The sequence below is a fragment of the Labrus bergylta genome, chromosome 18, assembly GCF_963930695.1.
Source record: "Labrus bergylta chromosome 18, fLabBer1.1, whole genome shotgun sequence".
Taxonomy (NCBI): Eukaryota; Metazoa; Chordata; class Actinopteri; order Labriformes; family Labridae; genus Labrus; species Labrus bergylta.
In genome coordinates this window covers 8,496,713-8,568,801 of record NC_089212.1, presented here as the reverse complement: position 1 = coordinate 8,568,801, position 72,089 = coordinate 8,496,713, and the positions used below count along the sequence as shown (strand labels likewise).

The following is a 72,089-nucleotide window of genomic DNA, read 5'->3' as shown; positions in this document are numbered from 1 at the left end:
TAAACGAGAAGTTTGACACCAAAACACCTTCACGCACATGAAATCACAAACTGCACACTGAAGGCCTTAACGAGGTAGACATGGTTCACAAACTTTACTTTGAAGCCAAAACTTCCTGTTTGTCCCCCCCCTCCCCCTCCCTCTCTCATTATCAGCGTCTCATCCTCTCTCTCCTTTCTCTGCAGAACAACACACTCTTCACCTCTTCATCCTCTCTGCCGTCCGTCTTCTTTCTTCTCTCAGATTCCTCCTCCACAGGAACAAAAGCTGCTCTCCACATCACTTAGTCCTGACCTGCTGCACCTGTGAGCGGCCGAGCGACACTCACACAGGCCTGCAGAGAGAGAGAGAGAGAGGGGGAGGGGGAGGAGGAGGGGGCAGCCCTGAGAGGGGTCAAGAGTCAGGGTCAGTGGGGTCAGAGATCAAGAGGAAGTCCTTTCTGCCACTTATCATTCTCATCTAATGGAGCAGCCATCTGTCAATCAGGAAGAGAGGGGAGGGGCCAACAGGTATCACTGGCTCCTGATGCCGCCGCCGCTGTCCCCCGAGGGCCCGAGCATCCAGAAATATGGCTCAGGGGTCCGCATCGGGTCGTGGGATTGTTTATGGTGTCCCCTCTGTCCCCCGACCCTGAGAGATGGAGACGATCAGTGTTTGTCTTCTTCGTCTTTAATCGAGTTTCAGAGAAAAGACGTCCGGCTGCTCGCAATTGTTGAAATAAAACCTGAGAACGTTCTGAGCTGACAAAAAAAAAAGAAATACACACGAGGCCTTCTAATGACACGTTTCGTCGAGAGAAAAAAGTCCCAAAGCAAAAGAAATCCAGACCGAAGAGAGTCTGCAGCCGGTCAACGCTAAACAATCATCAAATGTTTAAGATTAAACAAACGGAATGAATGCACACTTTAAAGGGGACATATTATGAAAACTGCCCTTCTACTGTGTTTTTGAACATATATTTGGGTAACCTGAGTGTCTACTGACCCACAAAATGTGAAATAAACCCATCTAGTCCTTTGTTTGTGGTCTGCATCTTACAACACAGAGAAAAATGCTCTGTTTTAAATTTGCTCTCCTTGTGATGTCACAGTGGGATTGTGGTAAAAAAACAAATCCTGTGCCCTCCCCTGGTATCTCCACCCATGGACTCCACCCCCAGCCTAGAATAACATTTTTGTGCAGGTCCGCCATTTTTATTCTCGCTACAGAGGAGTGATGTCTATGGGGAAAACTCAGGGGGGGGGCTCATTGCATTTAAAAAGACACACACACCAAAACAGAGCATTCTGAGAGAGCTGGTTTATACAGGGTCACAAACCTCCTCTGGTGCTTGATTCATGTTATATTTTGACCAAAGCACAGCTCAGATGTTTCATTTAGACCACAGGGGACTTGCAGACGTGATATTCTCACATTTCCCCCTCCTCTCTTAAGGGACTCCACCCAATCTCCTCCTCCCGCTTGACGCTGCTTGTTTCGCCTTCATCCGATATTCTGCATGTTTACAAAAAGTGAAACTGCTTCATCCTCGAGTGTGACAACAAACCGTGAGACGAGTCCCCGCCTCCTCCTCCTCCTCCAACAAACAGAACAGGAGCTTGTGTGTGAAAAAACGCACTGAAGGAGCATTCTGGGCCGTCTGTTGATCCGCCGTCACACGATTAATCCAGCGATCCTTCAAGTAACCTGAAACACAATCTGCTGTCACCTGGACTCAGCCGGCTAATACCAAACATTCCCACTGACAGAGAGCTGCACAGAGCTCCCTGAGGACCACCTCCTCCTTCATCATCTCCTCCTCCTTCTCCTCCTCGTTGTTTGGATGCTGGAAGCCTTCAGGATGAGCTCGCTCTGACAGAACTCTCCAGCAGACAAACCGACAGCGCTGCGGCTAACGCCCGTTAGCCTCTAATGATGAGATGGTGGTCTAATGACGGGCCGGCGGCTCTGGGAGAAGCCTCACGCCGTGTTTCTCAGAGCTCCGGGGCCCTGCAGGGATTATTAGAGAACTAGAGGCCCAGAACCACAGCCGCTCCCCGGGGACGGTGGTGAGGCCCCCCCCCCCCCCCCCCCCCCCCCCCGAGAGGAGGAGGAACAGGTGGAGCGTGGGAAAAAAACCTGACGAACAGGTAATAGATATTAAGATTCCTCCATGAATTCATGCATCACACACACGCCGTCATACTGCCTTAAACACTCACTGAAGCACCACTTGAGGATTCATCCGCCGCTGAAAATAGTCCCCAAACGACAGCAAGCAGCTGGAATTTACTGAATGTCATTAAACATGACAGCAACAGGTCATGAGGCGTTTGTAAAACTTTTATTTATCGCCTTAAAGCAAGGAGCCGCCATGAGTAAAATAATTTATCGATAAAGACGGTTTAAAGTTTCGTGACGTACAGAAACCGAGTACTTCTTTAGATTTTGGTCCTGAAGTTCTCATCGTTTGCTTTGAGCCTAAATGCACCACGAGATCAGAAACTCTCCTCTGTTCCCCTCTGAACGTCCCATTTGATCTCCGTGTTTGCACAGGTAAGCTGCTACCTGGAGTCAAGTTTCACCTTCACAATACGGCTGTTTATAAACAAACAACACTTCAGTGAAACACACACACACACACAGACACACACAGACACACACACACACACACACACACACGCAAGCACGCACACACACACACACACACACACACACAAACACACACACACACACACACACGCACACACACACACACACACACACACACACACACACACACACACACACACACACACACACACACACACACACACACACACACACAGTGCAGTCTCAGGTTTCTGTGATCACTCAAACTTTTAACTTCATTTGGAGTTTTTTAGTCATAAACTGTTTATAAACAAACAACACTTCAGTGAAACACACACACACACACAGACACACACACACACACACACACACACACACACACACACACGCAAGCACGCACACACACACACACACACACACACACAAACACACACACACACACACACACACACACGCACACACACAGACACACACACACACACACACACACACACACACACACACACACACACACACACACACACACACACACACACAGTGCAGTCTCAGGTTTCTGTGATCACTCAAACTTTTAACTTCATTTGGAGTTTTTTAGTCAAACAGGAGCTGATATGATTCAATTTGGGACTTTTTTTTTCCAGAGTCACCTTTTGGTCTTAGAAACATAAAAACCGGTTCAACTTTTCTGAGGGTCTAATCCTAAAGAAAAATACTTTTATTTTGAAAGGGCGAAGTAAAAAGCTGCTCAAAAGTGGAGATGCTGCTTGTATGAAAACACAGTTACTAATTTTACCCACCCAACATAAAACTGACCCTAAAGTTTCTAATAAAAGCCCACCCCGATTTAAGGCCCGGACCCTTCGTCTGGTGCTGCTGCAGGTTTTAATAATAAAAAGCTTTGATTCATTTATTGTTGAAATGGTTAACAGATTAAAAATCGGGAGAAAGAGTCGAGCTGCAGGCGGGCATAGAGACGCTGAGTTATGAAGCAAAGATCAAACAAGTGATTTCTGATTCAATCTCTCCAAGCACAGTTAATCACAGTCTCTCTTCTTCTGTGGTGTTTGGACACTCTGCTGTATTTACAACACGGTGAGATCATGTCAGCTGGAGTGCGGCGAGGTCGAGAGAAAGACATGATTAAAAACATCCTAAAGACGACCAGATGATCCAAACACTTGTCGTGCAGAAACACACCTTTCTTTTATTTCCTCGACGTCAATCATCGTACTTTTTGTATTAAAGCGATTAGTTAAGGGAAGAAAAACACTGTGATTCTGTGGCGGGATCTCCAGGAAGCGAGCGGCAGCCTGATTGCGGCCCCTTGCTGCCGCTGGCCCTCGTGAGCTGAATGCTGTAATCATTTGTCTGATTTGATACGAGGACGAATGAAGCGAGACATCCTGATTAATGCTGATTTAGACGGATGGATGGATGCCCCCCCCCCCCCCCCCCCCCCCCTCCGCCATCATCACCAGTATCACTCGCTCAGACCCCCCGCTGAGGAGGATTTCATCACACGGACGCCGCCTCCAATCAGCTTATGTTTGGTTTTCAGATGGAGAGGAGGAGGATTGTGGGAAATGTGAGTGAGACACGTCCCGGTCTCAAGCTTTTTATGTCCTTCAAATTAAAAGCCCATTTGATTGGTTACATACCTTGCCACTCTGGAGGACAAACAGGAAGTGGTCGTCAGCTTTAATCTGTAAGACACGGTGAAAGAACTGCTGTTTGTTTTGCGTCAATAAAAACATTGAGGTTTAGTTTTTCAAAGTAAAATCTCAGTCATTTCAGCGCGGAGCTACAAACGTTTTTTCTAAATCAGCTCTATTTTTTGTCGTTGATCAAATCAGCGCTGCTTTTGTTGCCGCCTCGTCACATTCCTCTCTCGGCCTGAGAAATGAACGCCTTCACAGGAAACATCTCTGATGAAATTTGCTTCACCCGGCGGTGCTTGAATCAGAGAGCAAATCAGGGAGAGCGGCCGCGGGTCGGTGATGGAGATGCAAGACATCTGATGGAGAAAAAAAGTCAAAGCGAGGCGCCCCTCGCCGCCTCAGGAGGAGAGCGAATTCTAAAAATATCTTTCTGCTTCTGAAAGTTTGGCAGAAGGCCTCAAACAGTCGCAGGATGAACACACAGAAGATTTGAAATACCTTTTGTTCAAACTCTTCGTCATGTGTTTCTGGCAGCTCAGATGATTGTCCACGTCTCAGTTCCTCCAAAATAAACTCGCCGTCAGACGCTGATTAATGATCCTGTAAAAGACAAAAACGTCCGTCACCTCTGAAGAAAATCATGTTCTCACAAAATCACTGAAGGAAGAAATAAACTTTAAAACATTACAATTGAACAGATAATGTTCTTTATTATGTGTTTTCATTGAACAAGTGGAGAGCGAAACATGCCCACTTTAGAAGTTAAAGGTTCAGTCAGTTAGATGTGTAGTGAGTGAAATGATAAAGTGACCTTACTATATGATCAGACATTAAGGAAACATGATATGTTGAAGTGCTGACTTCTCTGACAACAATGCAGCAGCCAGTATGTCCTCCTTCTAACTTTAGAGTCTGGTCCTGAATGATCTGGATTTGTTTGGACCAGAGAAAGTAGGCGGTTTTAAGGCACCCCCCACACGGCCGTTTTGGACGCCCCTCGGTTTGCCAGATATGAGAGCAGTTATCAGGTCAACAGGTGTTGCAGTGATGGAAGCGGGCAAGAGAAGTGGTTCAGATAGAAGTGATTGTACCCGACCTAAAAAGCCTCTGCATGTTTCTAATAAGCTCCACGAGCAGAAACGTGCTCAAACTAGGATCAATATTGGAGATGCTTTTTAAAACTCTCCATCACTTTAAACACTAGAGATAGAAAGAGATGGTGCCTAAAGAGCCATAAAGCCAGGGTAAGAATAATTTCAATTTTAAAGGAATTTGTCCGACTGTTTTTCACAAACTCCACCGTGTTGTCAGCGAGGTCGACCAATAGAAACACTGATCAGTCTTCAACTTAACTCGTAGAAGAGAGGGAAGAATGATGCGAAACAGAACAAAGGTCACAGTCCAGTTTTCTGTCTTTTTTTTGGACCAGTGCAGGAGGCGGGGCTTAGAGCACAGCTTCACAAGAGATGTTAGAGAGCTATATTATTTGGTTTCAACATTGTTAAAGGAACCATTTTCTGCAGACATGTGAGTACAATCGACATGTTTAACTCTATAAACGGCGTATTTAAAGTTAAATCCATCGTTAAATTCCCTCGCTGACCGTTCACAGAGGTTGGAGGCCCCGTCTGAACCCGCCGCCGTCAGCTCCAATCAGCTGCTGGCTGACGGTTGTCAAAGCAACGGGTTGAAAAGGTGTTTGATGTGGGGAAACACAACAGTAAAGCTGCCCCCACTCACCCAGCCGACCAATCAGCCGCCACCCCAGCTGCTGACATGTGACAGTGTTTAGCCCCGCCCACCTGGACCAGAGGCCCGGAGTCCCGAGACTGTTTAATCTGGACTCTGTGTGTGTGCGTGTGTGTGTGTGAGACCAACACAAAGAGTGAGAGAGAGGAAGTATGGAAACAAGATGGAGGAGCTGAGGCAGGAACAGAATGTGAGCAGGAGGAGGTCAGGTTCAGTCTGCAGGTGTTTCTGCAAACGGCGTAACTCTCAGACTGACAGAAGGAGACAGACTCTAGTGGACACTGAAGGAACTGCAGGTTTTTGAACATGATTTCTCAGCCCCAGAAGGTTGCTGATTGGACTAAACAGATTATTTTTTTGGACCAACAACATTGTCGTCATTATTATTAGGACACCTTAAATTTATTCCTTCATGACAGGAAAAAGCAAAAAATTATTTAAGAATTGTCCTACTAACAAATCTGCAATCTTCCACGGAGAAAGGTCAATGTAGTTGCTGTAAAAATAAATGCAGCAGATAACTCAGGCTGTGTCCTCATTTCCTCTATAAAGAACTTTATTTACTTTCCTGCTTTATGAGTGTGAAAATCTCTATGTAACACACAGCCTTCAAAAACTCAATTGGACAAACTTTATTTGAGGCGTCCTGATAGTATCAGAAACCTATTTTCTGCAGCCATGCCACGAGTTGAAAAACATAATAATCCCCCCCAAAAAAGAAATGTTCTGCTAATGAATCCAAGTGTGACATGAAGGAACCTCTCAGGAGAAAAGGTTATATTAGCTTTCTAATTTAGCAGCTAGCATCCGTGATTGGCTGGAGGAGTGGATTCACCCTGAGAGACGGTGAGACAAAGAGCGGTTTAATTCCCTCAGAGAAGGCCGGAGCTGCATGAGAAACCAATCTGAGAGCCATTATCTTCCCTCCTCTCATCACATCGCTCTGATTTGGCCTAATCGAGCTAATCTCCCCCGCTGCTCCTTCACAAAACTGGCTGCAGCTCAAATCATCTCCCTGCCTGAGGTGGAATATTGGTCATTTTCTTTTAGTGCCAGGACTCTTATTAAGATCCTTCTCTAATTTTCTCTCTGTCTCACAGAGGGGCTCACAGGAGGAGGGGTACGGGCGTTGGCACGTGATTACAGTTACCTTGACTACAGTCCGGCAGCGCCCCCGGGATCATGGCCGGGCTGGGTGACAGCGAGCAGAGGGAGAGCTGAAAATGCATTCCATTAGTGCTAATACAAGACATTAAGAGTCCTTCTGAAGCGCGGCCGCTAACGATCCAGGTCACTAATTCATCCAATCAGCTCGCCGTCAGACGCTTTGTGGAGTCATGACGACCTTGCCGCCTCTCCTCGCCGGCTATTAGCGAGTGATTGACAGCAGCCAGAGCTTTGTTTCAGATGGAGAGAAAGGCCAAGAGGAGAAACATCACTCAGAGAGGAGGATGATTGATTTCTTTGTGTTTGAAATCAAAACTTGGGATTCTTTTAATGCTTCAGCTCATCTTTTACAAACTACCTGAACCCTGTTGATCGTTTTTAAAATGCAGGCATCAGCGGGCTAGTTCACAAATATCTTTCAAAGTTTTTTCTTAAATTTTAGGCCCAAACTTGGTCCTTAAATGGTCCAGTGTGTAGCCAGACGTACAGATGTTTAAAATCTTAACAGCTGTATAAAATGTGAGCGCGCCCACACATGAAGACAAATAATGACGGCTGATACAGTTTTGTTTCTTATCTGTGTGGAGACCAATGATGGACTTAAACGACAAACCACAAAGTAACAGATTCATTCATCAACAGCCAGAGTCCGGACCCTAAACCGTTAACTGTATATATTTATGGACGAAGCCTGAGTGACGTCACCCATCTGTTCCTGCAGGGGCCACTGGAGTCCCATCAATGGCGGTCTCCATGCTGGAAATGCTGTCTCAGCCTAACTTTCAGTCAACCTAATGACAGGCTGAGAGCTGGAGCTGAGGCGGGTTTTAAGCCTCCTGACAAACCATTAAACTGCGCCCACCTGTCAATCAGGTCAGCTACTCACCTTATTGTGAATAACTCTTATTCTTCATCAAATCAAAATGGATGAGTCATCAAAACATTCACCCCCCCGTACAGTGTGTGTCGATCGAGACATGAGCTAATCAGATCTGTTTGTTTTTTTTAACCAGGCTGTAAACATGTTAATCTCTGCTGTAAAAAACAGGCTTTTTAGAATGGGTGTGTATGTGCTTCCTGTGCTTCTGCAGCCAGCCTCTAGTGGACACTCAAGGAACTGCAGGGTTTTTGGTTGAGGTGAATGAAGGTTACCTTTGAGCTTCTGGAATAATTATTTATATATTTTATTTAGCAGTTGTTCCAACTAAACAGCGTAATCAGCGTAATAACTTGATTTTTTAAATCAGTTTCTTTACAGCAGGGCAACACGAAGAAACTTTGATACACATTTCTGCAGCGTTAATAGTCATGAAAGTGTACAAAGTATTACAGTACTTCACAGCGTCCACACAAAGGAATCATTTTATCTTGAATAAAATATATAAATATGCTCTATTAGACTTCGGTTCTGCCCTCTATTCTGAGCAGCTTGTGTTTCTCTCTCTGAGTCATGCTCAGAAAGTGATTCAAAAAGCAGGTATCCGGTGCTTTAAGAGACCCTGACCCCTGAGCGCTACCTGTCCTCCAGTTGCACAGCATCATGGTCTGTTCTCGGCCCGTCTCCTGCGGCTACACAACCGACTCTCTGGGTTTCTTCTGCACGCCAAGAGTTACTGTTACTCAGAACCAGAACGCCTTTATAATTTATTTCACAGCTGTACGACCAAATGAGCTGCTTCTCCGAGGTGTTGCATGCATACAGTATGAAAGCAGTATCATTTAGCACGTGAAAATAAAATTGACAAAGTATAATATACTCCTGCACTGGTTGGGGACTAAGATACAGCGCCACAATCTTAGGACCGCCTTAATCAATCAATCTATCGAGGATTTTTTTTATTAACACTGGGCCAAAGACCACATTAATATACCATAAAATTAGCACTTTTCAAAATCTTGACCAGTCAGAATCCACTCCTTCTGATTCAGGACTTCAATCTCACTTCAGACAAATGACACTGCACGCTCTCAGACCCTCAGTCCTCCTCATCACGACAGTTTGAACACGGAATCGGCCCGTTGTGTTCAGATCAAAAGTAAATTGGTGCCCAATTTTTTTTCTTGCTATCAGATTAAATTGTTAGCGTTTTGTCATTCAGGATGGACTTACCCGCAATTTCCACAGGGTCTGACGCCTCTATGCTCCGTCAGCCGTGAGGATTTGCTTTGTCAAGCAGCGTGCGCCCTGCAACACTGGGTCCGTTTCTGGAGCGTCATGAGCAGCTGTACACATCACAGGAGAACTACAAGATCACGGGAGAACTACAAGATCACAGAAAAACTACAAGATTACGGGAGAACTACAAGATCACAGGAGAACTGCAAGATCACAGAAGAACTACAAGATCACGGGAGAACTACAAGATCACAGGAGAACTACAAGATCACAGGGGAACTACAAGATCACGGGAGAACTACAATATCAGGAAAACTACAAGATCACAAGAGAACTACAAGAGCTCAGGAGAACGAGAAGATCACAGGAGAATTATAAGATCACAGAAGAACTACAAGATCACGGGAGAACTACAAGATCACAGGAGAACTACAAGATCTCAGGAGAACTACAAGATCACAGGAGAACTGCAAGATCACAGAAGAACTACAAGATTACAGGAGAACTACAAGATCTCAGGAGAACTACAAGATCACAGGAGAACTACAAGAACATGTGTAAACAACATGTCTCTTTGTCTTTCTGAGATGATTTGTTCTTCTTTCTCTTCTTGTTTTGACGTCATGTTGATAAAGTGATGGAATATACGATCATGAGTCTGTATGTTTTGTTTTATTTTGAAAATGACTGGGCACTCTGTGTGTTCCCTTGTCTCTGACTTCCTGTCCGGGTTGATCTGTCTGGGTTGTCCTGAGTGTCTGGTTTAACTTTGTATTTTGTTTATTTCAGAGCTGTTACATTCTTGAGTTCTCTTTAGCGTTTCCTCTTTTATTTTTTAGTTCTTGTCCCCAGTGTTTCTTGTCTTACTTCCTCTCTTTCTCTGGTTTCCCACCTTTTTGATTGGCCTGATTGTCTTCACCTGTATCGTTAGTCTCACCTGTTTCTGATAACCTCAGTGTCTGTTAAGTCTTTTCACTCTTGTTGTCAGTTTGTCACAAGTCAAAGTTTCTCTGTGTCTCCTTGTGAATTTTCTGTACTCAAGTGTATTTTGGTTTCTCGCGATCTTTGGACCTTGTTACTTTTTGGAATTTGAACTTTGTTATGAATGCAAGTTTTTTTGTTTTTGCATTTTGCCTTTTTTGTTTAAATTAATCTTTTCAGTTTTGTTCTGCACTTGGGTCTTCGTCATTAAAACCTTGTGACAATCTGCTCTCTTCAGCGTGACACCTAAAAGTGGGCGATTTCTTTTGAGCTCAATAATGACATAATAAATACTGTCTTGTCTTGGCTCAGTACATTCCCCTGAGGATTGCCCATTCATCTGTTTCCTGTGAGTCTCAGTTCTATAAATAATAAGTCACACAGAGGCTTCACTCATGATCACTTCAGATGAATGAAGCTGAAACAGAACTCTTGAGATTTATTCACATGAACGACTCTGAAGTTTGATGAAATAGAAACATTGTGATGCAGATTTGTAAAAAGTCGAGTTTTGTCAGGTCTGTCATGTAACCATGGTTCTCTGAGTGAAGAGATGAACGGAGTTGGAGAGATAGTCTCGATACAATAGAGAACTACTTTTTTATGATGCATTGAAGGAAATCAGGAAATCAGATTGTGTTCACACACACGGATTGTTCTTATTAAAGCGGACATATTATCCCCTTTTCCAGCTGTTCAAACGGTCCCCTGTGGTCTAAATGAAACATCTGTGCTGTGTTTTGGTCAAAATATAACATGAATCAAGCACCAGAGGAGGTTTGTGACCCTGTATAAACCAGCTCTCTCAGAACGTTTCGTTTTGGTGTGTGTGTTTCTTTAAATGCAATGAATGCAATTCAAAAACACTGTAGAAGTGGGTTTTTTAATAATATGTCCCCTTTAATGCACTGATTTGCTTATATGTGATTGGTTGATACTTGGACTACAAATGTACTACTAACAGAAAAACAGAACACTCCTGACACCAAGATCCAGACCTCTGGATACATATTCTACATTTTTTGATGAAGAGTGTGAGAATAAAGGTGAACCAAACCAAACCCTCGCTTCCTTTTACATAAAAAGCATCAATTGTCTTAATTTGCAGGAAAATTAAAGGTCAACACACAGAAGTCGTCAGAGTCTTAGGGAGTCTGATGCCGTTTGGTGTTCATCAAACACGAATCTGAGACAGAAACTGATTCTATATCTCCTTTGTCTTTTCTTTTTTTCCAACCTCCCGACATGCCTCATCTCGCCTTGTCTTTATTTATCGTCTCATCTCTTGTATTTTCACCTCAAGTTTTTGTCCCCGTCTCCCTGCGGTGATCAATAAAGTTTCATCTCATCCTGATCAGAAAACAAACGTCTGAGAGGAAAAACAGCCGCTCAGAGAGCAGAGACGACTCAGCGGCAGGGCGATAATTGTGAGGCTCGATTCATTTGTTTTTACTCGTCTGTTGTCTTTTCTGGCGCTGTGTGTCATCAACATGTGAGCGAGCATGGCGGACGGACGGAGGGACGAGGAAACAAGGGATGGAGGGATGAAGGATGGAGGGAGGGGTGCTCATGTTGTCTAGCCTTGTTTTTGTTTCCTAACAGACACAACTAAATCATTTCGACGTGGGAAAACTGTTGAGTTTGTTGTGTTTGGTGTGTCGTCATCGTGCGACGCTGCCGCTGCCAACGGAGGGAGGCTGAATGGAGGAGTTACTACGGCAACAAACCCATCATCCCTCTGTCTGACAGAGAGGGAGAAAAGTGAAAGACGGAGAGAGGACGAAGAGGAGGGAGAGGAGAAAAGAGGAAGACAAAAGAGATGGTGGAAGAGAGGAGCTGTGTGAGACAGAAAATATAAATCAAGAGAAAAGACGCAGAGAGAGAACAATCCTTCCGTCACTGTTTCCTTATGAACGCAGGTTTCATCGTTTCGTTTGTGTTGGTGCTGTTTGCACAAAATTAATTCAAATAAAATCCAAGCAGTTTTACAATGTTTTAGTTAATTGGCATCATGAACATTTAAACTCCCGCCCCCGTGTTTCTTCGACTGTTTCTCTGAAATTCTTTGTCATCTGAGTTCAAAACAAACTTTAATACATGCCGACTCGCCACCGAAAAGAGGAAAAGGTTCATAACAGACGTAAAGATGCTAAACCTTTGATGAGACAGCTGGACCCAGACAGATTAGCTGTTAGCTTGTGTTTCATTAGCTTGTGTTTCGTTAGCTTGTTTAGCACAATAATAAAAACTGTGATAGTTATTGTACTCTGCAGACGATCTTTGAGACGATTCAACAACCATTTGATGACTTTTTTTGATTTATTGAAATACCTGTGAATAAATAGCGGGATAACACCTTTCGCCTGGCGTTTAGCTATGTTCATTTATGTGGTTTACGGGGACGTCACCTTTTATTTAACAGTTTATTTTTGGGCTTTTTATTCCTTTATTTACAGACAGGAAGTGGATAGAGTCAGAAATATGTAGAGAGAGAGAGAGATAGAGGGAGAGAGAGTCGGGAATAACCTGCAGGAAAGGAGCCACAGGTTGGATTCAAACCCCGGGCTGTCCGCTTGGTTATAACCTGTTTGCATTCACGTCATTGGATGGCTGTAGATGTTTATAAAGACATTACGTAACGTAGCTAGACTGTGTGGTCAAACGCTGATCCATAACAAAAAGGGGGTCCCGTTGCCCTGACCCTGAGGGGCCCCCTAAAGGCCCCCACCCCTCCCCCCCCCGAGTTCACTGCCTGCCAATTAATTTAGGTAATTTGATTAATTGCAAACTGGTGAGGGATTTTTGATTACAATATCAACGTGTGTTATTCTTTTACTTAAAGCTCAGGGTCTTCTTTGTGTTGCTTATTTTTTTTTTTTGGGGGGGGGGGGGGGTTTCTTTGTTTGAGTCCAGCAGAGGTTTCTCTGGGACTATTTTCAGGGGCGGATGAAGCTGCAGGATCATGTGCGTGTGTGTGCATGTATTTTAGACAATAAATAGAGCCACATAGAAGGAAAAATGTGCCTCTAAATTACCAGGACAAGCTTTATTAAGTGATGCATTTAATGTGTTTGAGTCTGAAAATGAAAAATACAGAAAAATATCCCCAAAATTCTCTACAAATTTATTGACATCTTTTGCAGCGTTTTGGCAACAAATATCCACTTTTACCCTTTTGAACCTAAAAAACGTGAGCATGAAAGGCAGAGGGATTAAATGATAAAAGTGGGAGAAATAAATCAATAGAGCGATGAAGATGAAGGAAACAGAGAGAGTGAAAAGAGAGAACGAGAGTAATGAAGCGAGAAAACGGAGGAGAGAGAGACATATGGTGGCTGCTGGTTTGCAGACTTTTCTGCCTTGCGGCGTCGAGCTGACAGCCTTCGCCTCAGCGCTCTGAATAACACGAGAACACAACACGTAAAAAATAGAAATAAAAGGTAGAAGACAAAAGGAGGAAGGAAGGAGGGGGAAGAACAAGTCAAATCAGCAGTGGAAAATAAAATGTACAAGCGAGGAAGGTGTGAGCGGGTCAGGAAATGGAAAAATGCAGAAACTGGAATAAATTTTAAAAAGAATAAAAATTATGCTTAAAGTCGAGCAGCTGCAGAAAACAGCAAACACAGAGATTAAAGCCTTCTCTGTTTATTCTCCTGAATTTGTAATCTTGCAATAAATCTGAGATTAAACCGGATTAACACATTTTCACAGCAGGATACAGAGAGACTTATTTTATTTCAGAGGGAAATGTGCACGGACAAAAAAAAAAGAAAAGGATTTATCACGCAGGAATTAAAATGCTAGAGGTCGAATTCAACCTGCAGGTTTTAAATATGTTCATAGTGATCATGTGTTGGCAATAAATCAGAGGCAGAGTGAATTATTCTTTATTTCTAAGATGTTAAAGGAGGATTAAAGTGCAACGACGCGATTAAAGTGTTTAAATCAGGGGAAGATATCTGATTTTCAATTTGAGTCGAAAGGATAAAAAAAGTGATATAATAAAAGAATAAATATAAAGAAAAGAACCGGAGCAATGTTTTTAATCAGCATAAAATAAAATAAAGTGTTTTTAAAATATATTTAATTAAATATCAAAAGAATAAAATAATGTTTTGTGAGCTTTACTTTAAAATGATTTACATTTAAAACCCGACATGTAACATCTCGGCTGTAAAATCAGGAAATAAACTTTAAATAATGTTTTAAAATCGTAAAAATAATTTAACTTGTCTGTTTGTTCAAAGTTGAGTTTTAAATAAAAATTCTGCACGAGTAAATAAATCAGAAATCTCTCTGTTTCTCTTCTTTAATCTTTTATTCTGACTCAAACAAAAAGATTCAAACTTTACGAATAATCGATCTTTGTAGGCCAACGATGCACAGCTTTATTTATCGCGTTTTTAATTTTTCATTCTGCAGAGATGTACACATGTATGTGTGAGCTGCAGGTCGTGTAGCGTGCAGCTTTAAGTCCCTGTAGAGCGCCATTGTGCCGACTATAGAATAACTCATGAGGTGTTATATGGAGGTTTTTTTTTTTCCTAGTTCGCTGCAGTCTCAGCAGGCGGACGCTTAACGAGACGGTGAACACAAAGAATCAGTTTTTTTCTTTCTCTCTCTCCGGCTGAACGGACTCGAGATGTTTTTTTTCCTTTCTGCAGAAACGGAGTCTCGCAGAAGAGTCAGAGGAGGAGGACAGAAAGTGTTTTAATTTAAAAACAAGGAAAAATCAGGGAAATAAAAACAGAAAGAGAACTTCCTGTTTGTAGAGAAATAAACTCTCTCTGCTCAGACACAACTTAGAAAGAATCAAACATCATGAGATGAATTTTAAGACTTTATTCTCCTGATTCATGTCCATTTTACTTTTATTATTCTCATTTTTAGTTTTATTCCCCTTTGTGTCAACACTAGAATTAAACACAAATAACAAAGTGAAGATATTTTTTAAACCTTTGATTTGATTCTTAAATTATTTAGTAAAAAATGTATTCAGCAGACTGTAAACAAGTTAACAAAATTAAATCAAATACGAAGTAAATCCTGAAAATCTTCAGTTTTTCATTTCTCTGATTTTCTTTCTTTCTTAATAATTAAATTATGTTAAGTTTTCCTTTAATGTTTTTAATTATTTGGTTGATAATTTAGACCTAAAAGTGTTTTACTTTTTTAATTTTATTTTATTTTGAAAGGTTTTTCTTTCAATTACTTGAACAAGTAGTGAAAGAATTATAACAGAAACAATAATTATCAGGCTGTAATATTATTATTATTATTATAGATGATGACTTTATAAAATTGACAATATCTTATACATGTCACATTTCACATTTCACATTTTATCCAAAACCGACTTCCTCCACAGTAATTATAATTATTTTAAACACTTTTAAAATATAATTTAGATTCAAGTTTTTTGATCTGCAGTGTTTATAAATATTTCTTTGAAACGGGGAAAAAAACAAAGAAGAAAGAATGGAATTTAAACAAATGTCTGTTTTGATTCAGTATTTATTTACTTACATTTACAAGAATAAAAGCACACATGCCATATTCTATATTTTATCTACAAAACAAAGATGATGAAATGATGAAAAGAAACATTTTGTTATTATTTTCCATTGAATTCATTTTTAAGAAAATTGCTTCACAATGATAAAAAAAAACATGCCTTCATAATTTTTTTTTAACAAAATCGAGTTTTTAAATATAAAACAGATTTTTTTTATCATCTTCATTTTCTTTTTCTTTCATTTTTAAAACGTGTTTAAAGGATTTTCATTTCCTGCTGCAGCTGCTGCAGATTCAAGACTAATTTACACACATGACACGTTTTCAGCGTGTGTGTGTGTGTGTGTGTGTGTGTGTGTGTGTGTGTGTGTGTGTGTGTGTGTGTGTGTGTGTGTGTGTGTGTGTGTGTGTGTGTGTGTGTGTGTGTGAGAAGCCCCTGTCTCCACATGTGTGTCTCTGCACAGAAACTGTTTGTTTTTTAACACCTGAGCTCAAATTCATCATCTTCACCACTTCCTCCTCCTTCCTCTTTTTCTTCTGCTCCTTCCTCTCTTCGTCCTTTTCTTGTTCTTCTTCTGCTTCTGTGGTTTTAGTTTTCTTGTCTTCTTCTTCGTAGAGATAAAATCCTCGTCTGATCCGCTCTCTCGTTTCTTCTGTTTGTGTGTTTTCTTCTTGCCGTGAGTCTGTCAAATAATTCAGTTTTTTTGTCTTAAAGCCGACTCGCTCTCTCTCTCTCTCTCCCTCTCTATCTCTGATCGCTCGCCCGCTCTGTCTGTGTGTTTTTTTAATTGGCATATAGGGAGGCTTGTTTGTTTTTGTTGTCTGCTGTTTCTTAAATGTGTGTGTTCGTGTTCATGTGGCCCCCGGTGTCCCAACAAGCACCGCGGTAGGTGTTGGGAGGCGCTTTCGGCTGCATAAACACACACACACACACACACACACACACACACACACACACACACACACACACACACACACACACACACACACACACAAATACACAAGACAAAATAGATGACAAAGACAGAAACACACAAAGACTCAAACCATGAAATCACACACAAATACACAACTCTGAGACAAACACACACACACACACACACACACACACACACACACACACACACTCAGAGGAAGGTTGTTGCCTCTCATGGGGCGCCATCTAGTGGCCACATCGACCATCAGAGCCTGCAGACAGATAGAGAGGTTTTGTTCTCTTCTGGTCAAAGTGAGGATGTTTTAATCAAAGTGAGGACTGAAATAAAGAGCGTGCATGAACTTTTCACGGTCTGATTTATTTTGAATGCTTCAGATTTATAAACGCACAAGTGTGTGTGATTACAGAGAGGAGGAGGAGACAGTGAGCAGCTTTGCATAAACTCTGAGTATATATTCAAATGTTCCTGATCGTTTAAATCGACTTAATTACACAGATCATAAAAAATGACAATCTGAACATGATAATAGAAAACATTGAGAATTTGGTTGAAATATTCCTTCTCAGTTTCCAGTTGTGACCTGATGACTGATCATGTTCATGTGTTTCATGTTGTCTCTCTCGTCTGTTACATCCCGGTTATTTGGCATCAACAGAAACCAGAGTGGAAGACGAGGTATGTCCAAAAATAACACTGACATTTATTTACAACATAATTAAACAAAGAGTGAAACAAAAGAAGAAAAAACAGCCACGCTGCGATGTTCACACACACGGGGCGAGAGAACAAGAGGAGAGAGAGAGAGAGCGTCTGTCTGGAGAGGAGGCACAGTATGGGGATGAGAACTATGCCGGGCCCAATCTCCTCAGGGACGATGAAGTAGAAGTTACAGCTGTGTGAAGATGTTTTTTTTTCTTATTTTACTTTATCTGTAGTCGATCTTAGACGTGTGTGAAATGTTTCAACGGAAAGAAAAGAGATGAATTAACAATGAAGAGTTATTTTATTAAATATTCACCTCACGAAGGAAGTTCAACTCTTATTTTCCATGTGATCGTCTTCAGAAACTCTTCCATATGGAACCTCATTCACCGACCGTTCTTAGGAACACATTTATTCTTAAATCATTCTTACAAACTTTTTTTTATAAAGAATTGATTCGCCGAAGTTTTCTTCTGTGGGATTTGTGTTGAGGTTAGAATGAAGTTACAAAAGCTCAGTAGAAACTCTGACACACGTTTGAGAGCTGACCGGCTCGGGTTAGATGACACTTAAATCTACGTACATTCATGACGTTTATTGTACCCCATGCGTGTTTGTGTGTTCCTGTGTAACTATTCCTCTCACCGCTGAATCAAACAGTTTGTTAGCTGCTGACGTCCTGCAGTCCTACCTCCATAGGACTACTAAAGTTTCTTCTCTGTGAGAGTCCACTGCTCCGCCGACGACATTCTCAGCGCTCCGTCAGGAATCTCCACAACCTTATTTTTTTGCTACCAGTCTGTGTTTCTGTGTGTCTGCTGGGCACTCACGCCCTTTTGTGGGCATTAGTGGGCGGGTACCTATGCTAATTCAGAACATGCATATATATAAATATTTTAAATGTTCTAGGACAGGTTGTTTGTCCTGTTAGCGAGCTGGAGGATTATGAAGCATCTAACCCGTCACTTAGAGATGTTGACCCTTCACACTCGTCTCTCTAAGTAGCTGCTTCCTCCTTAAAACCTCAAACAGACCCCCCTAACAGACCCCTCCAACCCGAGGACTTTCCTGTGTCACTGCCCATCATCGTCAAACCTGAACGCCGGGCAGAATGACAAACCTCACGGTGGACGCTAAACGTTTACAGACATGGCGCCGTCCCCCTGCAGGCTGCACGATGTGAGCAGCGCCGCAAGAACATGGCGGATATTTCTGATAATTCTGTGAACACAAGTTGTACTTTATGCGTCTAAAATAAAACTATTCAAAGTTTACATTAAGTAAATTTACTGATCTGGCAATTGAACGTGTCGGCCCTTGTAAGGAATTTAGAATGACTTCATTTGCAGCTAAAAGATTAATGTGTCGTAATGAATCAAACTTTAACTTTTGGTACGATGCAGAAAATATGGAAAAGTTAAAGGACTTCCTCCGATGGACTTGTTGTAAGAAGGACGCTTAGTGGATACTGTGGATGTTGATGTGGATGATACTCTGTGGATGTTCATAAGAGGTCACACATTCTGTAATAATATGAGAATAATTGTGATTCTGTAGACATAAATATTTAACCTCATCATTTGTTCTAATTTATTATTCAGCTTTTCAGGGCAGCAGATGTGATTGCAATCTGTCAGGGCAGTTCAGAAAATGTGCAGTCGCTCAGCGAGTCTTCTTGTTCCATCAGAAAACTCGCTCCCTTTGCTAACCTAAAACAAGAACGATTACCGCGTCATGCTTTAAGGGATGACGTGACACCAAAACTGTCCAAGACTGCACATGAAATCCTTAGGATAAGGGCCAGACAGTGCCACAACCTCCGTTTCAGAGCGCTTCTCACTAGCACTCATTGTTGCTAGGTTGCGAAAGTTAACTTCTGCTTCCCTCTGTGATGTCTGTTACATGTTTAATATTTGATGAAATTCAAAGAAACCTCACCAAAAAACATGAAGACGATGTAAAGGAGTAGAGTCAGACAAGCGTCTCTTCCGCCATTGTTGTTGATGAAGCTGATATCAGAAGTCCCGCCCCTTCTTGATTTTGATTGGTCGGTGGGGGAGTAGTCACATTGACAAGTGTAGCGCTATTCTGAAAGTTGAACTTCTTTCAGGTGAGAGTGCTGTGAGCGCAGATGGCGCCGAGGTTGTGTTAGCGCTAAGTTGAGCTGAACTACATCAGTATTGAAAACGGGCATTGCCAGCACAGAGAACGCCGCCTGTGGACACAGACGTTAAGGTGCTATCTTTCTAAAGGCCAACAGAGCTACTGTTACGTTAGGCTGGCTTCACATCATTTTTAAATCGTGGGAGACCACAGACATGAGGACATTTTCACTGATTTATAACATTATAATCCTCTGAACGCCCACACTAGACGACTTGGCCAGACCGGGCAGGAGCAGTAAAACGATCGCTTTGATGCCACACACTTAATTATTATGATTATTTGTAGATTTATTTTCTGGCTTTTTGCCTTTAATTGAAAAGACAGTAGGTAAGATAGGAAACCAGAGAGAGAGAAAGAGAGAGAGAGAGAGAGAGAGAGAGAGAGGGGAATAACATGCGGGAAAAGAGCCACAGGTCAGGCTTTAACCCGGGCCGACCATTTGGAGGACCACAGCCTCAGTTCATGGGGCGCAACCTAACCATTAGGCCATCTGCGCCCGACACTTGAGGGTTATTTGAACAAATAATCAGTTTTTTGACAGATCAGGTCTTCACTTAGAAAAAGCCACTGCCACACATTTCCAAACTGATTTTAAAATATCTTTATTGAAACATGATCCAGAAAAAATACATCTTTATGGTTCCTGCAGATAGCAAACACGGTGTGAGCACTTCAGGCAGGATGTCAGAGCACAGAGGAGTGAAGCCACACACGAGAAATAAAACAAGTCAAACCATTTGGCACATGGACGCACACAGCAACACGGCAGGCTAACAGCTCTGAACCCAAAGCTAATGCCTCCAGAAACTTCTCCATCTCACTCGTCCATAAATACTGAGCAGCAACATGTTCGTCTTAACGTTTTCTCTTAGACCAGGACCCTAACCCTACGGTCCACGTTACAAGGATTATCCAGAGATACCCAAACGTAAAAATTATGAAAATATATTTTCATTTTCATATTTTCTGAATCTGAAATATTGGGGCAGAAAATGAGAACGATGGTTAACCATCCACCTAACAGTAACCTTAAGTCTGTTAGCTTATCTTAGCTTAGCTTAGCATAAGGGTTAAAAGCGAAGGTCAAACAGGTAGCCTGGATTTGACCAATGGCTGAAAGGAAAAACTAACAGAAAAACTAATCTTTTTACCATATCTTACAAGAAAAAAGAATACATTTTCAAGTTGTGTTTTTTTGGGCGGATACATGACGGACTATTTCTTCGCTGGAGGTCGTGACTTTGTGAAGTCTCGTTTTACCTCTGAGATTTAATAACTTTCTAAGGAGCCCTTTGAGTACTCTATTGGGATTCCAATGTCCATATAATATCAAAATATTATGTACCAAATATGAATGTAAAATATCGGGGTCGAAGGAAACGTTCCACAAATGGAGGCTGCTGTTTTCAGAGAAGAATTTCAAAATATAACTCAGTGGACTCCTTCTTTAAGGCAGGATCCAAAGAAAGTAGTGGAGCAAACAAATGACTTAAGGCAGATTTAATTTGGTGCAAACGACATAACAGTGTGTCGAAACGTTCGTATAGTATGTTGCTAACGGCAGTCTAACAGACAGGTTAGTAGGCAGTATACAGTATGTGGTTTTGGACACAGTCAGTTTTATTTAATGGAGTGCGGTACAATAGAAAATATGTTAGTTTCATAGAATGTATTATTAGCTTGGAGGTGGTTGCATTCTCATGTTAGCTGACATGATTCAGCTGTTATTGGATTGTCAACATCGCTTTAGACTTACCATCCATTGCCTTTTTAGTCGTGTTAAGATCTCAAAGCAATAACATTTGTAAGATACCCTGCATTTAATAATTAGCAAACCTGGATCACAGAAGTAGTTTAATGTCGCAGAAATATGGACGCCATGTAGAACTGTTACCTTGTCTTTTTGTATACAGTTAGTTTTGAGAGTCCTGGCATACAGGACATAAACACAGCAGACTGTAGCTGCGAGCTAGCATAAACATCCAGAGCTTTTCTATGCACATTCAGCCTAAGTTTCTTTGCAACATTCACAGCACTTTGAGACCATCTGTACACACAATTACAAAACAATTATTTTCAACGAATGCTTGATAAACCAACTCTTTAAACAAACTTTCACAACAGTCGACATTTCTGTTCAAGCTGAAGCTGAAATGTCGTTTTCAGAGAAGACAGAAGCAGCACGAAGAGGCACGAAGAAGACAAGGCCATGAAGGCTTTGGAGAAACAGCCCTTATTATCCCCTGTCAATGGCAGTATCTCGAACCTGGAATAACCCTGATACTTGCTGTTATACTTTTATCTTTGAACTGGAGGAGTTCAAAATGTGGGATTACCGATTTACTCTGCTTTTCTGTAAACAGGCGTCCTGTAGAGCTGTAGTTCTCAACTTGTGGGTCAGGACCTAAAGTGGGTCATGGAGCCCTTTTCAGTGGGTCGGGAATGTGTGCTTGGAAAAACACTTGTTGCAAAAAAGTCTATTATGCTCTTTTTAAAATATGTTTTCCATCTCTTTGTTCTCTCACACTTTGTTCCGTCTGAGGTTCAACCTGCCCTATATTTCAATAAATAAATGTCAGTGGTTGACAAAGGTCAGTAATTTGGGTCTCGATTTCTCATTGAGGTTATGGTGGGTCCTGAGACTAGACCAGTTGAGAACTGCTGCTGCAGCATCACAGAAGGGCCTTTACCATTATTGTCCTCGGAGCAGTGAGGAGGGCAATATATTAAAAACATTTAAGATTTTGCACATTGCACATTTTGCAGTAATCTCTACAAATGCCCACCTTGTGCTCTGGTGGAACAAAAGAAGTTCAAAGAAGTTTGACGTCATGTTTTAAGGTGTCAGTGTATTTTAATACATGTAATAATATAATTTAACAAGAAAAAGTAAACACAAACGCAAAACAAATATATGTATTTGTTTGCACGTTTTCTAATGCGGGGACCTCCATCCAATTAGGTGAGCAAGCCGATAGATCTGATAAGCTAACGGTTAAGTTATGCTAGCTAGCCAAAGTATTCATTCAAGCTAGCTAGATTCAACATTAAGTTGTTATTCAAAATTGAAAAATATGACAGCAAATTTTATGGCGATGTAGGCCAAAGAACTACGCATCAGTTACAATATTACTGCAGCATTTGACATAAAATAGTTATATTTTGTTTTACTTTAAAAACAGATAACTTAAAAAAGTTTTGGGACTTCTGAACTTGAACTTTGTAATTTATGTTCCGTGGTCAGTAAGGTAATGAAGTACGTTTTTTCTTTTCTGTAAATGGGAAGCAGGTTTAAAACAATTTGTATGCTATCTAGCTAGCATCATCTGCTTAGTTTTGTCTCATATGAAAGTAGAACAGCATTTATTAGGTTTCATATGATAGTAAATGTGCTGAGAAACGGACAACATTCATACTGCTAAGAGAAGACGCTACGTAGCATTCAGGAGAATATCCTGACCGATTAAAAACAACAGAGACGCCGCGCTTTGTGCTATTCTTTTGGAAACTGTGTCTCTTTGTTTTTTATTGTCAGTACCTGTAAACATGATGATGAATGATTTTGTTGTTCAATGGCCTTCAGACTGAGTAACAGACGGACATTTCGTCATCACAACACCCGGTTAAAAAGGAGGCTCTGCTACTGTCGCCTCCTTTTTGTGTGGAATCAAAATCTCAGAAAGACAAGAAAAAAGCATGATAGTGATGCAAAAACAATTCAACATGAATGCTGACTAACTGTAGAAACACTGTTCAGAAATACAGAAACAGAAATAATATGAAAAACGGAAACATTAAAATCTTGCAGTTTTTGGTTTTTGTTGTTGCTGTTTTTGAGCGATTGAGGATTTTCATTCCAAAATGCTACATATCCTTTTTTTTAAACATACAGTACTCCATCTTCTTTATTATTTATTTAAATTCAGTCAGTGTATTTGTTTATGTCTTTGTTTTTTGGATATCTCCTTTTGGAATGAAACCCCTGATTTTTCTTTGCTACGCTGAAACGTGAAACATGATGAAGCACATTAGTGAATATCCTCGTACACTGATGATGCCTTCTTTTATCTTTCTCATGCTTTTGAGCTGCAAGTTAAAACTACTTTCACTTATATAAAAATTAAATAACTCAACAACCTCAATATATATTCTACACAAGGTCAAGACTAAAAGAAAGTTGTAGCAAATGCACGTTAGCTCAGAGAGCTTTAAGTAAACAAAAACCCTACCGTAGCAAAGTGATCAAAAATCAGAAAATGACACAAAACACTTAAAATTTTTAAATAATGTGCCTCTCTGCTTTAAGATTTTTTTTTTTATATATATATAGTAATGGCTTCTTTTGATTCCTTGACTGTAATTATCAGTGCAATTTTGTTCAAGTGTACATAAAGACGGTTATCGGAGAGATTGTGAAGTTTTGTGGTTTTCATAAGGTAATTAAATCGCCACTTTTCAGTAGCTTACTTGATTTTTTCTGATTGTCAAAAGGAGAAAGTGCAGATGTTAACCCTTCTTATAGCTTGTCCTAACAGAATAAGACGCAAGCGAGCGCCAGCTAAAAAAAATCAGCTTGAGTGTCATTACGGCCAGCGAGCAGCGCACGGTGTTTCTATTTTCCTCTCTTTGATCGCATAGACAGACGAGGAACGAGGAAGGAAGGGGCTCTCTTCTCACTATCAGAGCTTGTTAGCTAGTTTTAATGGCTAGAGCTAACAGTGCATTAATAAAATCCACATCCATGACTGACATGTTGACCTTTGACTTGTGTTCACACAGGAGAAAAACTTTGTTCCTCTCACCGCGAGCCGTTTATTGACGAGTGGTGTGATTTGAGTCAACAACTCATCATTACAAAACACCACACTTCAGTTTGTTAACCTTCAAAATAAAAGCACCACACTTCAGTTTGTCCACCTTCAAAATTATAGCACCACATATTATAATGTTTGAAAGGGGAAACTGAAATTCACAGAGCAGAGAATGAAATATTGACGCGATATCAAACGCTTGCGTGCTGCTAGGACACTGTGTGAAAAATAACTGCGTCATGGCTGAGAATATGGAAGCACATTGCAAACACCAAACACAAAAAAAAAATCAAAAAATAATAATCAACACATTGATGGAAGATTTTGGCCGCATTGTCCATCACTACTTTTGGCTTCACTTGTGTAATTTTAATATTTTTTGCCTTTGTTAATGCAATGTGCTTTCATATAAAAGGGGCAGGACTTACAGCTTAAACCCTCCAAGGCCCCGTGTCCACTTAGTGTTTTTTTCTGAGCACCAGCGTCTTTTTTCAATTGTTTCAAAGAGTAGAGTGTGTCACAGCGGCCGCCTGGAGAAAAAAGTGCTGCTCAAGTTGAAAACATTTAAACTTTTCAGAAAGGCGCTCTTTTCCAAATGTATAGTATTCCCCGTATTTTTGCCGCCTACAGATGGAATCTGGTACCCACATCCTCCTCGCTCTGTGTCTGATCGGGAAATAAACGATCTCAAATAAAAAAGTAACGGAGCAGTGTCGGTCATACAGCGATCGTTTTCAACAGACTGTTGTCATAGAGACAGGATGGACATGCAGCGCTTTTATTCTACACACAAACGCTCAATGCAAGTGCACAGCCAGCGCTTTTCTGACTAGAATAATAGTTATGTGGACATGGTGCCTATCTCCATCAAAAATTACCCTGTTTAGGAAAATAGCTCTCATAGTTTTGGAGCGACTGATGTTTAAAAAGTCTCCTCATTTCTGATAAAGTTGTGCGTTCACTCATTTTGTCACCAATCTTGTTTCCGGTCTGTGTATACGTGACCTGGTCCTCAGAGTTCACTGACCCTCTCACTCAGGGTCTCAAGCTCCTCATCCTGCTCCTGGTAACGCTCCAGCCCCTGTAGGCCGTCGCCACGGGGACCGTTGCCCACCACCGGGGGGTAGTCGAGCCCGCTGAGCTGGGCGTGGTGGTGCCAGCGCAGGTCGTCACTCTCGTGGGTGATGTAGCGCTCGTTCATCCGGGTCTCCAGGTTCCTCAGGTCCAACCACATCTGGTAGTCCTGGTGGAGAAAACAAACTATCAGTGATTACATCAAGTGGTCCAATTGTTCGATTGTTGAAGTCACTCCGGCTCGCCCGTCACGTCCCACAGCTCATCTATGAAGCACCTCTGCTGGCATGCAATCACTGATAGTTTGATCAGAGTCCATCACCAATCGGTTATATAGCATCATATAGCGCCCTCTGCTGGTGATAGAGGACTGCAAGTGTGATAAAATTAAACTCAAATTAAATGCTATTTGACTGGTGAATACATCTAAAAATATTGGCACATATCTGCGATAAAATGAGCCGATACAGATAGTACCAGGATATGCTGATATCGGCCAAAACTATCGGCTGGCATATTAATCGGTCAGGCTCTAACAAAAAAGTTTTTTTAATGAACTTTCTAAAAACTTGAAGAGTAAAAAATCTAACAATAGATGAAACAACAAAGACAGAAAACTTTGAAAACTCCACAAGTTGAGTTTTTTTTTCTATTTCAAACAAAGTAAAACTTCTTATTGGCCATAAATATAATGTCATACGATCATCTAACATCATATCAAGCTTTTATATTTAAGATAAAACTAATATTCAGTTGTTTCCATTCTACCAGGAGAAATTAAGTTTGTTTAAATCATCTTCAAATTCACATTTCAGTTTTTGATTCTCTTTCACACACTTAAAATCAAAGGTTATGGAGCGTCTTACCTGTAACCACGGGTGACTGAGGGTTTTGTCCACGCTGTATCTCTTCCTCATCTTCACCTGCAGCAGGTTATTCATCAGGTCAATCGCTGCGAGGAAGGAGAGACAGAAAAAGGAAGAAGAAGAAAAAGAAGTGATGAGCAAGCAGAAAGTCCAACAGAGGGAGGGAGAAGGTGGGCGTAGGGCCCCCACCTCCCCCTGTGGAGAGGGGCCAGTCGGGGCTAATGAGCAAAGCTAACATGATGTTAACATTTCTTCAGGGGTCAGTGGTTTGAACAGCTCTGGGACCCCGTGGCCCCTCAGGTCTGCAGGGGCCTCCTTCGCTTGGTATTATGCACATGAATGGAGCAGCACATGAATACCCCCCGAAATCTGTCCGTCTAACTCTCTTTTCCAAGAAAAGCCCGGACCCTCGTTGCTTCTCAGGGCGCTTTCTCTCTCTCACACACACACACCCTCCTCCTCCTTCACTCCTCGCATGAACCTCCTTTAATCTGCACTTTCTCTGTGCGACGGGGCAGAAGGATGGTGGTTTCAGTCTGTCCAACTCCAAAACAGAGAAGAAAAACTTTTCCTGTCAGTCAAACTTTCCACTGTCCGAGTCTCCGACACATTTTTTAAGGAAGAATCTTAAAATAGATGTTAAATAGTTTTATTTCCTTAACCCGGCCTCTGTGATGTTTGTTCTAACAGCTGGATATTTCCTGTGTTCATAAGACTGTGGATGTCATTTAAATTTTCTCTGCTGTTGCTGCTCTCTCTCTCTCTCTCTCTCTCTCTCTCTCTCTCTCTAATCTTCCCCATAGGCCTATCTCATTTACAATGAGGCAATGTTTACACCCCGATTTCAGCCGGTACCCTTTTGACCTTTTGTTGTGTCTTAGCTTCTCACCTCGGATCATTTTTAAACAGTGTGCACAGCGGGTGTCATCAAAATCTCCTCGCCTAAACATGGAACTTTGTTGAAGAGAAAAACTAAAACCTTTCTGTTTTAAGTGGATTGTTTGTGTGTAAACGTGGCCTATGTGAAACAGCAGCCCTCTGAAGGTTAAGGGGGTTGCTATGTGGGGAATATATGGTGGCCAATATTCTCCTCCTCTTCTTCAGTTTAAATATCTCAGAAAATGTGTGTGAAGTTTCTTGTTCTAAATCCACTCTGATCCTGTATTTGATCATGTCTATAAACCCCTCTATTTCAGCCCTGCTCAGAACAGACTGTTTCTGTGTCTGTACCTTTAAATGTAAATGAGCTGTGTCTGACCACGCCTCCTCTCTGGAAGGGCTTGGGTGTCTCGGGCTTTCTCGCTCCATGTCCTATTGTTTACAGTGAGAAGGCAGACTCAGAGGGCAGAACAAACACCTAGCTGTGGGAGTGTCACCCACCTGGGGGAGGAGTTACTGCCCTTTGTGATGTCATGAAGGGAAAATCTCCAAACAGCCTGTTTGAGCACACATTTTCTGAAAAGTGGAGCAGGCAAAAGACGGAGAGGATGGACTTTTCTCCTCATTGGGGGGTTTGTAGACACGACGCCACATCCCTGCATGGTGTACATTTATTCACAAAGGCACTGACTGATAACGTTTAATATGAAACTTCCTGAAAAGTCCTGTGGCTGATTGTTTCCAGAACACTTATCAAACACTGTGAATGTCCCCTAACTCTATTTGATGAAACGCTGGAGTCGTGTTGATCGTGGGCGGCTCTCGAGCAGAAACCTTTTTAAAGTATCTTCTCTCAAAGTGATCTTTTATTGACGCACTAAGAGTCGATTCTGTGACATTCAATCCTCCTGCGTCCGACAGAAACAACTCTTACAACACTTATTCCTGAGCGGCCGAAGTGTCTCCGGCGGGATGAGGAGGTGGACGGGAGGTTAGGAGCGCTTCGGGGATCCGGCCGAGGAGCGGAGTGAGTCAGGCTGATTTAAATCTGTCTTATAGTCAACAGGACAATTCCAGCCAACACACACACACACACACACACACACACACTGAGGGCGGACGCGTTTAGAGACAATGACGACAACATGATGAGTCACTCAGCAGCAGAGAGAGACTGAGAGCGACTTCAAGGCTGCTCTGAGCGATCACACGGCTGCAGGAGGAAATAATAACTGAGAGTCAGACAGAAGGTGAAACGAGGCTTTCCTTTCTAATCACCTCATCACACGGGACATTTACACTTTCATTTTAATTTGTGTAGATAAGAAGTCTGATGCACAGTGTGATGACAAAACGCCTGTCTAAAGCTTCAATCATCAGAAAATAATCAGCCGTGTGCGAGTGTGAAGAATAAAAGATGGATGTTCTGGCTGCAATAGTTTTTATTTTACAGCTCAATGTAATCAGGACTATGCTCCAATCCGCCCACAGGAAGTCCTTGATTTGGTGTTTACACTGAGACTCATAACCAGGAGACCCGAACTCATGTTAACACACTCAGACAGAAATAGTGTTTCATGGTTAAAAAATGAACCGCTATAAAACTGTGGGTGAGTTACACGCGATGCAGCGTCCGTTTGTGCTGCTTTCTGTCAGCACTACGTTTGCTCCCACTCTAGTCAACGATCGTGTTTCCACCGCACACATCGCAGTGCGTCTCCAGAGCCTGCCAGAAGCGTCACTCTTCTCTGCTCCATTTCAAATACGCTGCGAGTCTATTTTTGCAGAAGCATGCTGCAGGCACGCATCAAGCTGGACGGAATAGAAAGGCCCCGGACAGGAAGTGAGGCAAGGAAACGCACAGAGCATCTATTGAATTTCAAAATAAAATACAACATACAGACTGATCATATTTTTCATCACTTTATCAACATGACGTCACAACAAGCACCGAAGGAAAAGGAAATCATCCTGGGTAAGACGGAGCAACATGTTGTTTACACATTATTCCCGCGTGATCTTGTTGCTCCAGAAACGGACCCAGTGAGGCATGGCGGGCGCCGTCGGATGGAGCAAAACCGCTGCGCTGACGGTCCACAGCTCACACAGACTATGTGGAAATTGCGGGTTAGACCATCTGCAACATCACAGCCTGTTTGTCAGACATGAAACTGCGGCTACAATCATCAGAAAATCATCACCCTTCCTTGAGTTTTCTCAAAGTATTACACCGGAATGCGACCAAATGACGTCATCGAGAACTGTACAACAAGAGAATGCTAAGAGAGAAGTCTGGGCTCTTTGAAGGACACTCAGACATGAAGCGATGGAACTCGTGCCTTATGATGAAGAAGTGAACAGCTACAAGACAAAGGGTGAGGAGGACGTTTCTGTTGTTTGGTTCGTGTGTTAAAGAGAGATCAGTGAGCTATTTATGGGTTACAGTGTTCACATAAAGTTTAGGGCCGTGGCGTGGGACGTACCTTCATTGGAGACTTTCTTCCAGGGATGAGGAGGGTACATGAAGGCAGCGTTCTGGATCTGATCGTTGATGTCTTCGTCTTCATTGAAAGGAAATGTCCCGCTGAGACTGCAGAACCAGAACAGAACCAACAACACAACATGAGTCCATGGTTCATTCAAAGTCAATATAATATATAAAAAGACTCTGGTACCTGACGTAGATGATGACCCCGACCGACCACATGTCCAGCGAGCGGTTGTAGCCTTTGTTCCTCAGGACTTCGGGAGCGAGATAGGCCGGCGTGCCGACCACCGAACGCCTGAACGACTTCTCACCGATGATCCGAGCGAAACCAAAGTCGCACAGTTTCACCTGGAACAAGACAGTCAGGGCCGGGTACGTACACTTATCTGTTAGCTCATCTAAATACAAATGTCTTGTTCTCTAATTGGTCATATTATCTTGTGGTAAACCTCTGAGAAGTAAACAAAGACTAGCTGCCTCCTGATTGGCTGTTGCTGCTTCAATGACTCTTGACAGTTTCTGAATGGACAACGACACAGAGAGATGTCGGCTCTGCTCATCAGGTTTTATATCGTTTGTATTTATCACTGAAGGCGAACGAGACAGTTTGAAAATAATATGTTGATGTTCTTGAGTTGCTGAAGTCGCTTATTAAAGGGAACATATTATGAAAAATCCACTTCTACAGTGTTTTTGAACATATATTTGGGTAACCTGAGTGTCTATTGACCCCAAAAATGTGAAATAAACCCATCCAGTCCTTTGTTTGTGGTCTGCATAAGTCTTACAACACAGAGAAAAATGCTAAAATGCTGTTTCCAGTGTGCTCTCCTTGTGATGTCACAGTGGGATTCTGTTAAAAAATACCCTCCCCTCCCCTGGTATCTCCACCCATGGACTACACCACCCAGCCTAGAGCAAAATTTTGCGCAGGTCCGCCATTTTTATTCTCGGTAGTGAAGGAGTGATGTCTACGAGGAAAACTAGGGGGGGAAATTTCATTTAAAGAGACACACACACCAAAACGGAGCGTTCTGAGAGAGCTGGTTTATACAGGGTCACAAACCTCCTCTGGTGCTTGATTCATGTTATATTTTGACCAAAGCACAGCACAGATGTTTCAGTTAGACCACAGGGGACTGTTTGAAAAAGGGGAAAAAGGGGGGATAATATGTCCTTTTTAAGACAGTTCAGGAGAAGGAGCACGTTAGTCCTCCTGAACCAGGACCTGCTCATCCACCCAAACTGTTTCTGAAAGTCCGTCAGGTCTGCCTCTGGTCTGGAAACGTCACTTATCAATAAATTCTTCAATAGGGAGCTTCTTGGGTTGCAGATCTTGTTTGGTTTCCTTTAGCTATTCATGTTCTTGGATCCAGCACCCACTGAGGGATTTGCATGTATTTTTTGATTTTTTGATTCTGCCTGTGGTCTTTAACACATGTTCAGTGATGACAAACAGAGAAGGCACACGGTGGTTACTTTGGTCAGATCGTGTTCTTATCACAAACCCCAGAGTCCGATAAAAAGTGGACCAGAACCCACCCTTTCAAGTGGTCTCTGTACGGTTGTATGGTCCACACTGGGGTTTGATTGACAGCTTTCACACAGGTGCAGACGAACCGCAATCACTCAGCAAACAGACTTTTAATTGGTTGTTTGTGTAATGCAGGTGTGGTTATAAAAATATCTCAGGGTTGACTGAGTCTGTGGGGGAGGGGCCCAATGTGAGACCTGTTCATGGGGCCCAGAAGGAGACCCTCCTGGAGAGAAGACACAATCTGAGGGAAATTCTTCTTAATGAGTCTGAAAGTTAAACTCTGACTCCGTGTTGGTGTTGGCTCTGAGGCAGCATCAGTCACTGTTTGGATGGGAACAGGAGGGAGGATGAGTGTGATGAAGCTGCTATCTTTGCAGGATGATTCACACACACACACACACACATACACACACGCACACACACATACACACACACACACACACTGAGGAGAAACATGGAAGTCATCTCAGAGAGGTTGGCTCACTTCGCCTTTGGGTTGTGATGAATCAGTTCTCCTCAGCATCGACTCAGACTTCTATTTTAGCTCGTGTCGTTCTCATCCAGGTGGATGTGTAGATGTAGGTGAAATGACCTTGTTGGTGAACCCGCCAGAGAAGCAGTATTGTTGTTGTTTATCAAATTCATTCGATGATTGACATCCTTTCTCATGCACCTGGACACTCACTGTCAGCTTATCATCCTCTGCGGTGTCAATCAACTCTAAGCTCCAAAGATGACTTGTTTTTAAAATGGGATTTCTTCCTTTTTTTAAATAGCATGCTACCTGTGAAGAAGGTGAAGGTGTATTCTCTCTTCTTAAGGCATCTATTCCAGCAGTTCCCCCCTCCTGCTTCCAGCCGTTATGCTAAGCTAGCGATGTCTACAGTCCACTCTGACATCAAACAAAAGATTTCACACAAATACTGATTCTCTCCAAATAATTTTATGGCTTATACCTTATTTTTTCACAAGTGGGCAAGCAGATCTTTTCCTTTGTCTGGTTTTATGGTAGCTATGTTAAGCCATGCTAACCTTTAACTTTTATCTTTTGATGGAGCTAGGCTAGTAGTTTCGCTTTGCTTTTAGCCTTTAAGCTAAGCTAGTCGACACACAGACTCTGAGAGAGAGGGAAAAACACAAAGTTTCACTTTTTGCTTTAAAATAAATAAATTATCTTACTTTATATTGTTTGAAATTCTGTTACCAGACAAGCAAGCATTAATGCATAAGATGCACACGACATTTTGCAGGCGCTACAGCACAGTGTTTGTCTCCTGAGTTGTTCAGGAGTAGCAGTGATCCACAGTCGGTAAAGTGTGTGAGGAACACTGAGCCCAGCAGCCGGCCTGATGCATCATTAGCGTTAACAGTTTGTGTGTCTGACACAAACAGCTATTTGTGGAGAGGAGACTGAAAACTGCAGAGAGCTGCTAATAGTTACACTGAAAGCTAATGGACTGTCTGAGTCTGCCGTGTTTGTTTGCCTGGAGCTGCCTGTTTCACCTCTTCTCTGGATGAACATGTTTCATCAGAGGTTTTTCTGTTATATCAGAGTCTGGTTAGTGATTTATCAGGACACCATGCAGAGTTAGGTTTCATCTTTAAAATCATTGTTTCCGCCTGTCTGTCCTCTCACACCAGCTTTGTTTACGCGTCAAAATGTCTTCAATCTAATTGAGGTCATTTTGATTTGGCCTTAATGTCACCGTTTACAAGGACGCTAAATAAAGTGACCCGATAACGATGTGATGCACATGTACATTCATCAAACATTTAATGATGTTCTGGATTTATCCTCAAATATTTCTCATTATTCATGGAGCTTCTGTGATTCTTTATGAGAGTATTTCGGTTTGTAAGTCTGCTCAAAAATAATGCAGAAACTCTCTCTCTCTCCCTCACACACACACACACACACACACACACACACACACACACACACACACACACACACACACACACACACACAGACCATGTACCTGTGGAAACGAGTCTGCAGACGCCAGCAGGACGTTTTCCGGTTTCAGGTCACAGTGGACGATGTTTTTAAAGTGAAGATGACGCAGAGCCACCAGGATCTGAAGAAAACACACAGAAGTTAAATTAATATCCTGAGGGGGGGGGGGGCGCTAGAGGAAAGGCGCCCATCCATCCATCCATCCATCATCTATACCGCTTTCGCATTCAGACGAGAGGCGGGGTTAAACCCTGGACTGTTCACCAGCCAATCACAGAGCTGACATATAGAGACAGACAACCAGCCACACTCACATTCACACCTACAGACAGTCTAGAGTCAGCAGTTAACCTAACGAGCATGTCTTTGGACTGTGGGAGGAAGCCGGAGAACCCAGAGAGAACCCACACATGCACGGGGAGAACATGCAAACTCCACACAGAGAGGCTCCTGTCAGACGGGGATTCAAACCAGGAACCTCCTCGCTGACCACTGCACCACCGTGATCTTCAAGTTGAATACTTAACACTCATAAATGTTTGTGCAGCAATAAAAGTCTGAGGTCAGAGACCCTGTTAGCTGTTAGCAACCAAAAAACCTGAAAGGGTTAGATTTAAATGTGTGTGTGTGTGTGTGTGTGTGTGTGTGTGTGTGTGTGTGTGTGTGTGTGTGTGTGTGTGTGTGTGTGTGTTTCTGTGACCTGTGTGACCAGGAACTTGGTGATCCTCTCGGGCAGTCGTCCCTTCTCACTGGACAGGATCATCTCCAGCATGTCTCCGTGGAGCTTCTCCATGACCACAAACACTCGCTCCGGCGTCTCAAACATGCAGTCCAGGTTAACCACCCCCGGGTGGTGCAAACTCTGGAGGGAGCGAGGAGGAGAACTGATCAGAGAGAGCTGGGACCGTTGTTTGTCCGCAGGATTTAGGAGAAACTAGCAGCGATATTCTGTTTCTGCTGAAGAGTGTCAAAAAGTCAGTTTTTAAAATATGAAACTGATTTATTTTCATTCTTTGAAATGTTTAACTTGTTTCCATGTTTGTTCTCACCAAGAAGGAAAAAAAGCCTTAAAAATGACACAAACAGAAATGAAATCCAAAATCCACAAAATGATAAATCCTGATAAACACACACGGTAAGGAGTATATTCATATTTCCCGACATGCTCATTTAATTCCCGATGTTCTCACCTGTAGAAGAGAGCAGGTGTGTGTGTGCGTGTGTGTGTGGCAGCAGCTCCTGCAGGTTGAGCAGAGCTGGATTATTACAAGATGTCACACCCCTACAGTGTTGTCACAGTAATGAAGTCGATCACGACAGGAAGTCTCACTCGCTGCTGATAGGAGTGTGTGTGTGTGTGCGTGTGTGTGCGTGTGTGTGTGTACGTGTGTGTGTGTGCGTGTGTGTGTGTGTTTACCTGCAGGATGGCCACCTCGTTACGAAGCTGACTCTCCTGTTTGGTTGGGAAGCGGAGTTTGTCGATGATCTTGATGGCGACGTCTCTGCCAGACTTCCTGTGTTTACCTGCATGAAAAACAAACAATAAACACACTCAGCTGTTAGCTGTTCTATGATTAAGCAAAGTATATCACTCCTCTGTTGTATTTAAGTACAGCTTCTAGGCACTTGTACTTTGGACAATTTAACTACGCATGAAGGTTTTCAGTCGTACCAAAGAGTTCCCAAACTTAGAGCATCTACATCTGATTCATCAGAAAGGAGCTTTCGGGAGGGATGAATCCATCACAATCTGCAGTTAAACTCCTGCACAGTGTCTCAATTGCATAAAGACAATGCCAAAGTTTGGTACTGAAACGTTTGCAATGTTTTTTTTGCTATTTAGATGGTGTGCAGGTTTCCTAACACTGGTTGCCTACGAGCTCTGACTCGTCATTTTGAGGGAACAGTCTCAGGTGTCGAGCTGCTGCTAACACCAGGACATGACTCTTTTATATCGTTTTCATGTTTTCTTTAAGATATTTTTTAAAATAAAGCAAATATTAAACACACAGAGCAAATAAATCTGACCTAAAAGTGAAGAGGAGGTTAACTTTTGTTACCTAGCAACATTAAACGAAGGTTAGAAGAGCTCTGAAACTGAGGTGGTGAGCAATGCCATTATTGGACCTTGTCCTTAGATTGACTGATGCTGAATGATGCTGCATGTAGATGTGCTGTTTGAGGCTCTTTGTGTTTTACCTCCGTAGACGATGCCAAACTGCCCCGAGCCGAGAACCTCATCGGGGAAAATCTGATACACAGAGTTGATATCCTGAAACAGAGAGGAAGTGTTCTAAGACTAAATAAAACATAATCATTATTGAACAACTCAGTCATGAGTCCATGTGTTTGCACTGAATGTTAAATGAATGAATGTTGGATTTGTTTGTATTTTGAGATTATGTAACTATTAAGGCGTTTTCACACATGCACTCCTGAAAAATCAAAGAGAATTTCAGGTAAACGTCTGCTGCAGGACGAACAAATCTACCGGAGGGGTTCCACATTTTGTGTAACTATTTGTAATTTAAAAAAACAGGCCCTGGGTTTAAAAATACTGGAGTTACCCTTTAAAGTTCAGAGTTTGAACGTCTGTTTCTCTGGTGAGAAGGTGTTGAAGGAAGGTGCGGCAGGGCGACAGAAACAGAGTTCAGCTTACAGAAAGTGAATCTTATTGATTCAGGTTACTGGGCGCGGAGTGAAACTACCCGGCGTCAGTGATCCGCCACAGCTTTGACACCAAAACTGCAAAATATTTTCTCCCTGTCTGCGATCACGTCTCCCTCTCCTCCCCTGTTAACTGACAGGCTAATATCACACCTCGAGCAGAGAGGACAGAAATACAATATTATAAACCTCCTCCTACCCCTTCACCCCCCCGTCTCGCTGCCTAATTACCATTCGTCGTCATGGAAACCGTTTGGCTGAGTGAGTAATCACAGTAATCTCCGTCTGAGGTGCTTGAGGACGTGCTCACCTTGGAGACGGTGAGGTGAGCGCCTGCATGGAAATGGGACTTGATGTTCTCCGCGCTTCCATTTGCATGAATAGAGTTTGCAGACATTTGAGCTTTATGGAAATCTTTATGATGTAAATGTACACGTCGAGTGTTTGATGCATACAGACTCGGTGACGCGTCCTCCAAGTCCTCAAAGGCAAATGGATTAAAAGGCGAGGAAGGATCACACGGAGGAGAGGTTCAAACAGGAAGTGGTTTATTATGAAAAAGAAACATTAATCCTCCTCTCAAAAGTAGAAAGGAAGAAAAAAAAACAGAATCTCAAGATACATTTTTTTTGATGATGTCAACCAGCAACCAGCAGTATGGATGGGTGTTGAGATTTTTTCTTTTTGGGGTACAAGTACCTGATTGGTCATGGTCAAATGGTTAGCATTCTGTATTTTTTGTTTTCATCCAATGGCGGGGCTTTAGCGGAGCCTCATTATCACTTTAATTACAAGCTTTAAAGAACAAATAAATGCAGATCCCAGCAGGAAGCAACGGACGGAGCGGATCATTATGACTGAAGAGAGATGACGTGATATAAAACGTTGTTGGCTCATGAAGCCTGATGTTCCTCTGCATGTCTGAGGACGCTCAAGCAGCTGCACTGCAGACTCAAGTTTTCATTAACTTACAAAACCCGTCATGAAATGTCTGTCTCCTGCATTGTCATGAACTCCTGGGTCACATCTCCTGATGGAGTTAACAGCATATGGAGACGTAGGTCATGAACTATAAAGACTCAATCTGAAGTCACATATTCCTTATTTGCAACTAGTGGAGGCCCTCCCTGCTGACATCAGAAAGGTTTTAGGCTCTCCCTGATTGGGTAGGAGGACCACTTTCCAGATATAACTAAACCTTTTGATCTTCCACACTTGCAGAAAACTCCTGATATTTTCCAGGCTGAGCGTCATGTGTGAACACAAACAGCTGAATGTTTCTCTCTTCACCCGGAGTATCTCCTCCAGCCTCCTCGTATTTATTCTGCAGAAATTCAGAGTGTCTGCACGCCACCTCTACGATCTCTGTGCTCTAATGAACCTGCTGCTGCATGTTTCCTGTTCTCCAGTATGTTCTTCTCCACTCTTTAGTTCAGATTGGGATTCTGTTCAACTACACGTAGCATTGATAGAAAGACAGATATTCTCATTATAGCGTCGTAAAGAGGACTCGTCTGCTACTTCCCCGTTATTTTTTTAACGTCACTTCTTACCTCATGAGACATCTGTGTGTATAAGTGTGTGTGTGTGTGTGTGTGTGTGTGTGTGTGTGTGTGTGTGTGTGTGTGTGTGTGTGTGTGTGTGCGCGTGCGCGTGCGCGTGCGCGTCTGTGGGTGTGTGCTCTCACCACATTCTCCTGTATCTGGCAGTTGGAGACAGAAATACTGATGGAAACTTCCTCTGTGGATGAGACACAAAAGAGTTCAGAGTTCAAACCACAGGAACACGTTCAGGGTGAACTCACCAATAAAGAAAATCGTTTCAAAAATGGTGAGAATAAAGGTTTCACTTTAGATGCCTGAAGTTTGTGCTGATGTGTATTTACTCTGTGTCTTTATAGAACTGTTATGAATGTGAAGCCTTGAGGCGGTTGGACCACAGTATTATTTTAGTCCTCTTTCCCCACAGGTGAACGCACAAGGATTCAGAGAACACAGTGAAGTGTTAGTCATGATCGCTTTGACGTCAGTAAAGGTCTGAAATATCTCTGATGGGTTTCATGTGGGCGTCGACAGCCCTGATGGGAGCTGAGAGTCTGCAGGAGAATCCAGCATCAACGGAAACATTTTTACTTGAGCTGGAAACCTGAGAGGAGTCTGATTCACAGGTGGGATTGTGCTAAAATGACATGTATATTTATCTGGTTTCTCGCAGACATTAGTTAGGGAGTAAAGAAAAGAATCAGTTTGCCAATAGCCATAGAGCCTATGGCAAACTAAATGCTGTTGTTGTCTACACGAACAGTAAAAACCTCAACAAGAGGTTACTGTCTTCGGCTGAAACCATTGTTGTGTAACAGGGCCTTAAACCATAAAGAACATGTGCATATCTTGTACTTAAAAGTCTATATCATGAACAGATACAGCCATGCAGACACTTTCAGGGCAGTAAAGGGACCCCAGCTCATCAAAATCAACAGCCGAATAAACATCAATGTCATCTGCATAGCGATGATCCCTTATTGTTGAATACAAAATAACAGCAGTAGGGGATCAAGAACCTAGGCTTGTGGGAAGCCATATGGAAGGTATTTCCTACAATGACTGTAACAAGAGGTTTTGAATTTAAGGAAGTAATCAAACTAGTCTAGGTATGCTCTAAAATCACAACTTATTTTATCACCTATCAACATAAAGTTTGCCGTCATCTGATGTTTGAAGTTTATGTGTCTTCCTGTGTTTATTAGTTTATTAAGTGAACCCATAGTTGAATTTTTTGTGAACTCTCAAGGCGATCTCTCTGTGAGCTGTGTTGGTGTCTTACTGTGTCCTCCGCGGTGGGGATTGTGGGAAATTCCCGTAGAGACCGCTGGCATCAGAGCGTGCTGGATAGCCATTTCCCACATCCGAGACACATCCTGCCCCACCCCGCTCACCTGGAACAGGTAGTAATAACATTTATTTATAAGTGATCATCATGTGTTTTCTCGTTGATGCACAAGGGTACGGAAAGATAAAAAACAAGCAGTTCTAGCTACCGTCCAAAACGTTCTCACTGTAAACAAAGTGTAACTTATCATAAACGTAAACAGATTTGGATTCTTCATTTTCTTGTAATATTTGGTGGTTGGCAAATCAGCGTAGACATGCATTACTGCCCCCAGCTGGAGTGGAGTGGAACAAGAGAAGTGGATTGAGGGAAGGTAGAAAGTAATCTGGGCAAAAACTATGAAAGAACTAATTCACTGAAAAACTCTGCTCACCTCATGCTTAGCATTGAGGTGTTGAAAAGTATTGGATGAACTTCTGTTAAGTTACAAAAGGATTAAAATAAAAGATGGCTAATATCCCCTAAACTGCAATGTCTCAGTGTGGACATAAAATAGCATACATTCTTCACCATCCATCCATAACTATTCACCAGAATGTTGCTGCCGCTCACAGATGATTCGGCTCTCTGCAGATTCTCTCCGACGTAGTAAACCAGCGACGCCGTGGCGATCTCGAAGCAGTGAGGATTGGCCCCCTCAGGAAGCAGAGAAAGAGTCTGAGCGGCTTCCAGAGACAAGATCTCAGACAGAGGGATCTCCTGCACAGAAACCAAAGATGGATATGAATCAGTGATTGCAACTCAAAAACAAAACCCTCCATCCAGCTGCAGTCTGGGTACCCAAAGAACATGCATGTGGCTTCAATCAAAGAGCGACATAGGCCTTACTGAAAAGATTCTGACGATTCTAGTGTCCATTTGAAATTGGAAAATATGGGAAATTGTCTTCTCTTTATCCATTTTTGCAACATTTACCAAAAGAACCAACCAGGCCTGCCTCATTTCATGACCCAAAACGTGTTCCCCATCTTCAGCACATAGGGTGCCAGCTCAGAGATTGTTAATGTTTCATGAAGCAACAAGATTTTGAAAGATGCCAACATGCAACTTCCTGAACAGATGCTTTAGACAAATACGCAAAACAGCTCTGAAAATGTCAACATTTATTTAAACATTTCTGAAGGAAAAAACTGCACTGCTGAAGAGAGTCTTACCTTATAGTATTTACTTCCTGTTTCATTGTGAAATAGCGTGATGCATTTACTGTCCAGCCTCCAGTAATGTCTCTTCCTCTGAAACACGGAGGAGAAGAAGGTATCAGAAGTTAGATGAGAAGAGAGTGGATGCACCAAAACAGATATAAAGTCAGTGTGGTGTGTGTCCAGAGGAGGAGTCAGAGGAAGAGAAGAGAAACAGACCACAAAACAGAATCTCATTAAAAATGTTCAAACTTTAACACCGAGCTGAGAGATGAAGATCAGTAACACCTCCTCACGATGCGGATTACTTCTTCACTCTTTTGTTTTTAAAACTGAGGAACATTTGGAGAAGTTTAGACGAGAAATCTGCCAAAATATTTGCACTGACACAAATCAACAAGTCAAAATAACGTCTTTTCTATCAACATTTCCTCATTATCTTTTTTTGTCTCTCGCTGTTACTCAATTAATCGTCCTGCCAATATTCAAAACGTGCCTAATTTCCATATCAACATGGCCTGATTGGCATTTCTCTTATTCATTAATAACAAAAGATTGAACAAAAGAGAGGCTGCTCGACGTCGAAACAAAAGAAAACAACAAATGAGATAAAACAAATGAATAAACAGCATCTAACAAAGAGCAGCACACAGCACCCTCACACACTGGATGCAGACTTTATCCTCCACAACATTGAAACTAGAAACAAGACAGCAGGGCACTGTTTGAGGTTTAAGAAACACAAATCAGATGGCATGAAGTTCTTTTAAAAAATAAATCCTAAATCTTTCTGGGGCCTGAAGCTGTTTTTTTCAGTTATCGAGGTAACTTCAGGGTTCAGAGGGACCGAAACGTTATGATTTGTTCTAATAAACTTGTGATGCAGAAGAAGAGTAGTGTGCAGGATTTTCTTCTCTTTAGATCACCATGGTAACTAATTGCTGGACCCCTGCTTCGGAGCAGGTTATGTTCTGGATAAGAGATCAAGCTGTGATCTTTATGTTTGATTTTTCATATAAAATATATGATTGTGAAAGATTGCAGCGACTAAACAAAGCACTAACACCATCTGCTGTACACCATGTATACGTTGGAGCTGCAGCTGAAACATTCAAAACTTCTTGTTGCAGTCGTAGAAAGAAATATCATCCATATGGCGTCCCACAAGGCTTCATTCTGGATCCCTTATTTATTTATTTTTTTTACTCTACAATAAGGGATTATGATTCGCAACAGAGTTATATATTCAGACAGACAGGGAAACAGACAGACAGGTAAACAGACAGTTTGGTGGAGTACCAGAGTGTCCTTGCTGGTGTAATGAACCATCCAACCCTCCTTCATCACGTTGCTGCTCTTCCTCTTTGTGTGTTTAACAGACTGAACGACTCGCATCAGAGGGATGTTATTACTGGTGGACGGGCTGCAGGGGGGCAGGACACACGTTAGCCTCACATCTCTGTATCTGTCTTAGTGTGTGTGTGTGTGTTTGTGTGTGTTTGTTAGTGTACCTGATGGCCCGGTTGGACTCGTCCAGGTCGGGGTCATGCATGTCGCAGAGGTCGCTAGGCCCTGCATCCAGCATGAGACCCCCCTCTGATGTCAGAGCTTCGTCCATGTCGTCCAGCAGGCCACCTCTGTCCATGTCATTGTCGTCAAGGCAACCCTCCACCATGATGACGTCTGACTCCGCCCCTGGGCTCAGGAGCTCTGAACACAACAAAGACACAGACGCAGAAATTAAGTTAAATTTAGGTCACAGTTTATATTTTTAATTATATCTGTTTGTGTGTGTATGTGTGTTGAAACTTGCCTCCATTTTTGGAAACTTCTCCCAGACAGTTGTTTGGCACTTTTGGAGAACATCGTTTGTGACAGTTAAATTTACAATCTGAGGAAGAAACAGGAACAGGTTTCAATTGGGGTCAGACGAATCAATCTGATGACGGTGGTCATTGCAGCGTGTGTTGACGGGATTACCTTTTTGAACAGAGGGGGAATACCTCAGTTTAAAAAACACCCACCTACGTTAGCAACCCAATCCAGAAGATCAAACCATAAATCCCAAATAAACCAGCAGCTATTCCTGCACAACCTTGAAGGAAACGAACATCCTCAGGACCAGCCTGACTCTGAGAGAGATCAAATCTTTCACTGCAGCGTTAGAGAATCTTTAAGTTGTACTGAATACCTACTAACTTAATGATGATGGTCTCGATTTTATTGATGATGATGATGGTTTTTGTTTGATAACGATGACTTATAAGATGGTTTCTATACTGATTAGAGCTCTCAAGAACTGCCGTCAATGTTGTGCTTCGCCTCTGTGCAATGCCTGTCAGCACCTATGTGTCCAATCAGACTCAAAGCTGATCATTTGCTCTTACTGACAATGTTCCTTTTTTTCTAGATCCTTGCTTGTGTTTTACTTACTCTCTGATGTACGTCGCTTTGGATAAAAACGTCTGCTAAGTGAATTGTAGAATGTGTAAAAGTCTAAAAAGGAAGGGTCGTACCTTTGCACTGCAGGCCCTGTCTGAAGAGGCCTTTGAGCAGCTTCTTGCAGTGCTGGCAGACGGTGGGTCGGGTGTACGAGTGGATCAGGAACGTGTGCGGGACTTTGACCTTGGACAGTAGGATCTTGTCGAGTTTGATGGGACGACCGACGTACGACTGAGAGCTGGAGCGCCGCTCTCTCCCCGGGAAGTACTCCAACTGGTTTTTCTGCTGGAGGGGGCGACAGAGATCAGAACACCTCTTCTAAACTTTCTGTACAAACAAGACACAGTCACCTGATGTAATGACAGCGGTAGCATTCATTATCGGCCATTTTTAAAAGTGTGGAGGTCAAATGTTTGAGTCCTTGTCTGTTTTTAAGAAGTGCTCAAGAATTCAAATCCTTTAAACCATCGACTGACTTCAAATCAAAAGCTCAAATATCTGATACACACAAACAAAACAACTTTTATTTTCTCTTCCCTCCACACAAGTTGAACGACTCTGAATCAAAGTGTTGATCGATTCTTTGTTTTTAAAGTGATAACAGTCGAAAATGTTTATTAGAAATGCATGCAACATTCAGTCCAACTAAAGTCTTCAGAGAGGTTCATGATGGACTCCATCGTTGGGACTTACCTCCATACTTGGACTGACCGGAGACTGAACGATGAGAGAGAGGAGAAAGAAAGTTAAAGGTTTAAAAAGGTAAACTCAGAGGCTTTTGTGCATTTTCAATGCAACATGTGCAACATTAAAGGAAAACCTTCAAAACTTCATCTACACATCTACATCTAGATACAGTATCTACATGTATAGATCTACATATCATCATTCATATATCTGTAGGCAGTTACGTAATCAGGTTTTAGCTCTTCAAATAAAATATTCAAAGACTTGTTGTAGAAGTATGTAATGAACCTGAACCCGAGTCTACTGACCAGTAAAGCATCGTCAGTGTAGTGTGGCGGCGAGGGCTCAGCAGAGAGGGGGCGACACATGTTTACGAGCCCCCCCGTCAGGGACACGTTGGACGAGCGACGCCTCCTCACCCCGCTGCAGTTATTTGGGATCTTAAAGGCACAGCGCTTGTGATAATTCAGACCACAGCCTGGACACAACGACAAGACAGATTCATGAACCAAAATGTTAGGGATGAAAAACAGGATGGACTATGATTCTGTCTTTGTCCACACCTTCACACTTGAGTCCCTGTCGCACGAGTCCCCACAGCATCTCGCCACAGTGGTCGCAGAAGGCCGGCGCTCGGTACGAGTGAACAAACAGACAGTGTGGACGGATCTGAAAGTCCTCCACGGTGGCTGAAGCTGCAGGAAATATAAAAGAGAGTTAGAAACGAGCAGATCATCCAGAGATCTTTTATTCCATCAGACGACATTTGTTCTGCAGAAACAAAAACGTGTTTAGAAGTCTTAAAATTCTCTCGTGCGACATCAACAACGTCATTATCGTGCACTATAGACGCCTCCCATACATTTATGTACATTTATGTACATTTATGTATGGGAGACTTTATGTTGAATTCATCTCATAGTATATCTTCTGGGTCGCTTTATTTTTGTATTTGAACCCCAACATTATGTGTGGAGTTTATTCAGAGCAACACTTTGTCTCATTGATGGTTTTTAAAAAGTTTAGGACAACAATAGAGCTCTATGACGAATCAAAGGAAGATTTATGGCTCAGAAAGCTCAAATCTGTCCTCCTCACTCGTCCTGTTTCAGCATCCAGAGCTGCTCGGAGGAAGAGGAGGGAGGCAGATCAACACAAGTGCAGACAAAGACTAATGAATGGGTTGTTAGCGGGTATTTTGTAAATGTTTGGGAGTGATGAGAGGCTCTCGGCGGGTGCAGATGGACCGAGTGTTCGTTCGGTTGGCCAGCAGGCTTTTGGCAAGGCATGATGGGTAGTTTTGGGATATCATGTTTTAGCTTCTTTCACTCTCTCTCTTTCTCTCTTTCTCTGCGTGTAAAATGTCTCCCGCCTTTTCGCTTTCCTTGCCGTGGTCCTCCAGCAGAATACGTCCCTGATTAGACATTCTGCTGCAGGAAATTACCTCCATTTATTCAAATTATTGTTTATGCCTTTGTTTGGAGGGCCAGCATACGTTTGGAAGTGTGAACGAGCCCCCAAACTGTTATTATATGCTTCAGTGTGTGTGTGTGTGTGTGTGTGTGTGTGTGTGTGTGTGTGTGTGTGTGTGTGTGTGTGTGTGTGTGTGTGTGTGTGTGTGTGTGTGTTTGAGAGTCTACTAGGTAGTCCTTGTGTGAAGATAAATGCTGTGTTGATGTGGTGGAATTAGGAGCGTGGAGGAGCGCTTGCCGCGGGCTTGTTAGCAAGCATGTAGCCGGAAAACAAACAGTGCAGGAGGAAAAACTGTAAACCAGCAGGACGGGACGTATCGACTATGAATGACACGCTTGATCCAATTGTAAGTACAGTAAAGTAAACTTTATTATGAGATGAAAACACTCAGTTTGTTTTGATCTCTGTCAGGAGTAGCACTAGAGGGGCGTCATGGCCTAGTGGGGAGGTCAAGCACTCAATGTACAGAGGCTACAGTCCTCGAACCGGGCAGCCCAGCATCAAAGCTGACCTGTGGCTGACCCTAAGTGCCTAACACCTTTTATTCCCATCAGTCTATGCAATGAGCCGGCCTTTATTTAGAACAGGCGTCGATACGAGATGAGCCTTTCACTATTTTCCAACAAAGCGTGTGCTCAGCAAAGACGGGAAAGACTCTGCAACTGTTAAATTTTCATATATTAAATAGTATAACAGTATTAAACAGTATATTAAAATATACAAGCTTCTGATTTCTGCCTCTCAGGTTGATCCTGCTGTTTCAGTTTTCACCTGTTAGCTCACATCCCTGGCTACTGCTGAGTCATTGGCAAAAGTTAATTATTGTAGCTCTGTTTATGTTGTGATTATATGAGAATATTTAACATTAGTTTAATTCATCAGGCTGCCCCATGTGATGACAGTTTAAAATAATCTTCAATAGAAAGTGGCAGGAACACTTGTCTTAAAACATAAATTCATAAAGCTGATCATATTATTGGATTCATCATGTCTTATTATATACATTTTCCTCTAAAATAGTTATCCTGTCTTTAAAGCAAACTTTAGAACCTGAAGTTTAACAGAACCTCAGGACAGATCTTATTTCAGGTTTGAGGCATAAACATCACAGTAAAATTCATTATACTTTACATTTAACTCCATGATTGTTTTTCTTTATTACAGAAGATGCCCTCAGATTCAGATCCATCAGCAACCCCTGACAACATGGAGGACTCGTCCCCTGAGCGTTTCCTGTCCTCTCTCGATGGTCTTCTTCTCTTCAGTTATTAACTCTTGAAAACAGTAGCACAAAATGCCAGACTGTTTGACAAGTGTGTGATTGAATAAATGGAATCTCTTGCATATATTGCTACGCTTATTGGCTTTAAATGTTTAATATTAAATAAGTTTGTAGGCCATTTATCTCAGACGAGCCCGGCTGTAACAAGCTGAGCTCATCTGCTAGCTTTGCTGTTGTCTTAGCTGTTGTTGGTCAAGAAGAAATGAATGTCAGTTAAAGGCCTTTTCAAATGTGAGCTATAAACTTAACTGCTAAATTATTTTACTGTGACCAACACATTGTAGTGCTCGAGTTAATCAGAAACAGTCATGTCAGATTTAAAAAAAGTTTATTGAAACATTTTCTGAAAAGAAATCTTCAATAAACAACCCCTGGCTTCATTAACCATGTGGAAAATAAGTAAGGGAGAACATCAGGTCGAATTGCTGGGACATAGGAGAAAGTATAAAAAATGATTTAACAAAGAAATCCCAACAAAAATCAAATAAAGTAAAGAGATCCTAGATGATTGTTTGACTTTTAAAATATGGTTAAAAAGCAAATCCAACACAACCCTCCAACATTTGGCCTTTCAAACACAGGGCAACATCATGTAAAGAAAAATAGCACCATTGAATATTGACCAGGATCTCTGTGTTTTATCTGAGGATGACTATGGTAGCCTTCTCACTGTTCACTGTCACAAAGCACCAGAATTTGTCCATCTTCTTCAGTTGTGCAGACGTCGATCAGCTCCTCTGGGTGATGGCAGAGAGGACTCTTCATCTGGGAGAGCTGCTGGTGTAAGGTCATTTCTACCACAGTGGATGAGCCGGGCATCTGGCACAGCTCTTAGTCCAAGCACAGGTGAAAAAAGGAGGAGGTTCCTTCAAACTAAGCGACCCCAGCCTGACCTCTGTACACGGGTGACCAGACGAAGTTTGAAATTAGAAGTCATTTTTAGGTTCTGTTGATTGTAAAATGGAAAAGAAAACATCACCTTTCTATTTAACATTTAGCTGGTGTATGACTCTGTGATTTTTATTTTAGAAGACTGTATTGTTAATAATAGCTTGAAGATACAAAAAAACAATTGATTTATTGTTCAATGAAAACAATTATTATAAGCAGACATAAATCACATTGCAAACTACCAGTTTCTAACAAAATACAACATATCTTACCTACATACCACCTGTAGCCTACGGTCTGTGGTGCTAACCTAGCTTAAATATAGAATGATTTCGTTAAAAACAGAGGACCCAGCAGCCCACGTATTTTCAATAATGATCCAAAAAGCGTGATTTTTTAAAACACTGTATTTAAATATTAGACTTTCATTACGGCAGTTGGTTATACTTACACATTTCTTCATGAGACTGGTCGACCGGCAGAGCGCTTTCGGCGTATCTGGGCTGCATAAGTCATCAGGGCAGTACGCTAAATGGGCGGGTCGTGTTACCAGGTCTCCTCCCGCCAGACCCTACTGTGCAGACTCTGGCTCCAAATGACATCAAAATCGCAAGATGGAAGCGCCCATTAGGGCCGTATTTTGGCTTCAAGAACTTTGAGTGGGAATAGCTATACTGAGTGCCAGTATGCAGATTACACTTCCCTCAACAGCAAGAGAATAATAAACAACCTGATCTTCCACACCAAGCACACAGAGCTGTGGAGAAATGCTGTCTGTAACAGCTACCAGCACACCTTCAAAGGGAATCGGCCGTGGTGGCAGAGTGACTATAGACATCCTTCATCCTGTCCGAGATACCACCCAGGCAGTCACTAAGGTAGCAGAGAGAGCCTCAAAGCTGTTTCCAGAATCACGGGTTGTGATCTCCACCCTCCTGCCCCGTACAGACACTCCACCTCATGTTATACATGACATTAACATGGAGATCACCCGGAACTGCTCCACCCTCCCCAATGTCCACCTGGCTCACTACACCACCATCGGCACCTGAAACCTGTATGACGGGCTACACCTCAACAGAGATGGAGTCAGAGTGTTTGCAAAAACACTCAAGTAAGTAGCCCTCGGAAGAAGCCCCAACCCCCCCACCACAGTAGACCACTATAGGACCCTCAGACTCCCGAGAAGCACACCACCACAGCCAAGCCCCCGTCTTCCTGCTCCACATCACCGTCCCCACCCACACCCTCCTGCACCCCCCACTCAGAGAGCCCCTCTGGTCAGCAGAGGCCCCCTCCCTCAAGATGACCTATGCTACTGCTCTGGCCAGACCAGCTCCTCAACCTACACCCCCGCACATCTCAGAGCTGGAAGAGATCAAGCAGATGCTACAGTGTCTGTGCAGCGGACTTCTAATAAGATAGTCACCCATCTTTTTATTTGATCAGGATCCCCATTAACTATTACAGTAGGCAACAGCTACTCTTCCTGGGGTCCACAATTTATAATAATATATTAGTAACATTGTTTTGGTTTAATCTTGTTTTTTATCACTTATGTATATATTTATAATCAAACTAAAATGACTATTTTAAATATTCAGAGACAAATAAATCCTCACTTGATAAGTATTAATTTAAATATACATACATTTATACATGTTCATTTATTATGTTTTATATTATATTATATTTTACATCATATATTTCAGTAGTAGTAGTTTATCCAGGTAACCTGGGTTCGGATTATCTCTGTGTTTGTTTTTGTTTCATTTCATCCTTGGTTCATAATCTCAATGAGTTCATTTAAAATAAGCTGTTGGAATATCCAAGATCTTTACTCCTCACTCTTTGGCTTGAAGAGTAAAACCTCTGATTTTGTAAATAGTGTAAATAGTAATGACATAATTATCCTATTAGAAACATGGTGTAGAGCTGATGTACCCACCTACTGCCCCCCAAATTACAGAGAGGTTATCGCTCCTTCCCAAAAACGATCGACTGTTAGCCAAGGCAGAGACTCAGGAGGACTCATTATAAGTCACAGTTACACAATTCAATACAGATTCTCAAACTAGAAAAAAATTACATTTGGCTGAAAATCAAAAGAGATCTTATCCCGACACAGAAAGTCGAAACTCTACATCCACCCCCTCCGAGTCTCCTTATTTCTCTGATGACATATTTCCCTGCCTTGAGTCAGAGATGTGCCACTACCAGGGCCAGGGAAATATCATCATCTGTGGGGATTTTAATACTCTGTCTGGTACACTTTCTGAAGTCATTAATAGTCAAGGAGACAGTTTTATAATCCAACAAGCTCCTACTGACCACCTCCACCTGCCTCCTAGAAAGAACTTTGACACGGCGATCAACAGGAACAGGAAGGAGCTGTTACAGCTTTGCAGAAGCCTCGGTCTGTACATCGTGGATAAGAGGCGACTCTTTGGGAAGGTTCACTTATTGTTCAACTCTTGGCAACAGCACTGTAGATTATATGATCACAGACATGGACCCCCTCTCTTTCAGTGGATTCACAGTCAAGCCCCAGACCCCTCTATCAGACCACAACCAAATCACCTTGTTCCTCAAACAGAACAACATGACACAGGACCAAACCCAGCCAACTGTTCAACATCCCCAGGACGTATAGATGGAGCCCCGACAGCACTGAGCAATATCATTAGTACAAGAGTTTATAGATTACCCCTATCCCCTACTACTGAAGGCATATGTAAGGCTGTCCAAAATATGAGTTATATCTTTGAAAGAACAGCAAAAAAAGCTGAACTGAAAGTACGTACAAACAAAAGGAAAACAACCAAAAAGAACCAATGGTTTGACAAAGAGTGTCAAAATCTGAGAAAAGAAGTCAGAAAATTATCAAACCTTAAACACAAAGAACCTTCAAACAATCAACTACGCCTTCAGTACTTTGAAACACTTAAAACTTATAAACATACAATCAGAAACAAAAAGATCCACCATATGCAGAAACATTAGAGAGACTTGAAGAGAGCATAGAGTCAAACTCTTTCTGGGACCAATGGAAGTCTGTCTGTCAGTCTGAGCCTGAAGAGCTGGTCATACAGGACGGAGACATATGGACTGAACATTTCCAGTCCTTATTTGGACCTAAACCACCAGGAACTGACTCTGAAACCATTAAAATACTAGAAAAACTACAAAATTTGGAACTGGTCATCAAAGACTACCAAAACCCCCTAGATTATCCCGTTAATTTGAACCACCTGAAAACTAAATTACCCTCAAAAACAAAAAAGCATGTGGCCCTGATGGCATACTGAACGAAATGCTAAAAAATAGCACAGAACAATTCTAATTGGCTATTCTCAAATTATTCAATTTAATTCTGAGTGTGGGATATTTCCCCAAGAGTTGGAGTCAAGGTCTTATTACACCGATATTTAAAAGGGTGACAAAAGTGACCCTCAGAATTACAGAGTTATATGTGTCACCAGCTGTCTGGGCAAAATGCTCTGCAGCATCATAAACTGCTGGAGTTTATGATGGTCGTTGACTTCTCAAAAGAACACAATGTTCTGCATAAAAGTCAAATTGGATTCATGCTTCACCATCTCACATCAGATCATATCTTCACCCTCAGCACTCTCATTAAAGGGATACTTCACCCATTTGCATTAAGCTTTGTATCATTAGAAACCTGGTAGTATTTTTGAATGGTCGTGCATCCTGCACTCATTTTTCCCTGAGATGGGAAATCTTCGTATTTCTAAGTCTGTAAAGGAGCTTCCAGTGATGCAAAATGATGATTTTTGCGTCATTGGAAGCTGTTGCGGTTAGCAGGGTGAAACTAAAACGCTAGTCCGTCATATTTTCGACCACTGAAGCTACAGACCTATCACAGATCAGTGGGTGGGAACTCACTCCCAGAATTGAAACTTAACGTCCGATATATTGCTTGGAAGCTATGCTAACAGGCTCTTCAGAGAAATCTGATAATGGTGAAAAAATATAAATATAGTGGCGAGATGGCTGCTGCTGACAGGCCAGTCTTGTGCTTTGGCCGCTGGGCGCTGTCAACTGGGCCCCCGCTGGCTGGCCGCCGGGGCAAGATCAATTCTGGAAGAAATCTCTGAATCAGTTGAGGAAATGGTCTTATGTGTTGAAGTAAATATGTCTGTACATGTTTTTATTACTATATTTCTATATACTGTATGTTTTGGAGAAACTGTAACGATCAAATTTCCTTCTGGGATTAATAAAATATTTCTGATTCTGAACTAGAGGACCTTAGTGGGAGTGGTCTGCGGTGCAATGCATTCTGGGATTTGGTGTCTTTCATCCACGAGCCAAAAAGACACTTTCTGCCTTTTCTCGGCCAAGAAGGCACCAACTTCAAAATGTATTTTATATCTCTACTACATATATGACCCAATGTCAATACAGATTCATGTTTCAACGGGTGAAATCTCCCTTTAACCACCATGTACACCAAAAAAAAAAAGAACATGTATTGTTCTTGTTTTGTGGACTTCAGGAAGGCCTTTGACTCGATTTGGCATGAAGGACTCTTTTACCGATTACTAGAAAGTGTATAGAAAATGATTTACGTAAAAACATGTATTTAAATGACAGATGTGCAATTAAAATTGGACACAAAAGAACAAATTATTTCAGGCAGTACCATGGGGTGAAACAGGGCCCAACATGAGCCCAACCCTCTTTAACATATATATTAATACATTCACAGAAGAACTTCAGAAGTCCTCAGCTCCTGGTGTGACCCTGCAGGACACAGAGGTCAAATGTCTGATGTTTGCTGAGGACCTGGTTCTCCTGTCTCCCTCCCCAGAGGGTGTACAGCAGAGCCAGGACATCCTCCACAAGTTCAGCCAAACATGGGCACTTACTGTCAATATGAACAAGACCAAAATAATGACCTTCCAAAGCAGATCCAACTCTCAGAGAAACACATTCACATTAGGAAACATAGAAATCCATCACACCAAACAATACATATATTTAGACTTAGTCAACAATCACACTGGACATTTTGGCATGGCTGTAAATGAGCTGAAAGAGAGAGAAAGAAGGACTTTTTCTGCCATCAAAAGAAAAAATCTGATTGGCATTTAAATTAGGACCTGGCACAAAATTCTCAATTCAATAATAGACTCAATCATTTTATATGGCAGTGAAGTATAGGGCCCATTAACCAACCTAGACTTCCCCAAATGGGAAAAACACCCGCTGGAAGCCCTGCATGCAGAACTGTGTAGAAACATCCTAAGAGTCCACAGACACACGACCAGTAATGCATGCAGGGCAGAACTCGGCCAACAACCTTTAATCATTAATATCCAAAAGAGAGCCATCACATTCTATAAACACCTCCAATCCAGTGACCCCCACTCCTACCAGTTCAAAGCCCTTCAATGCGAAGAGTTGAACCCAGATAAGAGTCCCCTCTGCCAGCTGATCCTGAAGCTTCACCCTCAAACACCAGGGCTTCAGGACACACCCCAAACAATCTGGCCCAACCAAATTATCTCAAAACAAAAAGACAATTATATCAAATATTGGAAGGAAAGCACCAAATCACAAAGTAAATTAGAATTATATTTGAGCCTAAACAGAGAGTACAAGCTGGCAGAGTACCTGAGCACAGTGAGGGATGTGAAACTAAGGAAAACCATGACAATATACAGAATGAGTGGACACAGTCTGTACATAGAAACAGGCCGTTACAGACAGAACTGGTCACCCAGAGAGTTCAGGCTGTTTCCACTCTGTCATCAAGGACAAGTGGAGACAGAATCTCACTTCCTCCTACACTGTGGCATATATAAAGATTTAAGAGAGACTCTCTTTGATTACATTGATAATAAATATCCTGACTTTATCCATCTCCCTGAGCCTCAGAAGCTGCTCTATCTCTGTGGAGAGAAAAGTCTGTGTGCAGTACGAGCTGCTAAATATGTTTATGATTGTCACATACTAAGACAAAATACACTGAATGTTTCTTAGAAATACACCGTAAAAATTATTCATATTATTCTTAATGTTTTTTATTTATATTTGTTATATTTGTATACTGTATTATATAACTGTAATCATTTGTTGATCAAATTTTCTTCTGTACTGCTTTGGTAACATGGATTGTTGATCTGTCATGCCAATAAAGCTCATTTGAATTGAATTGAGAGAGAAAGGGGGAGAGGAAGAGAAAGAGAGAGAGGGAGAGAGAGACAGAGAGAGAGAGAGGAGAGAAAGAGAGAAATGATCGAGAAATGATTTGATTTGTCACAACTTGCAGAAAACATCAGGCAGGTATCGGTGAGGGGGCCTTAAGCTGGGACGAGCTTTCAGTTGATGTTTTACGGTTTGTAGTCGTCAGTTTGTTGGTATGCGGTTTTGGACTCATTGGAATTATATCAGCTCTCCAATTCAAATAATTTTGTCTACGGGGAGCAAATCTTCAGCCCCCTAAAGTCCCAAAAAGGTTTTTTTTTTTTCTTGTGCGCACAATTTATTATCCTTACTCCTTTTTAGGACTGCAGGCCTCCATTCAATGAAACACCCTGTAGAGGAGTAGAAAAATAATAACAGAAAAGAGTCAAATATATCGACTTAAATTATAGAGAATTAAACTGACAAAATACATAAAATAGATCAAAGATATAATGGAGTGACTCTAGTCTAATCCGAGTACTTACTCTGAACTGTTAATTTTACATACAAGGTAATTATTCTCCTAATGTCTCCTAACTGTAACACCGAGCGTCACAATGACGTCACTGCTCACCTGTCAGAGTTCCCCTGTTGTCTTCCACACCTGATCTACACCCACAGTCATCCCTATTATTATGAGTTGCAGCTACCTTGTTCAATATTATTCCTGCAGATGTGGCTAATAAAAAAACACCCTGAGCTGTCACATGTAGTTAACTGTACATTTTGTCTTGTCTGAGGCATTAATTGAACACCTTTGTATTTCTCCTATAGACACAGTGTGGATTATTGGTGACTGGTCCGTCAAGGTGCCCAGAGAGCTGCAGAGACAGAGGGAGAAACCTGAGCCTCAACAACATCTGTATGTGTTGGTTCTTCTGGGGTGGACTTCGGTTGCTTCTCTTCAACAGCTCGCTGTGAGGGAGGTCTCCCCCGGATGGCCTGAGTGATGTCACCCACAGGCTGAGAGCTGGAGCTGAGGCGGGTTTTAAACCTCTTGACAAACCGTTACACCGCACCCGCCTGTCAATCAGGTCAGCCACACGCCTTATTTTGAATAACTCTTATCCTTCATCAAATCAAAACGACCCCTGTACAGTGTGTGTCGATCGAGACATGAGTTAATCAGAGCTATGTGTTTTTTTTGTACCAAGCTGTAAACATGTTAATCTCTGCTGTAAAAACAAGCTTTTTGAATGTAGTTTTTCAGATTAAATAAATATTTCTATATAAATGCACTCCTTTATGTCTACTTATGAGGATACCTTTTAGATTTGAAATGACAAGACTAAAATGTGCATTAATGCTCAACTCAATAGCTAAGGGAAGGAAGTCTACTTTTACACTTTTTATTCTTTTGACATTTTTTTTTTACCAAATACTAATGTAGTTCATTTCTGAAAGTGGGACGGAACAGAGTCATTACAAAAATATGCACTTAAACACAGCCCCATTCTTAAATCAAGATACATGGAGAGTAAATAAGATCAATAACTTAAATAATTAATAACTGAATAAAAACACAGTTAAAAATGATTTAGAAATGTAGTCTTCCCAGATCAACATCACATAATATCAATTTCTCCCATCTAAACTGGACAAAGGGTTTTAAAATGGGAAGAAAATGGTTTGATTGCAAGTTGTTTGGAGGAGATCTATTTCTATTTGAACAGCTGAAGCATGAATACAGTCTTTCAAGGTGCAAACCCTCCTCCTTCTCCTGAAGCTTGTGGAGCTCCTTGATGTACTGCTGTCTTATCTGCTGGCCATCTTCTCTCACCAGAACTTCGACTGTTGAAAAGTAATTCTGAAGAAGCTCGAGCATGTGACATGGATCCAGGAGAAAATTGACTTTTAGTGCGGGGTCTTCAGGATGGCTAAGAAAGAGAGAAAATAGCAGTTATTCATTAAACCAATTTGTTTGTGCATTTTCTGTATTCATGTGTGTGTAAGAGTACATTTATAAATTCAACAGTGTACTACCCAGACAACAAAGGTACAGTATTCAGGTAATCAACATCTATTCAAAGTTAAGAAGATAAACCTTATTGTTATCATGCTATTTTCAGCTCTCTCACTCACTTGCATAATGATATTCCACATCAAACTGCCTCAGATTTTGGAGGAAAAATTGAGCAGTTTATTGTGGATAGTACTTCATCTTAACATGAAACAAATATTACCTGAATTATTTAAATCATTAACAGGTCCCAACTCTCTGTGCTTTAGTACAGAACATACAGTAACTAATTTGTTATTAACATGAACTCGGTACCTGGCTGTATTCTTCAAACTATTTCTTGTACTTACTGCTTTATATCTTATTTTCATTCCATATGTTATTTATATTTTAGATTTCTACTGCTATAGTCTTTGTAAGAGCATCTGTAACGATTAAGAACTATATTAATAACCAGATTACATTTTCCTGAACTCATACAAAGTAAAAACTATTTTTAATTTGGTAACCATTTGCAGACACTACATCAACCATGAAACATTGATGTCACCCTCTATAACCTACACAGCATATTAGGTTCAGTTGAGTTCAGTTTATGTTACTGACGGATAATTACTACACAAAGTTTGTTTTTTAATGTCGACATTTACGTGGAGTATAACATTCATCATAACGTCAGATAACCACAGAGCTGAACCTTTAGCTTCTAACATCACACAAACTCATTCTTTTCAACATCTTAACAACAAACATTTCTAACAATTCAGAATGACTTTTTCCCGAGTTTCAAGTGCTGGCTAGATATGTTAACATTAGCATTAGTCTTGATCGGCTAAACCATTGACCGTAAATAATGGGCTACACTGAGTATAGTTAGCTGGCTGGTTTACAAGCTAATGTTAAACAAGCTAGCCCCATAAATATAAATACCGACACATGAGTATGCAGTAAATATAACACTACTATATCACTTACCGAAAAAAACTGAAGCATCAACTTGTTGGATGGTCTGTTAACCGCACAGCAAGCCATGTATGTTGTCAGATATGTGTTAAACAAACTCTCCAAACGAAGAAAAAAAGACGAGAAAGCCGACGGATCAAGCTGCTACCTAGCCTCCTGACCTGCAGCGCACATAACCGTTTTCCTTAATAAAATTAAATCTGATGAATTATTTAAAAAACTCCCCCCAGAGTGGGAGGTCACTAACTAATCAGATCTATTTCATTTTTTGAACCAGGCTGTAAACATGTTAATTCCTGTGGTAAAAACTGGATCTTTTGGCTGTGGGCTTATGGCACTTCCGGTGCATCTGCAGCCAGCCTCAAGCAGACAATCGAGGAACTGCAGTTTTTTGTACTTCCACATTGGCTTCATTTTTCAAGACCCAAGGTTGCCGCTTGGTTCGTGCACAGTTTTCTGGTTCGGGTTTGGTTTGGAGAGTCAGTACAACCTGGAGCGGATTTCTGTCTTAATGTTTTGTTCTGTGGTTGAACTCTGGACCGGACTGATCTGTGGGCTGCTCAATAAAACTAGAACAGATTTTTACCGGTGTGGAATAAACTCTGACATGTACGGAGTCCTGGAGGGGACATGTTTGTTTGTTTGTTTTTAAACACACGCTGTACCTGTTTCAGGAACCCACTATCAAGTGTGCGTGGGTTTTGTTCTAACTAAAACAAGCATGCAATTTAATAATTCACAGGCTATTTTGTGCAACCCTTTAAATAATTGCACACATGTTTTAGTCACTTGCACGTGCACTTTATTGGAAGAAGTTAAATATTCACACTCAGGGTGGTTCACCTGTTATCATGTGTCTCTGTTCTGCTCCAGGTTTAAGTCATGTTCATGTAAAAACTTAGAGAAAATTGCTGAATAAAGGAGTAGTCTGTTACTTTGCAATGCTGAAATAATGAATAACTATTTGCTGGTTTTCTCGTCTTTGAATTGTTCCACAAACGTGTTGCTATTTTTAAATTTTTCTGACCGGACTCTGACCGGTGTCCCACGTTATGAAAATTACTTAAATCTCATCTTTGTGAATCCATTGAATCTGCCTAAAAATTCACATTCAGACATATAGTGACAAAAGTTCACAATGTTCTCGAACCGTTTGGACTCCAAGCACAAATAATAGCCAGACAGTCGCCGTCCGCTGTCCCTGCTGTCAGGATGTAAGTTAGTGATAGAGGCAGCATATTCACATGTCCAGAATCTCATTGGCTACAAGAAACAACAGTCATCACACCGTCATCAAACAGGCTGTTTCTGTGTCTGTAGCTTTAAATATGTAAATGAGCTGTGTCTGACCACGCCCCCTCTCTGAAAGGGCTTGTGTGTCTCGGGCTTTCTCTCTCCATGTCCTATTGTTTACAGTGAGAAGGCAGACTCAGAGGGCAGAACAAACACCTAGCTGTGGGAGTGTCACCCACCTGGGGGAGGGGTTACTGCCCTTTGTGATGTCATGAAGGGAACATCTCCAAACGGCCTGTTTGAGCACAAATTTTCTGAAAAGTGGAGCAGGCAAAAGACGGAGAGAATGGACTTTTCTCATCATTGGGGGTTTGTAGACGGACTAGACACACATATTAGTGTTAGAGAAACATGGTGAGAATATGTGACCTTAAAATATCTTAAAACATATCTGCTTCTTTAATTTATGTGACTGTGTTTTTGTTTCATTCACACTTGAACTCCCTTCAGTGGTAATAAAATCAGATTAATCTTCATAAAGCTGAACACTAAAATGACCCAAAAATACAAAGAAATAACAGAAATAATTAAATTAATTCAAATAAAAACTAAAATGTAGACGTTGAAAGGTTCACCTTGACCTTTAAACTTAAGTTGTAGAGATTTGTTGGCTTTTAAAAAGCATCATCCAGGAGGAGAGAGCAGCGTGAGCCATCGTCAAACAGCTGTTTTTTTCACAATCATTTTATTTTTAGACTTTTAACAGACCTGCTGCTCGCTTCGTCAGGGGTGTCAGCTTTTGTTTCCTTCCTCCTGCAGGATCAGTCACACCTTCCAAATCACCTAAACGTCTAACTCTAGATTTTTTGCAGAAAAGCACGCTTTGCAGGACGTTGTAGATTCTAACCAAATCTGGGAGGTTAAGTTTCATTTGTCTGTGTTTGTAATTTCAGACGTCTGAGTGAAGTTGCTGCTGAAAACTATTTCCTGATGTGGCTGTTTCACAATAAAAGCACTACAAAGATATATACACTGAAAACTTTTACTGTGAAGAACATGTTGGAAAATGAACGTGTTTATCTACAAATCAACTGAGCTACAGCGGAGGTACATTTAGTGGGTTTTTTTTTGTAGGAAGTTGCAGTAATTTCAGCCGCTCCTTTGACCACGAGTCACCGCCACAACTCGCTTCTTTTGATCATGATGGACTTAAGATGGCGAGATGTCAGTTTAAACACACCTACAGGATGTAGACCCGCTGTAATGGAGATGCTCATCCGTTCTTTTCAAGTGCAATCAAGCCAAGCCATGTCAGCAGATAGCCGATCATTGTAAACACCGACACCCACTCTGACACGAGGAGGAGGCGGAGCCCTGTGGTCAGTGGGCGTCAAGGACCACCTGGCCATGCTCATAAGATCAGAGAGGAAAGAGCAGAAGACCGTTTTTTTTCTGTCACAGGTCGCTCTGTTATGTCACTTTTTATTTACCCGCCACTGTGGCCGTTAGGTTGAGCAAATCTACCCGACACTGCACAAAAGCAGCCACATGTGGCGGGTGGCATTTGCTACTTTCCGACCCTGAGGCTAACAAGAAAGAGAGAGGAGGTCGATTCTCAGGTTTGTAGGGAAAACGGATGAAGAAAAATGGACGATGTTTGCAGGCTTTAGCTCTTCAAAGGTCCATCAGGACAGATCCAAACCTTAATGAAAGTAAGGATTTTGTACCCAGATCCTTTGGACTAGACCACACCTGTTTTTGTCAGAGATGTAACACACCTGACCCAATACATGTGAGACCACGTCTGATCCTCTGAGAAGAATGACTGACGGATATCTACTCAGCGTTCAGAACCGATTCAGGTGCTGCATGTGTACTGTCATCATCCCACCTGTTATGTCATCCTCCGACCCGTCTCACCTGACAGCACAGCCTCCACCAGGTCTCCCTCCTGGATCTGAGAGGCCGAGCGGAGCAGCTGCAGCACGTTCTCCGACGTCTGGTCATGACGAAACAGTAGGATCTTCTCATACATGCCGTAGAACACACACTCTGGGATCTGAAGGAAAACACACACAGAGAACAGTCAGACGATTCAGACCGTCCGTGTGGTTAAAAGTCTGGTTAAACATTCGCACACACAAAAAAGGAACAATGCAGGATTTTGGATGTTATCCCTCGTCACTTTGTTTTGGCGTCGCTCGATATCTTGGCTGCCAGTAAAAACAGGAGGGACAGAAATGGGCTCCAATAACACGTTGAATGTACACATATGTGCGCGTGAGTGAGTATTGCTTTGGTATAGGACTTTAAAATATGTGAGCCTTCCCTTTAATGACAGCTTTGCCAATTAACCACGATTTAATTTAAGAGAGGAAGAGGAGAAACGAGGAGCCTTGACTGATCAGCTGACGAATCAATCATTCTGATTTCCATCAGGAGGAGAACGACAGAATCATTTAAAAACACATTCATCATGTTTAAATACTCAGATTGGTCCTCACAAGGATAGTGGGATACATGAGCACACACACGCTCACACACACACACACACACACACACACACACACACACACACACACACACACACACACACACACACACACACACACACACACACACACACACACACACAGGAGTGAACCCACAGAAAGGTAAATGTGCATTTCACTGTTAACAATCGATGCAGACACGCTGAAACGAGCAACACAACGACCAACTGCAGAGTTACTGCTGAGTCTGCTATCGACCGCACACACACACACGCGCACACACACACACACACACACACACACACACACACACACACACACACACACACACACACACACACACAGAAACACACACACAAAACATATAAATAGGAGAAATGGTCTCGTGAGGCATTAATTTCTTCTAAATCCATAAAGCATATTTCTTTTTTTTTTTTTAAAGTTTATTTTTTGGCTTTTTGTGACAGGAAAGTGGATAGAGTCAGAAATGGGGGAGAGAGAGAGTGGGGAACGACATGCGGGAAAGGAGCCACAGGTCGGATTTGAAAGCCTGCTTGGAAGACTACAGCTTCCATACATGGGACGCGCGCACAAACCACTGCGCCACCAGCGCCCCGATAAAGCATATTTCTGCAGCTCATGACAAGCTTACTAGCAGGCTTGTTAGCTTGTTGATGCCAACATGAACAATATAGTGTGTTTACTACAGTCCCCAGAATGCCTTGCAGGGAAGCAAAGGAGCTGCAGGTTAATATTTAGGATAATAGATTTAATAGAGAACATGTTGAATCGAAGAGAAGGAGAAGCAGAAGGAGAAGGAGAAAGGGATCAGCCTTGCGTTTTGGGTGCCATGACAACAAGACTAGTGCTGCTGCTATGGTGACAGCACACACACACATGAACACACACACACAAAACACATGCATAAAGATGTATCTATGAAGTGTGTTGTTGAGGATATTATTGAAAGGCAGAGAAAGAGAGAGAGGGGGGACACTTATAAGGAAGAGGGATGAGAGACTACAGCTGACAAGTGGAGTAGGTGAGAGAGAAAGCGAGAGGGGGGGGGGGGGGGGGGGGGGGGGGTGAAGGGCCATCATGTTTGACAGCCTGATCACCTGACCCTGCTCGTCCTCCTTCTCCTCTCTTACTTTCCTCCCCTTTTTTTAAACTCAGGTCTTCAATGTTTGTTTGACATGATGAGTCGCTCCCTGTTGCCACCCTGAACAGTTATTATCACCGTTTATTACACCAGACCGCCATCTTTACTACAGTTATACTTACAACAGCCAAAAGAGATCACCGCTTAATCTTGGCCCAATTAAATCATTTTAAAAACCTGAACAGATGTTGAAAAAACGCGAGATAACCCGTGATTGGAAAAGGAGATGATGACCACTGTAGAGTTGGCTTCTAAGTCCCAAAACGCCAGAAAAAAAAAAGAAATGAAATGTTCAGGTATTTTCTGACTGAAACCCCGTGGACATATTCAGCATAAAAAGACCACAAATAGATGCTTTTTCTCAGCTGACACGTCTCAGCTGGAGCGGCACAGGTGGACTCCATACGATCGATACCTGCTGCATTTAGATCAGCCAGCTCCACTTCATGCTGGCTCGTTACTCTTATTAGTGCTCCTCCTGCTATGACTCCTGAACACAGTAACAAACCTCCTTCTTAAGAGACTTTGACTTCCCCCCAGTCCTCTACCCCTCCATCCTCTACCCCTCAGTCCTCTACACCTCCGTCCTCTACCCCTCAGTCCTCTACACCTCCGTCCTCTACCCCTCAGTCCTCTACCCCTCCGTCCTCTACCCCTCAGTCCTCTACACCTCCGTCCTCTACCCCTCAGTCCTCTACACCTCCGTCCTCTACCCCTCAGTCCTCTACCCCTCCGTCCTCTACCCCTCAGTCCTCTACCCCTCCGTCCTCTACCCCTCAGTCCTCTACCCCTCCGTCCTCTACCCCTCCGTCCTCTACCCCTCCATCCTCTACCCCTCAGTCCTCTACCCCTCCGTCCTCTACCCCTCAGTCCTCTACACCTCCGTCCTCTACCCCTCAGTCCTCTACCCCTCCGTCCTCTACCCCTCAGTCCTCTACCCCTCCGTCCTCTACCCCTCAGTCCTCTACCCCTCCGTCCTCTACCCCTCCGTCCTCTACCCCTCAGTCCTCTACCCCTCCGTCCTCTACCCCTCAGTCCTCTACCCCTCAGTCCTCTGCCCCTCAGTCCTCTACCCCTCAGTCCTCTACCCCTCCATCCTCTACCCCTCAGTCCTCTACCCCTCAGTCCTCTACCCCTCCATCCTCTACCCCTCCATCCTCTGCCCCTCCGTCCTCTGCCCCTCCGTCCTCTACCCCTCAGTCCTCTACCCCTCTGTCCTCTACCCCTCAGTCCTCTACCCCTCCGTCCTCTACCCCTCCATCCTCTGCTCCTCCGTCCTCTGCCCCTCAGTCCTCTGTACCTCCGTCCTGAGGGAAGTTGTCTGAGGTGGATGTTAAGGCGATGTGTGATGTCCTGTTATATTAAGGTTGCAATCCATTTGATTGGCCTGTTGTTCAGTTCTGTTAGGAGAGTACAGTATGTGCCAGCTTGTCTGCGCTAGCTGTGCTTACAAGGACACAAGTTATTTTAATAAAAGCCTGATCAGAATAAAGACCCGTCAATCAGGAGAGACTGATCTGATCCGGCTCCTTCTGAAGGATGTTTAACTCGATACAAGATGGCTGGTTAATGCCAATTGTTGTTTGGATCAAGATTCATGTGAACACGTGATCCGATTGTGTCGTCCTTGTTGGGGTGAAACTGTTCAGCATGTCTGAAAGTCCTGCAGACCTGAACTCTACTCTAATTCAGAAGAGAAGAAAACAATAAGACAAAGGAAGAATAAAATAGAGACGTCACGATGCGAGAGAGGAGGAGAAATAAATCTTTGTCACACAGCGAGGGGAAGAGCAGAGACAGATAAAATAAAAGAAAATTTAAGATGCAACACATGAAGGTATTAAATTGTTTTGTAGGTTAATCATAGCTGAGTTGACTTGTTAGACCACTGAAGATCCTCAAAGTCACCTTTGACCACGATAGAGTTCATGAGATTTCCAGCTTTCAGTGTCAGGACTCTGGTTGTTGTTGAATGAATCTATCGGTGTGTGGGGTGCTGTCATATCCACAGACTGTAGGAACACACCTGGTGTCACATGTAGGCTCTCTCACATCTTCAACATCTTTGTAGTTTAGAAAGAAACATTTCAGAAAGCGTCCCTGCAGAGACGGAGCTTTTTGTTAAAGAAGATGCAGAACCAGCTGATTGGTGGGTCTCCTTAAAGTCATTTTCTGTCTCAGAACACGCAGGAGCTGCTGCTCTACCTCTCCTCTCATCGGTCCGTGTGTTGGTGGTTTGTGTGTTACAATAAAAACTGCACTGGAACAGATTGAACACCTTACAGCACTTTGAGAACGCCTTTTAAGGATGCGAGATGGCCGTCACCATGACGACAGGATATGCTGCAATGATGCCATTTATAAACCTGTGTGTGTGTGTGTGTGTGTGTGTGTGTGTGTGTGTGTGTGTGTGTGTGTATGAGCACCATTATGTAGTGACATCAGCAGCAGATACATTTATATAGCTGTGTGTGTGTGTGTGTGTGTGTGTGTGTGTGTGTGTGTGTGTGTGTGTGTGTGTGTGTGTGTGTGTATGTAAGTACTCTCCATGTTCTATTAGAGTATGAACTCATTTCTAATATTTTCTTGAATTCGTTCATCGCCCAGGACAGTCTTCTCTCTCTTAGCTTCTCGTATGGACTTTCATTTGATGTGTTTCTGAGAAGGTCTGAATTGTAGGCTAGTACGGGAAGTATTCCAGTTTCTGTTGGTAGAGTGATTTAAGTCGGAGAAGTACAGAATATGAATATGAATAAATAAAAACAACAGAGTTTAGGGCAGAAAGGAGGAGACGAGAAGAAATGATGAAAGAACGACGGACAAAGATGAAGAGCGAGGTGAATAAAGAGACATGAATGGATGAAAGAGAGAGAACAATGACAGAAAACACAAACACATCTGTTCCCCTTCACTTAGTGTGTGTGTGTGTGTGTGTGTGTGTGTGTCCGCGTGTGTCTGTGTCTCATAATGGCCCTTAGAAGGACACTTCACAGGCGCAATCATCATCAGTTGCCAGGCAACAAGAAGGAACAGCTACCGGCAGAAACACAGCGTACATGGCTTTATTATCACTGTCACAGAGGTGTGTGTGTGCGTCTGTGTGTGTGTGTGAGAGTGGACACAGAGTCGCACAGTGACACCGAAAGTGTTGGACAGTGTTTGTTGTCACTGCTAGGATAGAAGTCAGACGTCTTTAACGTCACGGATAAAATGTCTCCATGCTTTAATTTCTTCTTGTCTGGATTATTTTTAAAAATAACATACAAAGCTTTACATTGTCCTGCACCCTGGATATTTAAGTCCTGAGTCAAGGCTGCAGTCAAACGGTGATCAAGCTCTTGCTCTGATTGAACCTCAGCTCTGGAACTGTCTTCCACTTTATATTCTGATTTTAAATCCTGCTTTAAAGGTTAGGTTCACCATGTTCCTCTTAACTCTAATATGTGTGTCTAGTCTGTCTACAAACCCCTAATGATGAGAAAAGTCCATCCTCTCCGTCTTCTGCCTGCTCCACTTTTCAGAAAATGTGTGCTCAAACAGGCCGTTTGGAGATGTTCCCTTCATGACATCACAAAGGGCAGTAGCCCCTCCCCCAGGTGGGTGACACTCCCACAGCTAGGTGTTTGTTCTGCCCTCTGAGTCTGCCTTCTAACTGTAAACAATAGGACATGGAGCGAGGAAGCCAGAGACACCCGAGTCCTTCCAGAGAGGGGGCGTGGTCAGACACAGCTCATTTACATTTAAAGGTACAGACACAGAAATAGCCTGTTCTGAGCAGGGCTGAAATAGAGGGGTTTATAGGCATGATCAAATACAGGATCAGAGTGGATTTAGAATGAGAACCTTCACACACATGTTTTGAGGAGCTCTGAGACTTATTTATACTGAAGAAGAGGAGGAGAATATGTAACCTTTATGGAAGCATGAGAAAGCACCCGTAATGTGTCGTTTGGAAAATGTCTGACCCGTTAAGTTTACACCGAAGCAGTTAGATGACGCGGTGTCTGCTTTCTGTCTATGTCATGGCTGTAGCCTTTAGCAAAGAGCTGCAGTTGTATGTGTGTTTGTTTGACTATGGCAGGGCTGAGCAACACACACACACACACACACGCACGCACGCACGCACGCACGCACGCACGCACGCACGCACGCACGCACGCACGCACGCACGCACGCACGCACGCACGCACACACACACACACACACACACACACACACACACACACACACACACACACACAAAACACACACAGGCAGGATGAAGAGTGTGTTTCTTCTGGATTCATACTAAATACATCACCACTCTACCAAACAAGCCTGCTGTTTACTTCATGAGGAAAATCCAACAACAACCCTGACTCCCCCTGCACAGCCCACCACTAATAAATCAAGGTATGACAAACAGAGAGCTAGCTAACAGTCCAGGTTTGGTCACAGTCACAGTTAGCTGCTTATTGTTGCTAACATGTAACTAAAATAAAGCTCTGATGTGACTGGTTGTAAAAAGTGGAGCTCAGACTCAAACAAATCTCCAAAAGGCTCCAATAGCACAAACACAGCCCCCTAATTCTACATCCCTTTAAACCTTAATATAATGTAAACAATTTAGTTGTATAAACATTCAGCCTGTACAGTTGAAGAGGGAAAGGAGCTCTAGAGACCCAAACTGGTTTTGTACCAGAAGTATTTACAGAAAGTTTTGCAGTTTCTGAAAACCTTGAAGAACATTTAATAATGCTCTCATCAAACATCTGTTTCCACGCACACACCTTCTCCTGTTAATCAGTTCATTTGGTGCTATTTGAGGTGTTAAGTGTCGCATGTTGCGAGCGATGTCACGCATGTTCAGTTTGGTGTGTGAACAGGTGTGGAGGTGACCTGCTGCAGAATACATCCCTCTAAAGACTACACAACAAACTCACAAATAAACAGTTGTGTTTGTGTCTGTGTGTCACACGATGTCAACCCGTTAGCATGGTGGGTCTCAAGTTTCAGGTGTGTGTGTGTGCTGCGTTTAGGTGTAAAGTCTCACAGCGGGGAAATTAGGTGATTTTCACCTGGAATGAGACGATTAGTGGAAGTGAACAGAGATAAATGGACACATCACACCATGAATATGAATGTGTGTGTGTGTGTGTGTGTGTGTGTGTGTGTGTGTGTGTGTGTGTGTGTGTGTGTGTGACTAAAATGTCTATATTAATAGATGTTCCTCTTGCTTGTATTCCAACTAAACAGCTGTTTTCCACACGTTTATAATTTGTTCTCCAGAGAGAGTAAACCTGATGTTCCTTTGATGTTGCATCTTTTACGTCAACATGACACCAGCAGGACGGAGATCGCCTGGCTATAAACATGTGGATTTCTGCTTTGATGTGCAGGATATTTTGACCAAATGAATATTCCTTGGATTTTGGAGTCAGCAATAATTGGACCCTTTGAGGAACTGAAATTCTGCATTTACTTTATTAATGAGCTTTCAACTCCACAGGAAGACACTTGGTCTGAACAGATTCCAATCCATGCCCTCTCCCTTAAAAAACTACATCCTCATTATTTCTCAGTTCTGATCGTTTTCCAATCATATTCTCATCAGTGGCCCGTTCCAGTTCTGTTTGGCTTGCATCTTTATCCTGTCCCAAATTCTGCAACAATCACTGTTTCCATCCATTACTGATCCCGTAGGAATCCTTCCTGGATACCATTTTGATGCTCTCTCATACCTGGTCGTCTCCAGTCCCCTCCTTAAGCCAACCTAGTCCCTAACTGATTCCAGTCCTGACCCATTCTTATGTTTGTCCCTTTGTATACCCGTCACTAGTGTTGTAGTCAAGACCACACTAACCGAGACCAAGACATACCCGAGACCAGAGCGTACCTGAAGTACATCTACAGCTTTAAATTTAAGAGTGCCGTTAGCTGATTAAAGCGTGAACAGAGACATCGACTCAGAGATTTAAAAATATTCCACCCAGAAATGTAAAGACATGGAGGTGTTAATGACGCAAATGGAATTTAATGATTGTTGGTTTGGACTGGCTTCTGTTCAGATTTAGAGAGAGAGAGAGAGCGAAAGAGAGAGAGAGAAATCGCATTCATAACAAAAATCATTGTTGTTTGTGTAACAAGCTCACATTCACAAACTCATGAGTTGTCTAAGTGTGAAAGAGGACATCTATCACATTCATAAGGACACTGACACTGTCTGTGTGTGTGCGTCTGTGTGCTTTTAATTGCGAACGTTTGGCAACAGCTTCAGTTCATAAAGCAAAAGCCAGAAAAACAGAGAAACCCCTGCAGAGCGAGCAAACAAAGGGAAGAATTCATTTTGTTTCCAACGAGAAGTGACTGAGCCCGGGAGTGAGTCACCACACTGACTAACACTGGAGCAGATTTGCTGCTTTCCAGGCGCACATACTGTACATTTTACACATGGAGGGAAATACCAATAAACACGCTGCACACCATCAGGGGAACGTCGTGTGTCCATGTAGTCATCTGCAGCGCCAACATTTTTAGATCGTCCTTTTAATTGCAACTCCTGCAAACATGGAGAACGACACTCGAGGAATTAACAGTAGTACAGATGCAGGGTTCCATATTTGGTGCAAACGTTTATATCACGACCTGAATGCTACATGGAGATCAAATCTGCAGGCAACTCTGATTTGTGTCTCCTGAATTCCTCCAAAGGACTGAGGGACCAATTCACTAAGAGTCGATTGCTGCTCCTAATTCTAGCTCCTTTTACTTTTTATTAAAACATCTTCTTGGTTTTCATTTAAAACGTACATTTTTCTGTGATCTGTGTTCACGCTGGTCGCTCCTGTAGTCCGTCTGACAGCAGTCAAACACCACTCCCTGCTCGGTAAAAGCTTTGAACCGCAATGCATGATGGTATATATTCCTTGGACGATCATTTGTACACTACTTTTCTTAATGCATCACAGGATACGATGGGCGGCTGTGGTTCAGTTGGTAGAGTTTGTCATCTCTCAACTGGAAGGTCAAGGGTTTGATCACCAGCTCCTGCAGCCACATGTCCAATGTGTCCTTGGGTAAGACACCTAAATCCAAGTTGCTCCCGCTGCTTCGCCAATGGCGTGTGAATGTGTATGAATGGATGAGTTAATACTGATGGACTATTTACTCAGCAGCCTCTACCATCAGTGTGTGAATGTGTGCTGACGAAGCAGTGGGAGTAACTTGGGGTTAGGTGTCTTGCCCAAGGACACATCGGACATGTGGCTGCAGGAGCTGGGGATCGAACCCTTGAGCTGGTTTAGAGACGACCGACTCTACCAACTGAGCCACAGCCGCCTGCAATTAATGACTGTGTTGTGATGTCTTGTGTGGAAAAGTTGTGTCTTTGACAAATGTGTCTTTTTTAAATCCATTACCAACAAAGAGCTGTTTGAAGGTTTAGCTCCGGACGTTAGCCTCCAGCTGAAAACACTGGATGGCTCCGCTTCTGTTGGAGTGGAGTTCTGTGCTTAACGGTCCATCACGAGGGTCCATCAGGTCACCAGAGTTAAATCTGCATCATTGACCGATCATGACTGTAACAGCATCGCCTATGGCCCTGCACATTATACATACGTTATTGAATATTCCGCCCTCACATACATGCAGTCGTACATGTGTGTGGAAAATGGGATCAAAAAGCCGGGTGACGCGTCGGAGGTTGCTGACAGACGGTTTTAACAGGACGTTGTCAGATGTTTTCATGTTAAGGCCATGGATCTATTTGGACCTCATCGCTGATGCAAAGTGTGATGTCATAACGCTCAAAATCTGCGAGCTCAGCCTCTTCGTTTCCTCCACTCGCACAATGACGTCTCCAAATTTAACCTTTGAGGAGACATGAACAAATAATCCCAATTTTACTGTTAATGTTTTTTAATTTTTTATTCAAAATACTTCCACCACTAATGATCACATCTCTTAGTGGTCACGCTCTGACTTTTATAGTGTTTCGAATCTCCCTTTTCCACTTTATTACTCAGATGTTTTTCACTCATATTCAACCCGAGGTTATTTAAGTGTCTTTGTACCATCTTCAAGGTAATCTCATTTGGTGTTTCTGAGTCTTTTTGCAGATATAAATGTTTTCTTTGTGTTCCTTTTGCGTCTTTGTTTAGATGGTCTTGGTCTCAGTGTGATAGTTTATTAAGGCCTGAGCACGACTTTGGAGCGATGGCGCTGCTGGAATGAAAGGATTCTTTCAATCTTTCTTTCTTTCTGCCAAATGAATCGGGATTTTGGGGCTTTAACCACCACCCAAAACTCACCAAATCTGGCATGCCCATTAGGCCGGGGAAAAATATATATATATATATATTTATCAAATATTTTGGTGGTTTCGCAGAGAATGACTTTTGCAAAAATGGCTTCAAAGCGCCCCCTTGAATTGACAAATTTAACTTCTCCATAACCAACCAATCAAAATCAAGATGCAGCAGGACTTCTGATATCAGCTTCCACAGGTTGATCTTAAAAGTATCAAAAATGGGTAGGCGTATGTTTCAGGTCAAGACCTTCAAAAAGGTCTCTTATCGTCATGATGAAAACCCAACAGGATTTTTCATGTTATCATGATCTTTTAGTTTCTTTTTTGGGTCATTTTGTGTTTCAATTTCTAGAGAACCTAAAGTTCTCACATGTAAGTGGCCAAAAAACAAAACTATTCTACTGCAGAGATTACGAAACCTTTGAAACCTAAAATATCTAAGGGAAGAACTTGGGCATAATTGGCAATTTTATCAGGGAAGGTGCATTTCAGAGGCAAGGCTTGTCAACAGGCAAGGCAGGCAACTGCTTGGGGCCCCAGACCAGTAAGTGGCCCCCTGAGGGCTCCCAAACTTTAACTGGCCCCATCTGCCAGCACTCACTCTCGTTGCCCTGCTAAGCATCGCAGACATTAATGCTGTGAAAACAGAAGTGTGTAAATGAAAGTCAAACGACAAAATGAAGAGGAATTATCCGTCTACAGGAGAGAAAAAAGAGGAGGAGGAGGAAGTGTCAGAGCAGTGGCAGACATGATGGTTGGAGGGCCCCTCAATTGATTTTTGCAGACTCTAGTATCACCACTGCGTCTTTTATCAAATGATTGCTCAGAAAATCTACAATGTTGAACTCAAACGGATTACAGAAAATGTTGAGGATCAAACAATTATAAAATATAATCCAGCTTTGACGGGAGCGGCCATATTTCAAGTTTTCTTAGTCAGCCATCCCTTTATTTATTTAATATAACTTATTATTATGATGGCTTTTTGATGTTTTCTCGTTGATCTTCATACATCTTCATCTGTTTGATTTTGTCTTTGGAAATCTTCAGCAAACCGATCAAAGATGTCGAACATTCATTCAGGGTCAAAGTCGTAACTTTGAGGTCAAACTAATGGTCTGCTTCTGCCTTTAATGCATCAACATGCATGCAATTAGATCATGCAATAACTCTAACTTCTCGAACTGTAACTTTTGGCTCAGTATTTAAACTTTTGCATGAGTTAGAGGGTCTGATAAGGACTCGGTTTGCAGGTTCGGTTACCTTTTGGTCCACGATGGAGCACGCCACCTCCCGGACCTGACTGAGGCTGAGCTCTGCGGCGTCCAACAGCACCGGCTCCCGGCTCAGACCGATCTGGATTTGGAAGGAGATCACACCATTACCACCTCCTCCCCCTCCATTACCGCCACCTCCACCTCCTCCTCCCCCTCCTCCTCCTCCCCCGGTGCCGGTGTTGGTGCTGTTTGTCCCCCCTGAGAACGGGAGCGGGCTGGGCGCACGGATCAACGGAGGCGCACTCATAGGAGCCGTTTCCCCGGAGCTTTCCAATCTGCCAGGAAACAATCAGCAGTCACGACGATAATGGATGACCACACGGGGGATTGACCGTGGAGATTAGCGGTCCAGGTGAAGCGGACAGAGGAGGGATTTTAAACGGTGGAGAGGTTAAGGACGCGCGGAACTCCTCGGAGCGTCAGAAAAGCGTAAAAAGAAGAGTTTCCGAGTGAAAAAACGGCCGATAAACTCATAAAACTACGAGAAAGGGCGCGTTAAAGCCGTGAGGACACAAACACAGACAGGATGTGGGATTAAAGGAGCCATAATGACTACATGACTGGACCGGAGAGCAGCGTGGAAACCGGTGATGGTGACAGAGCCGCGGACGTCAACAGTGGCTGGAGAGGAGGAGGAGGGGGGAGGAGGAGGGGGGAGGAGGAGAGGAGAGGGGCGAGGGAAACCTCCTGGACTGCTGAGGATGATGGAGGGATGATGGAGGGATGATGGATGACATCTTTACTGACGTTTTTACATCATTATATGTGTTTGTCTTCTGGATAATCTGAATATCATTTCACAAGGGGGAAAAGTTTTTAATTATGAACTTGTGAACTTTATGTTTCACATTGCATTGATCAGATATGCTGTTTAAAGTGTAGCCTATCATTATATCGTCTGCAAATTGGTGCATTCCCCCTAAAAATGGGGGGGAAATAAATGTCTCAGTGAACTCTAACTTTGTTATCTGTTCATCAGGTATATTTTTGGTGTTTTTATGCCTTTATTTAAAAGCTAGGACAGTGGTTAAGTTAGAAACCAGGGAGAGAGAGGGGAATGACATGTGGGAAAAGAGCCACAGGTCAGGGCGCCTGCCTGGCGTACCACAGCCTCCGTACATGGGGTGTGCGCACCAACCACTAGGCTACCACTGCCCCTTAGAAATCTTTTCTTTTTTGTTTGTTAAACGTCACTTTCTACACATCCACGTTTCTTTAAACCTGACTGCTTTTAGCTTTCAGACACAAACAGTCAGGGATCAGAAAACTAAACAATCATCCATCACTCCTGCAGAGACACAAACATGAACCTAACATGAAACACACAGGAGAAGTTTCAAGCCTCTCATTTCATGTTTTTCTCCCTCCTTGCTTGGATAAAAAGTTGTTCCACGTCCAGCTTCTTGCAAACGTCTAAAACATTCTTATTTCTCCTCCTCGTCTCTCATTTGTCCGTCTCCTTCATCTCTCCTTGACTTCACCTTGCAGGTATTTGTAGCTGAACTGTGCAGACATCGACCTCCGAACTCTCAACACTAAGCTACACATCATATATGTCTGTATTTCAACAAGTTTAGTTTGAGCTCTTGCATCCTGAAAACGTCTTTGCATATCTCCAATCCTCGTCAGGACGTACACAGACAAAAGGAAGAGATGTGGGGGAGAGGAATGTGGGTGAAGTAAGGACATAGTGATACTTTTGAGCAGGCAGAAACAGATGAGTTACAAAATAAAACTGTAAACAATAAATGAGGGAGCATTCTACAGGTCAGCGTCATCCTTTACTTCCTTGTAAACTGAACATGTGGTAGAGAAAAAGAGACGTTTGATTTCATGTCGAGGGCCTAAAATGAAT

At 42.4% G+C, this 72,089-nt stretch overlaps 1 protein-coding gene across 2 annotated transcripts; it reads right to left on the bottom strand.

The window, feature by feature from the left end:
- Positions 1 to 20,147: 20,147 nt before the first annotated feature.
- Positions 20,148 to 70,822, bottom strand: prkd1 (protein kinase D1). Of its 2 annotated transcripts, none has more exons than XM_020641987.3 (21): positions 70,221 to 70,822; positions 58,937 to 59,075; positions 43,562 to 43,693; positions 43,307 to 43,476; positions 43,005 to 43,028; positions 42,386 to 42,596; positions 41,683 to 41,760; positions 41,381 to 41,579; positions 41,169 to 41,292; positions 39,885 to 39,962; positions 39,262 to 39,429; positions 38,665 to 38,776; positions 37,529 to 37,581; positions 35,374 to 35,446; positions 34,592 to 34,698; positions 33,875 to 34,036; positions 33,197 to 33,295; positions 29,868 to 30,028; positions 29,676 to 29,782; positions 26,314 to 26,399; positions 20,148 to 25,616 (listed from the first exon to the last, which is right to left on the bottom strand). In XM_020641987.3, exons 1-21 carry the CDS (start codon positions 70,479 to 70,481, stop codon positions 25,386 to 25,388), a joined length of 2,775 nt encoding a protein of 924 aa, XP_020497643.3. In that variant the 5' UTR covers positions 70,482 to 70,822; the 3' UTR covers positions 20,148 to 25,385. The 2 variants fall into 2 exon arrangements, with proteins under 2 accessions (XP_020497643.3, XP_065822623.1); XM_065966551.1 differs by having other exon boundaries at positions 42,386 to 42,593.
- Between the last annotated feature and the right edge of the window lie 1,267 nt (positions 70,823 to 72,089).

Bases quoted from the DNA above. Each gene is read 5' to 3' on its own strand.
- prkd1 (XM_020641987.3), bottom strand. From the start codon at position 70,481: ATGAGTGCGCCTCCGTTGATCCGTGCGCCCAGCCCGCTCCCGTTCTCA. The intron at 43,477-43,561 runs GTGTGGACAAAG...CGTTGTGTCCAG, and splicing joins ACAGGGACTCAAGTGTGAAG to GCTGTGGTCTGAATTATCAC. The intron at 29,783-29,867 runs GTACCAGAGTCT...CTGGTTCTGCAG, and splicing joins GGGGTCATCATCTACGTCAG to TCTCAGCGGGACATTTCCTT.